At 38.8% G+C, this 67,103-nt stretch overlaps 5 protein-coding genes and 1 long non-coding RNA gene across 8 annotated transcripts in view; 4 read left to right on the top strand and 2 right to left on the bottom strand.

Annotated features, from left to right (window-relative positions):
• Positions 1 to 135: 135 nt before the first annotated feature.
• Positions 136 to 4,533, top strand: LOC114550411 (uncharacterized). Its single transcript, XR_003691694.1, has 6 exons — positions 136 to 346; positions 1,121 to 1,145; positions 1,382 to 1,417; positions 1,539 to 1,615; positions 2,738 to 2,813; positions 4,116 to 4,533. It is a non-coding gene; the product is annotated as an uncharacterized LOC114550411 (long non-coding RNA).
• Positions 4,534 to 7,357: 2,824 nt separating this feature from the next.
• Positions 7,358 to 19,161, bottom strand: dclre1c (DNA cross-link repair 1C, PSO2 homolog (S. cerevisiae)). Its single transcript, XM_028571151.1, is given in 17 exon segments — positions 7,358 to 8,389; positions 8,392 to 8,534; positions 9,098 to 9,184; positions 11,867 to 11,953; positions 12,118 to 12,215; positions 12,572 to 12,660; positions 12,984 to 13,038; positions 13,230 to 13,366; positions 14,007 to 14,108; positions 14,392 to 14,532; positions 15,419 to 15,491; positions 15,662 to 15,763; positions 16,601 to 16,656; positions 16,789 to 16,848; positions 17,168 to 17,252; positions 18,337 to 18,388; positions 18,642 to 19,161. Coding segments are annotated over 17 exon segments (2,100 nt in total). The 5' UTR covers positions 18,751 to 19,161; the 3' UTR covers positions 7,358 to 7,765.
• meig1 (meiosis/spermiogenesis associated 1) lies at positions 19,024 to 21,227 on the top strand. The gene is made up of 3 exons (XM_028571149.1): positions 19,024 to 19,283; positions 20,527 to 20,680; positions 20,963 to 21,227. The coding sequence occupies exons 2-3, from the start codon at positions 20,537 to 20,539 to the stop codon at positions 21,089 to 21,091; spliced, it is 273 nt and encodes a 90-aa protein (XP_028426950.1). The 5' UTR covers positions 19,024 to 19,283; positions 20,527 to 20,536; the 3' UTR covers positions 21,092 to 21,227.
• A 5,799-nt stretch (positions 21,228 to 27,026) lies between these two features.
• tmem243b (transmembrane protein 243, mitochondrial b) lies at positions 27,027 to 31,378 on the top strand. Its single transcript, XM_028570262.1, has 4 exons — positions 27,027 to 27,317; positions 27,761 to 27,811; positions 29,264 to 29,368; positions 29,806 to 31,378. The coding sequence occupies exons 1-4, from the start codon at positions 27,240 to 27,242 to the stop codon at positions 29,923 to 29,925; spliced, it is 354 nt and encodes a 117-aa protein (XP_028426063.1). The 5' UTR covers positions 27,027 to 27,239; the 3' UTR covers positions 29,926 to 31,378.
• A 3,825-nt stretch (positions 31,379 to 35,203) lies between these two features.
• LOC114549917 (CD9 antigen) lies at positions 35,204 to 47,393 on the bottom strand. Its single transcript, XM_028570261.1, has 8 exons — positions 47,113 to 47,393; positions 42,038 to 42,140; positions 39,837 to 39,934; positions 38,601 to 38,675; positions 38,401 to 38,502; positions 37,710 to 37,799; positions 37,061 to 37,144; positions 35,204 to 35,856 (listed from the first exon to the last, which is right to left on the bottom strand). The coding sequence occupies exons 1-8, from the start codon at positions 47,167 to 47,169 to the stop codon at positions 35,791 to 35,793; spliced, it is 675 nt and encodes a 224-aa protein (XP_028426062.1). The 5' UTR covers positions 47,170 to 47,393; the 3' UTR covers positions 35,204 to 35,790.
• A 17,561-nt stretch (positions 47,394 to 64,954) lies between these two features.
• The window catches only part of c23h12orf56 (chromosome 23 C12orf56 homolog), a 14,548-nt gene continuing 12,399 nt past the window's right edge, over positions 64,955 to 67,103 (top strand). For all 3 annotated transcript variants that reach the window (XM_028570535.1, XM_028570537.1, XM_028570534.1), the window contains exons 1-2: positions 64,955 to 65,409; positions 65,841 to 66,018. In XM_028570535.1, coding sequence (XP_028426336.1) covers positions 65,158 to 65,409; positions 65,841 to 66,018 — 430 coding nt within the window. In that variant the 5' untranslated portion in view covers positions 64,955 to 65,157. The remainder of the gene's footprint in view (positions 65,410 to 65,840; positions 66,019 to 67,103) is intronic.

Raw genomic sequence — 67,103 nt, 5'->3', positions numbered from 1 at the left:
TTTAGCAGTTTCCTCCCTACCTCTCTCTCTCTCTCTCTCTCTCTCTCTCTCTCTCTTTCTCCTCCCTCCACTCCCCTCCTCCTCCTCTCTTTTCTTGCCGTCATTTTAATCCTTCCTCCACGCTGAGAGGTTCAGTAGCTAGACACAGAGGAAAAGAAAAAGGAAAGACAGAAAGCACCTCCTCCCTATTTATTTCTTAGTACCTGTCTTGTTCTTTACTTCTACTTCTTCTCATTCATCTATTCTTTCCTTCTTCTTCTTCTGTGCTTTTACAGACTCAGGTGAGAGATGGGATGTGGAAATTCCTCACAAGCCACCGCCAACAGCAGCAACAGCAGCACTGGAGGTGAGAAACACTGACAGGGTGTTTGTGTCTGAAATAGAAGAACATTCGGTTTCTCTAGTAGCATATAAAAGATAATAACAGATAATAAAACAGATTTTAGTTGTATTTAAGTTATCGTAGAAACGTTTATTGTCATATAATGCTGTTAAAAGCACTGTCAGTAATTAGTTTTGACCATACAAATTGCAGGTAAGCTGGTGAAATGAACTCTGCACTCATAGCAGTTTCATGTTGTATAGTTAACAATGCCACCTTTTAGGGGATGGTTTACCTAAATTAAAACATATTAAATCTGAATCTGAGCTGTGACAGGGTCAGCTCTGTAAACACCTGCAGGAATGTGATTGGATGTTACTGTCCATGCAGCTGTGAAATGAGCCAATGATTAGAAAGAGCTGAGGCCCATCAGCCCATACAAGTGCGACTTCAGTGCTCTGAACACGGCGCTCCATTCATGTGACGAATATATGATACATTATATATACAGTATTTAAAATGTTGGTGTTTAATGTCCCCATTTGCTCTTTTCTGCTTTTTCTACTGTTTGGCCTACGTGTAACTGTTTTTTTAACCTAATTAAATTTCTATTTGTTTTTTTTTATTGCTTCTTTTGCTTCATACCTCTTGTTGTTGCTGCAGGTTGCATTTCTGTTACGTTACTGTAGTCATGGGTGATAGCAAAGAAACGTGCAAATGTAAATGTTACAGATTATTAATTTAACTGAGAAATTGTACTATTCATCTATTCATTTATCTGTCCGTTTGTGACCTCAGGTCGTGTTGAGTCTTCATCAAAGGTGTAAGTTCATTTTATAACTTTTACCTCTTTCATGAAAAGCCACATACACACACACACACACACACACACACAAACACACACACACACACACACACACATTAAAAGTTCCATGTAAACAGAAAAACATCAAAGAAAGGTCAAACAACACGTTTTAACATCTGTGTGTGTGTGTGTGTGTGTGTGTGTGTGTGTGTGTGTGTGTGTGTGTGTGTGTGTGTGTGTGTGTGTGTTGACAGATCAGAAGAGTCTGTGCCAGGAGATGACAAATGGCAGTGAGTCATTCAATTCAGATAATGTCTAATATCTCTACATACATAAATAAATTACTCATATAAAATCATTTTACATTTACACTGACTTACTTTACACATATTGTTGTTGTTGTTCATATAGGAACTATGGAGGTGTGTATGTGGGTTTTCCTGCTGACCTGAGCAACATTCCTCAAGTACAGATAGGATCACTCAGAGGTAAAACACACACACACACACACACACACACACACACACTGATTGAAGAACATAAGAAGAACCACAACAAGCTAAATTCAAAATACAGAGTCCTTCATAGAGTTAAAATAACAACGAAAATCCTTCTCTACTGCTCAGCAAGAGCAAAGTGTTATTGGGCCCCATGCAAGAACCATTCCTACGACCACATTTGTTCTTAAATGACAAATTAAAAGTGATTTAAGAAAATTAAACACCTGTCACAGATTTTTTTCCAAAGCAAAACACAAACACAAACCAGATTTTGCAAAAAAAAAGTTAAGCTAATTAAATGCAGTTTTATGTGATCCAACCTCAATCTGACCCCACCGCAAGGCGTACGCTGCAGGTTTTAGCAGAGCTGCTCCTGTAGCCAGGTGCCAGGTTTGCATACTGGGATGCAGATGAGTGAAATGACAAAATCAACAGCTGCTAGCATACTCAAAGTCTGACCTGAACTAGCAACAAAGTAAATAGATAGTTGATATTTAGGCACATAGGATCTTCTTCAGGACTTTCCTATCCTGTGTTTGCTTTTCTTGCTGGTTCCCTTGAATGTTTTTCTGTATGACAAAAACCAAATCAAGTCTACCAACTTATCCCCCGATTTAGACCACAGCAAACTAACTATAGGTTTGAAAACGCCCCCAAAAAGACACACAAAAATAAGAAACTAGCATCGGTTTTTATCTAAATGTGGGTCAGATGAAAAATAAGACTTTTTGTCCGATTTTTTTTATAGTTAACGAATGTGTTTGTGTTTAGTTTCTGACAAACACACATACACACACACACACACACACACACACACACACACACACACACACACACACACACACACACACACACACACACACACACACAGACACACACACAATTTCCTGTTGGGACTCCAGGGCCACAAGAGCATGGGAGAAAGAAAACACTGATGACCACTTCACAGTCTGCATGTCAATCGTTTTCTTGATCTTGACCCTTACATGTGTGTGTATATCTATACAAGTAAGTTCTGTATATGTGTTTTATATTTTGTTAGTGCTAAACGTGCATTTCATTTAATATTTGGTGTGTGTGTTATTGTATTAATTAAACTGTCCTCCACAGAGCATGAGAGAGACTTGTTGTCCCTCAGGAGGCCGCTGTGGGGGGACGGACTCTGATTTTAATGAAGAGCCCAGAGGTGTGTGTGTGTGTGTGTGTGTGTGTGTGTGTGTGTGTGTGTGTGTGTGTTGACCTTCTCCAGTTTCTCAGTGCCTGAGAGCTACGATGTCATGTCAGCGGTTAAAGGACCATACATGTGTTTTTGCTTATTATCTTTATTTCACCTGCTCTTTACTTCACTGCCTAAAGCTTATTTACCGGTAAGTTTAATGCCGGTATTGTGTGAATATCAACTTGCAGACACTAGAAACTTGCGTGTGTCATCATAATATATCTCATATCTCCTCACAGGTAAAGGAAAATTATGTTTTTAATTTAAGTACCTGGTAAGCACCTTTTCAAGCCTCTAAAAATCTTTCAAATGCAAGGCTATCAAAAATTGTTTATAAATCATTAGAAATTTAGAAATAGACAAAACTGACTCCAATCCATAACATTATGAGGAAATTACGTCTCAGCTCAATCCTCATCAGTTCAAAATCAGTGATCTCTGCAAGTTGACTTTTATACAATACTAACGGTAGAAACTAGGAAAAAACACATTTAGAGTGGCGGAGAGTCAGACTTCAGAGAGTAAATACAAAGTAAAGCTGAGGCTCATGGGAATGTCTTTGTTTTGGAGGTATTTGTCTAAAAGGCAGGGGTTCACCAAAGTCAGTGGGTGTCATCTTCTGGAGAACATGACTATCTGAAACCAATTTCATGGCAGTCCAATAGTTTCTGAGCTATGATAGTCTGGACCAAAGTGGAGGACTGAACCAATAGACCTACATTGGTCCTAAAGGACCACACCAGTGTTTTTGCTTGTTTTAGGCTTTTAAGTTTTCTATTTCCCTAATAGCTTATAAGTCATTCCATCACTTATTTTGTATTTTGTATGTATTTAAGCAGATTAACCCATGTTTATTTGTATGACCCTTACCGTTAACGGTTTCAATTTCTGGCATTGTGTACTTTGGTTTGGTTTTTGCACCTTATTGAGTTTTTATTTTCACTATATATATTTTTACTCTTTCTTACTTTGTACTGTGACAATAATTTCCTTCGGAATAAATAATCTATTTTATCTTAACATATCTTCTAAGAACAAAAGCTAATTGCAATTTAAAAGTAACAGTAGATCATTACAGCAACTGTAATTAAACAGTATATTTATTTAACATTGCTAACCCTCTTTGGGTTTTGTTCATTGTGTCTATAAAATCATGCAGTAATTAAAATACTTATTACTTTAATGTGCTTATGTTTCAGTTTTTTACCAGTTAAATAAATCCCTTGAAATGAATTATGTTGTCTTTTATGCCTCTCTGTGAACTGAAAGGTGCAACAGACGAATGATACAGAAGAAAGAAAGAAGAAGAAAGTGTTTGTCATCAGGAACTTACCAAGTCTCGAACGGGAAACAGCAGCACCCAGCGAGCCAATCTTCTCTCCCGGCGTCCTCTGTGAGGACTTTAATGGGATCAGCTCCACCTGGATAAACTGGCTGTGGAGCCCGTTGTGTCAAACAAACTGGCTAAAGACGTTTGTGATTTTATGGGAGCAGATGTCAACCTGAACTCTTAAAAAACAGTGACGGTTTGCATTTAGATCATTGCATGAAGAGGATGCAGGTTTTTTTATTGGAAGCTGTGGTAGCGCTCCTTGTTGAGAGTAAGTACAGTAGTACTAATTTAAGCTCTGAATATCTTGTACGATTACACGTAACATATATTGATGGACAGGTCCTGTGATATTCAGTCAATAAAACCCATAAAAAGACCAAAACCAACAACTGTCAGTGTGTATCCAAAGCCTGATATATCTTCTTCCTCTGTGTGCTCCATTGTTGTCCAAAAACTATTAAACGCACATCAGTGAGCCACACTGTTGCAAGTGCCTTCTATGGAGGAAATATTTATTCATAATTCAAATTGAAAGTCCAAAGAGAAATTGAAAGTCCAAAGGGAAAACAAAGCGAGATCAAATTAAAAATATTATTATTTTTAAAATTTTCCATTTGGCTTTGGCTTTTGAATTTAATATTTGGCTTTTGAATTTCAATTTATCATTGGCTTTTAATTTTCATTTAATATTTGGCTTTTGAATTTCAATTTAACATTGGATTTTAATTTTCATTTAATATTTGGCTTTTGAATTTCCATTTAACATTGCCTTTTCATTTGGACTTGACACATGTCAATGTAAATGAGGAGGCGTGGCCCAAAGGCTGGTGGGAGGGTCTGAAACCAAAGGGGTGCAGAGGCACCTTATGAGCAGCAGGGGGAGGTTAATGCTGAGGAGCACACTGTTAAGCATCTGTCTGCAGATTCACCACTAGGCTGGGTCTTGTTTCACATGATAGAAAATGATGATGTAGGCTAAACACAAACCACATTTCATGCAACAACCGTGAAGTTTTCATGTAGTTACTACAATTGGGCCCGTGTTAGTGAGGACTAGATTAGGACTAGATTTAAAGCTAATTCTGGTTCCCAACTTCGCCCCAGGTGTGTCTGTTTAAAACACGACTCAGACAACTTCTCTCTTTTGATGTTATATTTAATTAAGCAACAGTAGAAACATGGGTGTGGGTAGCTCTGCTTACGTGTGTTTGTGTGTGGTCAGATTTCGAGGACGCACACACACACAATCTCAACTGGATAGTCATCGTCCGAACTGCGACCTCTCCTTTTTCTTTCTCTCACTTTTTTCTCCAGGTGGTGCGCGCGGTAGAGCTGGTGCCCATATAGAGGTTTACTCCTTGATGCAGTGGGCCTTGGTTCAACTCTGATTTTTTTTATTTTTGGTTTTGTAAGATTTGTTGACAATAACAAAATAATAAAAATATAGAATATGTCAGACCTTATGTTTTAAGCTCTCCTTTAGGTTATATGCAACTTTCACACAGGCAAAACAGCTGCATAATGTCCAAAGATGGATTTAAAGTTTGTAGAACTGTGTGAAGGACATTTGCTTTATTAGAATAGAAAGAAACATTAGTTAGAGAAAAAATTTTCTGGAAGTTTACAAAGTGCTTAACAGTATAAAAGTAATAAAGGCAGGATAAACATTTTAGTCCTCACGTGTAGAGCGGTTTGTTTATAATGAAAACCTGCAGGCTCTTGTCGTCTCCAGGACACAACACAGCGCAGTAGGTGGCTCCTGCTGTGAGAGGATGTCAGTAAAATAGTCTTCGCCTTTGGGCTTTTACAAGGTGAACCCAGGAGATCAGCTGTTGGTTGCTTCGGAAGATGCTAAAAGTAAACATATTATGTCGTAAACATGCATAAAGGACTGTGGAGATTTGGATTGTACGCGTGCGTAATGCTGCAGAGTTAACACAGCTGGTCAGAAGTTGCTAAAATTGTAAATTAAGTTTCCAGGGGGAGAAAATTTGCGAAATCTAGACACAATGTTGACAGTGGTATCTACAGTATGTGGACCTTTTTCATGTTGCTCGGTCTTAGTGCAACATAAAGCACTTTGACACAGGCTCTGATGTTTCTCAATTTTAGTTTTCAAATAAAAAAATCTGGATGGTGGGCGATCACGGAAGGCTTGTACCATGTGGACAGTTTTGTTGTCATTACTTAGAATTCCTCATGGGGGCGACAGAAACTAAACACACTATAGCTTTAACATAATTTGAGTTATTGTAAGAAAAAAACTGGATATTAAAATCTTGTTTCATGATGTGGTAAGGTTTTCTGTCTTTAAAAATGTTTTTAAAGATTGGTAGAGGAGTAGGAAAGAAAATTATTTTCCCCCCGAATGTTGCTTTGCTGTTTCAACTGTTTTTTCGAATCAACTTTCAGACCCTTTCGTGAAATTTTAGTTTAAAGATCTCATAGAAAGACAAATAGGTAACACTAACTCCAAGATAAAATGAAGTTTGATAATTATTTTAACTAGACTCAAATAAATTAACAGTGGAAGAAGATTAAGGTCATATGTGAAAAATTGACAAGAGTTTTTCGCACTAAATCTTTTAGATATACTGCATTTCGATTAGCACGTCAGCCAATAAGTTTGAAAAGTTACAGAAATTGAAATACATACACATAAAATATGTGAGAGATACGTTTAGAAGGGTTAGTGTTAACAGTGTTAACAGTGTTAGTGCTTACAAGTTTATTTCTTAAATGTAAATTACACATCTTGCTCACCATTCTGTAATAGACAAATTTAGACAATAGACAAAAGCATCTTTATCAAAAATAGCAGGGTTGGTTCAGTGGTAGAGCAGGCGCACATACTGTATACTGAGAGGTTTATGCCTCGACGCAGAGGTCCAGGGTTTGAATCCGACCTGTGACAATATCCTGCATGTCTTCCCCCTCTCTCTCCCCTTTCTCACGTAGCTGTCCTGTCAAAAATGAAAGGTGGAAAAGCCCAAAAAATAATCTTAAAAAAAAGAAATAGCAGCCAATGTTTGTTATGAATAATTTTCATGAACATCTTTTGAAATGGGCTGAATCTATCCCAAATACAGGGTGTCATTTGTCTCAGGCTTGAATATTTGAAGGTTTTTAGTATAATTAGTATAAAGTCAAGCTAATAATTGATCTGAACTTACAAAAATGCATTTACAAAATTGCTGTTTATTTGAAATACTTTTAATTTGGTTCAGGAAACAAAGATTTCTGATTTGATACAAAAAACGTCACCTACTTGATCCTTGATGCGTTTAACAGAACAAACCACAAACTGTCAACAAAAATGGAACGTCAGCTGTGCAGTGCACAGGTGAATTAATGTATGTAGGGCACCGGGGAACTTAAAGTGCAGTGGAATAAATGTTGTGTGGGTTGCTTTACATACTGAGGTTTGTGTGGTTTGGAGGTTCGACTGAGACTGGAGAGGAATGGTCTCACTTTAAGGCGTGGGAGGTATTATAGAAGCTCATTATGTGCTTATCACACACATAAACCAGTAATCTTACAGCATATAGGTGGATTAAATCCACCAAAAATGTCCTTTAACATTCCTTCACATGGAGCCCTGACTTCCCTTTCTGATGACAACTTCGTCTCCTGACGCCAGCTTCCTGTACAACTGCGACAGTTCATCAGTTTGTGGTATTTTTGACTCTGGCGTGCAGGGAATATCAAAGTCCGACGAGGCCTGAGACTCTGAGAGCTCCTCCAGCTCTGATTGGATGTTTTGGCCGTTGATCTCCTTCTCCAGAGAAATGGTATTGGTCCTCAAGTCTCCTTGTTCCCGCCCCCTCTGCTCTGTTTGGAGGATCAGAGTGTCAGGTAAATACGAGTCCTGGTTCTGGGAGGAATGATTTGACAGAGAGGCGGACAGGGTCAGACTGAAGTTATCGGGGGTCTCCTCCTCATCGCTGAACAGATCTGGGGTCTGTGAACCAGTCGTTTTAGAGGGGGAGGAGCTAGGGACAGAGCAGCAGGACTGTAATTGGCTGGTGAGGCTGTTCTGGCTGTCAGTCAGCGTTTCCGTAGTGAAGAAGTCCTGCCATTTCGGAGGATTAGAGGAGCCACTTCCTTCGACCTCAATCACCTTTTTCTCAGTTCCCTTTATCGTCCTGTTCAACTCCTCCTTTGTCAGTTTTGTATCCTCCTTTCCCTCATTCTCCTCCTCCTCATCCTCCCCCCCCCCTCATCTTCCTCTTCATCATTGGACTCGGTGCAGTCCACATAGTTGCGAGCAACAGGCTGCGCGCCTGCGACCGTCAGAGGGAAAGACTCCTCCACAGACACAGGGGCCGCTGTCTTCTGAGGACTCGGAGCTTTCACTAAGAATTACAGATCAAAAAGAAAATGTTGTAATTAATAACCAATACATACCTGGTAGGGCTGGGCGATATGGATACAAATCAGATATCACGGGTTGACAATTGGTGCTTTAACAAAATATTTTCCCAATTAGATTTGAGATAAAAACAATCATCAATAATGTGGATATAATGACTAAGTGGTTAAAGGTAATTGTTAGAACAGCTAGAACAGTCTGGGAAGTTCAGAAAAGTACATCACTTTACTGTAATGGAGCCTTTAAAACCAGGAAAAGACAACACTTACGATTTAACAATATTACCATATCCAAAATCAAAGACGATATCTACACGTAGTCTCATATCACGATATGGATATAATATTGATATACTGCCCAGCCCTAATACCAGGCACCAAAAAAAGAGACCTAATGCTAAAAAAAGAACTTGAACTATTCATGCTTTGGGACTACAGGTGAAAATTTGCATTTATGCTATAACCTGGCTCATTTACAGTCTGTACAGAAATGTTAGATTGTTCATTAATGTGCACTGTCCCGAATAAATAAATAAAATAAATTCACCGTTTTTTGTGTCTCGGTTTAGCGCCATCTTCTTCCTCACTGGTGCCAGGTCCAGCTGCTCAAACAGCCCGTCATCGCTGTCAGAATCTGTACAGAGAAAATCAAACTTACATACTTTAATTAGACACATGATATTAATGTACAAAGCTTCTATTGATCATTGACAAAACGTCAAATGTCTACCCCTAGAATTTCATCTTCCGAACATGTGAAATATTTAATATATTCCTAATCTAATTCTTACCTGATTTTTTATTGTTGCCATTTGTCTTTTTATCAGAGTTTTATTTGTATGTATTTGGCATAAAATAATACCAGATTTAAGGCTATATTATCAATGACCAATGTATTCTTGGTATTCCCTGCTCTGCCCTGTTATAATAATTAAAAAAAACATTACTTAAAAGGAACACGCCGACTTATTGGGAATTTAGCTTATTCACCGTAACCCCCAGAGTTAGACAAGTTCATACATACCCTTCTCATCTCCATGCGTGCTGTAATGCTGTCTGACGGCTCCAGTGGGATCAGGCCAACACAGAACATGCAGGTGAATGGTTCCAGTAATCCTACTGCTCCGAATAAGTGACAAAATAACTCCAACATATTCCTATTTACATGTTGTGATTTATAGAGTCACAGCGTGTACAAAAAACAACGTAACATGAGACACAGCCGTCTTCTAACTGTAAAGAAACTGGGAACTATATTCTCAGGCGGAAGAATATAGTACTTGGGCGGAGTGATATGCTTGCAGCAAGCCTGTCTGAGAATATAGTTCCCGGTTTGTTTACAGTTAGAAGATGGCTATGTCTCATGTTACGTTGTTTTTTGTACACACTGTGACTCTATAAATCACAACATGTAAATAGGAACATGTTGGCGTTATTTTGTCACTTTTGTCCCAATTGGGAGCAGTAGGCTAGTTGGAACCAGTTACCTGCAGGATCTGTGCTAAGCTAAGCTAATGCTGGAACCGTCAGACAGCGTTACAGCACGCACGGAGATGAGAAGGGTATGTATCGACTTGTCTAACTCTGGGAGAACAGTGAATAAGCTTAATTTCCAATAAGTCGGCGTGTTCCTTTAAAAAACTAATAAAAAATACATAGAATATGGTTTTAAAAAGTTTGCAAACACTGATTCACGGGCTTATGAAATTGTGGATCAGTAAAAATATGTGAGAAAAGTTTTAATACTGTTTGCAGCAATAGCTTTTCTTTATGTAAATACAAGTTATAGAATACCATAAATAATGTGGTTATATTTCTAAACTTTATTGCTTTAGATCAAAATAGAAAAACCCCTCAAACAACAGCTCCGGTATTTACAGCATTATTACATGTAATCAGAAAATGTTTTTTTTTAAATAAAGTGATGGTTGTTTTGTAGGTTGTAACCTATTGCTGAACATGCAAACACTTAGCCAGAAATACTGAGATGCACATGATTGGGTGGCACAAGAATAACTTACACCTACAGTCTGAAATATTCCTGGAAGAGGCTTATTGTGTCCTATTAAAATCATACATAACATAATTACCCTTTTAAGATAACAGGTTTTAATGTATGCAAATGCTTCGTACCAGTTACAATGAGCCCGAGTCAGAAAACAGTCGTACTGATAATACAACATGATGCAGGTGGGAAAGTTAGTTCTAAACTAGTCTCGCACTGCCAGACCTTCCTCCACAGCGCTGCAGAGGAGGGTCTGGCTAGCCCACACAGCATACCGGGATGGGAGAAAAACGTGCTCTGGTTTATTGGGATTTCTTTAAACCACTCACAATTATCTTGGGCAGCGCTTAGCGATGGACGCAGCAACGGTGCCGCTGCAAAATAGCCTCAGGTAGGAACTTGTTTTGGTGGAACACGTGTTCGTTCAAAGGTAGTTTTAGTTGTGCAACAGAAAACTCAGATTGGACAGATAGTCTAGCTAGCTGTCTGGATTTACCCTGCAGAGATCTGAGGAGCAGTTAACCATAGTCCTCAGAAATCCACCGGAGTTTAGACCGCCAACACAAAGAAAGAGGAAGGGGATTGCAAAAAATAGAAACATATATATCTTGCCTAATCACTGATTGCGTAGTAAGTAATGACTTTAGAAGAATAACTACATACAATCATTTCACTCTGTTGTTATTTCTTTTCCATTACCCTTGCATGCCCGAAATACACACACATGCACACACAGGATCTAGACATGCATTAATAGGCTCATTTACCAACGAGAAGTCACTTTTATTGGGCCGGATCCTGCCTCAGAGGCATGGAGGGAAGCAGGTGAGCTGGGCTCAGCGCTCTGTTGGGGGAGGCATCTTTAGCTGTGTCGCCTGGCTTGTCAGTTCAAATATTAGGGGGAGTGTTTCTAACATGGCCAGCTCTGAGAATGATCTTAGTTTTCTTTGTGGTGTTTCTCTTTAAAAGACGTCTAACTAAGAGCTCTGTATCGGCATGTGTACACGAGGAGGGCTGTGGACAAATGAGCAAGCTTGATCACCGTCAATTATTTTTCATTAGTACACAATCAATTTATGAAACCTGCTGCTGGCTGAGTGCACCCTCCGCTGGTGCTAATACTTTAATTCATTCATAAATTTGATTAACTCATCCATCTTTCAAACGGGTGGCACTCACACAAAATAGTGCAGTAGTGGGCCACCCGTCCATACACGTCTGATGCAAACAGTGCTTTTTGTATTCATAAAATGAATGCACTAAACCATACTAACTTACTAACATACCAAATTCCTTGTAAGTGTTACTTACTTGGCAATAAATCCTGTTCTGATTCTGAATGAATGATTGTTGTCCCCTGGAAAGACCTCCCAAACATAGTTGAAACAACTAGTTTCCCTGAAGCACACAGTTTATATTTCATATTCCATACGGTGACCTGTAAACAAGCCTCACAGCTACAGATCCAGTTACAGATGCGTTATTGTGCAGAACACCTGTTGTGGTTATGTGTGTGTGTGTGTGTGTGTGTGTGTGTGTGTGTGTGTGTGTGTGTGTCTCACCGTATGTAGGTTGCTCCACTATGCCGCGTTTGAGGACTCCCAGAGGTTTGTATATGGATGCTGCTTGATCAGACTGGTTTCTACACATCAGCTTCAACCTGTTCAAACACACAGTGTTAACGTTATTATGGCTGTTTTATCAGTTTTAGCAATAGTAATTTTTTATTTATTTTTTTGTCCAGCCAACAGTCCACAAAAGATATTCACTTTACTATCACAGAAGACAAGGAAGCAAATCCTCAACATTGAAAAGCTGAAACAAGAACATGTTTGGCATCTTTCTACTTGAAAAGTGAACCTAGTTGATCAGATTAATTTCTGTCAATCGACCAATCATTTCAGCTTTAGACTTCACATTATATATAGTAAAGAAAATGAAAATCTTCAAGATCCATTGCTGAACATTTTGGTCTGCAGGTTAAGTTAAAATCAAAGTAAATAAAACTTCACTCACATCTGCGTAACCTCAGTGAGGGTCCGACCAATAGGGATAACACTGGGGTATATGTTGACTGGCTGGAGGTAGGAGAGGAAGTTTTTAATCTGAAATCAGAGAGGAACAATGTGAGCCTCAATATATGTGTGTAATGTGTGTGTGTGTGTGTGTGTGTGTTTGTGTATGGTTAAACAAAGACCTGACAATTGAAATCTACTTGATTACAAATGCCTAAAAGTATGTAAATGAGGAAAGGAGTGCTTAAAAATGCTCAATATTGAGACCATTATTAGCTGTGAAAAACACAACAAGCTTCTATAAGACTCATGTATGTAACAAACTAATTCAATGTCCATATCTAACCACAGTCACATAACCCTGGTTTAATAATAATATTCCATTTTTTAAATTTATTATTATTATTTATTACCTCTGAGTAGGAGGAGTGAAAACTGAAGCAGGCTCTGAAGGAACTGGCTCCTGTTCTGGCAAAACAAAACAACAAAGCATATTTAGCAGCATAAACCAAACGTAATGTGATTTATAATGAATTCTTCTGTCAGTATCTTTTTAACACAAACTATCAGACGTCATTCCAACTGAATTTTAAATTTGAAAGACCTTGACTCGGGTTAGTATTTCCACAAACTCTTGAGACATTTGAACCTGCTCTTACTTTATTATAACATTGGTTTTCTTCATTCTCTCTCCGAACCACATGGTGGACGGTTTGATGCTGATGATACTAAGAGGAGTCCCGTCAGACGCTGTGCAGCCACACGGCAGTCGGCTGCCTTGGAAAAACTCCTCATCCTACACACACAAAATACAGGGCTCAATAAATGAATCGGCAAAGTACAAAGACACAAAGACGCAGTAGAAATGATGGTCCCTGACACGCCTAACAAAACGATTAACAACATAAACAAATACTGTGTTACTGTGTTTTTAGGATTCCAAATTTGCAAAAATAAATGTAACTCAATATTTTTGGGATCTGCACAAAATAAATACCATGACTGTTCCTTAAGGATAAGTATTGATAGGATTGTATTGATAGTACCGCTCTTATCGATACTCCCAGGCCAGTACTTATCTTATCTACACTCATAATAGTTCTTTTTTTTGTATTACACTGCAAAACAAAGAATACATTCAGAGCAGGATTAGAATTTATTTATACTTTTGATATGACAAAATATTGTTTCTAGTGCAGCAGCAGCAATGTTTACAACAGAAAAGTCACTATATAAACTTTATAATATCTCTCTGGAAACAAATCTAAAATCTACTGCTGGTAGAGGGAGAGGGGCTGCCGTCTCAGTCTCAGAATGTCTACAAGTATTTGCCACATTTTAGGATATGTGGCTAATAAGGGCCCACTTATTGCCCTGAATAACCTGAGAGAAACCTTGGATATGTGTATGTGTGTGTGAGAGACATAAAGTAGGACCGTAGGGTGTCGACAGGCATGGATCTGGTTCCTTCGGTCAGTCGTCACGTAGTTCAGGATCTCCGGCATCTTCTTGAACATCGCCAGATTTTTGACATGAATCTGAGAGTACAATCAAACAACAACAAAAAAAGGTCAATATTTCAAAATATTAAAAAATTGCACTTTAGCTGGAGATGTTTACACAAGTATGGCTTTGTGCATCAAAGAACATTATAGAGTATGTGTACAGAACTTAAAAAAAAGAGAGGGGAAGACCTGCAGCAAACGGCCCAAGGCCAGACTTGAAACCTGGCCGCTGCGGTTAGGCCTCAGCCTTAATGGTACCACCCTACCCAGTGAGCTACTGGGGCGCCCAAGGTATACAGAAACGTGTTTGTGTTACCTGTGTGTTGAACTCCTCTCCCAGGTTGGTAAACAGGTATTCATATCCATACGCAGCTTTACAGTTGAGCCACACAACATGATATGAACTCTTACTGATCCAGTTCCCAACAAGCTCTGAGATACCGTTCAGACAGACCTCCTGCACACAAACACACATGAAAAATGATATATTCTATAATCATCAAGGTCAGGATTATACAGTATATAGAAAAACACATAAAGCATCTATGAATAAAATAATTCAAACACAAATACACTAAAACATTACAAACATTAAACCCATTACAATCACAAAAACTACCTTTTTAGTGTTATTATAGGTTCAAACCATGTGATATGCTGTATGACTTTTTATTAGGGCTGCAACTAATGATTATTATTTATTTATTATTACCTTTATTTATAGGACAGATTAAGACAGGAAAGTGGGAGAGAGAGGGGGAGTGACATGCATCAAAGGGCCGCAGGTTGGAACCGAACCCACGGCCGCCGCAACAAGGACTCAACCAGGTGAGCTAACCAGGCGCCCCCGCTAATGATTATTTTCTTTATCAATGATCACAACAATTACTCTTAAATAATCCATTAATCGTTTGATCTATAAAAAGGTCACAAAATTGTGAAAAATGCTCATCAGCAGCCAAAATCCAAAGATATTCATTTTACAGTTGCAGTAGACCAATTATAACTTAAAACATTCACATTTGAGAAACTGGAACAAAAATAGTTTGGCATCTTTGCTTTAAAAAAAAACAACAACTAACGACTCAAATTGATAGAAATTTGTTGCCATATAAATTTCTGTAGCTCAACTAATCGATCGTTGCAGCTCTACTTTCTGTAACACTATGACCTACAATGTTTTCCATGATGTTTGTTCCCAGTCCAAGCACAAAGTGTGTTGTTTTTTCTTTGGTTGAATAATTTCTTTATTTTCCTCTGATGGACTGGACTTCACCGCTAAAGACTCCAATGTTCCTGAAATTCCACAGCCATTGAATTCCGTTCCCATCCTAAAAACTTACCCTAGTAGGAATCTGGTAGAATCGTGGGTCATAGAAAGTAGAGTCCAGATAAACACTCTGAATATCCTTCACTCTGTATGTGAAACATGATACAAGAAGGGTTAGGTGACAAAAACACATTGTTCAACAGGTTCAGAGAAGGCCTAAATCATCCCTGAATGATCAAACTTCTCCTGTCTGGTTCTCCGCAACTTCTGAGACTCGATGGGACAGAAAACGGTGGAGATGTTCGTCAGGACCAACCTGCTGCCAGAGTGCAGATGTTCTATTCTAGAGACGTCGCCAGCAGCCAACCTGAAGTCTCCTGTATACAGAACGTTTCCACGGGAACCCTCAAACAGGAACCTGCACACAGAAACACACCGTTTCAGATTTTGACTTTTGATGTTAAGATAGCTTGACAATTACTTTTTCATAGCAAGCTTTACACAACAGAATATATTTGTTCTATATATTGTGTTATTCCCCTCTGTCTCTGGAAAAAATAAATACCCATTGGAGTCCATTAAAATGTCATATTGTATGTATTGTTTTTGGGGTTGTATATTATGTCTAGTTTGGATGGGTTATTATTCGGTTTGATATAACTGACGATGAACTGATGAAACATGGAAAAGAAAAAGAAAAAAATAATGTGTATATGTACTGTATGTGTGTATGAATGTGTATATGGGTATGCATGTGGATATGTGCCTATAAGTAGGTATATATGCATGTATATGTAAGTATACATGTATAAATAAGTGAAGAATTAAATTGTTTGTAAATAACTAAAGTAGAAAAGTACAAAAAGGGGGTAGGACCAGAAAAGGTTTTTTTTAACTTCTTCCTAATCCTTTTTGAACATGGAAATCCCTATATTTGAATCACAATCATTTTGAAAGATGTTTGCGTTTTGTTAGCATTTTGTTTTGTTGGTTTTCTTGCATGTACTGAAATGTACATGTTCTTATTTATCTTTTGTATTTATTTTTAACATGTTCAAAATAAATTTCAAATCAACTCTATGGGTTGAGAGAGTTGATTTGAAACTTTTATTTTTTGCATCATAAAAAAAAAAAGAAAACTACCAGAGGTCTGAGGGGGGAAATCAAGCATCGGACATAGAAGAAAATATTGTATACTGTTACTGAAACATTTATAAACAAACAACACAGACAAATTAGGAAGAGTTTAACTTGCATAACAGAGCCGGGGCAGTGGCCTGCAGGAAGCAACGTGACCACAATCTCTTCTTTCTGTCAAACAAACACCAGACTAGATGGTTACATAAAATCAGTTAGAAGGGCACATACAATTATGTTGATAACTGATGAGCTAAATCTATATGTCTGACTGGACTGACTATTAAACCACTCCTCAGTTTTTACCTCTCCAGATGCCTCATCAACCAGAGAAATCTGAGTTGGGCTCTCTAGCTCTAAAGGAACCTAAAACAGACGATTCAGCATGAGAAAAAGAAAAATGTATCGAAATCCATGGAAGAAGAGACAAAACTGCCAATTCCACCAAAATACAAGAATGCAAAGCAACCTTAAGATATGATGGTTTTGTGTAAAAGCCCAAAATGACAGTGTAAAGCCATGATATTTAACAGTGTACAAATATCCAAATGTTTTGTGTAAATAAGCAGATATATCTACTCTAAGTTGACTTTGAGTGTGGTATTCACTGTTACTCAGTAGTAGATCATACTCCTAATAATCACCTGCATACACAGTGAAAACGGCAGTAATAGAGGGGACTTACAATGTATTCCTCCCAGAAAGCGTACTTGGGATTGCTCAGCAGAAGTTCTTTGGTCACGAAGGAGCAGTAAAGCCTGACTGTACGACTGGAACCAAAAGAGAATACAGCAATACAACAAATTACAAGTGTTGAGTCCTCAGTTCAGTTTTTCCCTAAGTTTTGTTGGGGATTTCCTCCTCTGTGTCCCCCCTTTTGGGACAATGTGACTCCAAACAAAATACCTATATATCCCCTCGCATTTGTTAAATTGGAATTACATTGATCCTAAGCAAGATCCAAATAAGACGATAAGATAAAGTCAAATACATTAGCTTAATCAGTCAAGCATCGGAGTTTCAATACACAGATCTGTGGGATCACAAAGCATGCAGAGACTAAGTTTCCCTAGCAACAGACAAAACGCAGCAGCCAATCCACGTATCTCTAGACTGTCAGACCTTGTGAGCCCCGTTCTATCCTTTCCCTAAACTCTCTCTGGGGCGTTGTCTTCTTGTCCCGCACCGGGACTGTTATCTTCACAGAACACACGCCAGGGTGGGGGCCACTGTATTATGTCTCGTCCTCATTTGCTCTCACGTGAAGCGGTACATTCTGCTCCTGTTTCACTTGTTATTATTACTCAATGTACTTGTACTTGTTACTGTGCCACTGTGACCCTAACTATCTTATATTTACCGCTTTAAGCTAAACCATCTGTGCATCAGAGTTTCCTTGATTCAGGATACCACAGTCTCTATGACAGCACACAACTCTGTGCAATAAGCATACACCAAAACACACTTGGTCTCTTATGGAAACCTTTAACATTCTTATTATATTTATCTGCAACTAGTAAGATCTGTGGTATTTAATTGTTCCGGTTTTTAGAGCCCCTGTTTATAGCTCTCTGATTAAATTACTGATTGTTCTAGGAGATGGTAGTTGCTTATTGGAATCTTTGTTGGGGAGAGCAATTCAGGATACACTTGAACAAGTTACAGATCTATTTTACTGTACAGAGGAGGGAATATAATTGCATCACCATCATTGCTTGATCAGACGAGTGTACAGTGTAGTTAGGGAAGTTTGGGGTCAACCAATCATTTTGCTGGCCTGATTAATTATGCCGGAGAACTTGAGTAAAGGCATAGAAGCCTGTGCCAAAATGGTCAATAACAGTCTGTCTTCACCTGAACTGCAGTTTTCTCTTCAGTATTGGTCCTTTTAGTCCTTTCATGTGATCTGTTAAGATAAAACAGATAAACAACAGAGACACTTGTAATATGTTTTACAGGTCTACGTGAATGCTAAATGTTATCAATTGTACTGTTGCCAATTCAAGTCTAACATACCAATGTTGATGGTGTAGCTAGCTAGCTACCAGGCTCACCTTCATAGACATAGCTACATGTCTATGGCTCACTTTCATAGACATAACCAGAGACGGTTTAGTATAGACTAGGATCTTTGACATAACGTTACATGTCATGCTCACCTTTGTGACAGTGGGAGAGGAAATATGCCCGGGAATGTAAGTTCTCCCGGTCGAACCGGTCCAGAGAAAGGGTGGGATACTCCTTCATTCGACCTGCAAATGAACTCATCTTTACGCGGAACCATAGACTGTTAATGCAAGGAACCGGTTGGTGGTATCGTGTTAAATTAATCAAACATTGTTTCCAGCGGATAGACAGACAGCTATTTTGTTGACATCGCCTGTTTGTTTGTCCCGCCCATCCATTTCAGTGACTCTTCTTCGTCGTTTGTTTTTAGTACGGTTCTTGGCATTTAGTGGGCGTTACCGCCATCTATTGTCAATTTATATGATGGTATTCTTCTTTAACTAAACCTCGTTCTTCAGATTTTCTTTTACACTTTGCTTAACATATGCTTCCTTTCCTTAAATACCAGAGTAATAATGTTTACCATACTGCATTAGTTAGTCCGTTTCTTTATTGTTTTGCTTCCAAGTCATTTGGCGCCATCTCCTGGAAGCTTTCAATACGTTTGGCCTCTGTCCTCCAACACAGAAGAAGAAAGTTCACGGTAACCAGGCAACCAAAGAGAAGCCGTAGAGGTTAGCTAACTGTCATCACTTGCTAACGAAAAGGAAAGAAACTCATTTAAAAAAAGTCATGTAAGTCAACTGCAACCAGTATTTAAATGTAAAAACTATATATGATGTAATGTGTGCAAATGTGAGTATATGAGAGTGTGCGATCTTGTCAACTGACGTTATAAAAAAGCCGAGGTTATTGTCGTCGTAACTTGATTCAAGAATGTTGTATTTTAAAGTATCACTGTTTATATTTAAATAAACTAATACCATATACTTTTCTTTAGATCTTCTACTAATTGGTAGTTTCGATTATTTAGTTTGGCATACACTGTAGTGCCGTTTTATGACTGGCAAGGTGATACATTATTCCTCTGCGGAAATAAGCCAGCTCCATCGGACAGTTAGTGCTGCTTGGTGGGTCATTTGCATGCCGAAATGTTTAAACTTTTATGCATTGTTGTACCAATAAGTGTCTTTACTGATCCTTTCGAAAATCTAGAATGGAGCCAAATATTTACGTTGCCTGGTTAAATCTGAATCCCCCTGCTATCTAGTGCACAGTAAACACGTGTTTGTTTTTGTGTTAAAGGTCCCATGACATGGTGCTCTTTGGATGGTTTTATATAGACCTCAGTGGTTCCCTATAGTATACAGTATCTGAAGTCTCTTTCCCAAAATTCAGCCTTGGTGTAGAATTACAGCCACTAGAGCCAGTCCCACAATGACCTTTCCTTAGTATGTGCCATTTCTGTCTGTAGTTATTGAGGAGGAGAAAGGGGGGGCAAGGTGGAGGGTGGGGGTGTGGCCTTGACCAACTGCTACTTTGCTCGTTTGAAAGCCATGATGTCTCTCTCTCATGGGTGGGCCAATTCTCTGGGCGGGCAAAGCAGAGAAAGAGGAGGTAACCTTTCCTCTTATGACCTCATAAGGAGAAGATTCCTGATTGGTCCATCTGAGCTTTCATTTTCTCAAAGGCAGAGCAGGATACCCAGGGCTCGGTTTACACCTATCACCATTTCTAGCCACTGGGGGACCATAGGCAGGCTGGGGGAACTCATATTAATGTTAAAAAACCTCATGAAGTGAAATTTTCATGCCATGGGACCTTTAAGACAATAAAGCAGTTCAGATCAGTTCAGCTTCGTTTGAACCTCAATATACTGTTATATACTTCCTGCTCCAGCTTGGTTTTAGTAAAAGTAACTGATGAGTCAATTATGATCCAATTAAAAGGCATTTCTTTCCCTGTTTTGTTAGTCATCAGATACCAGTCTGATGACCAGGAATTTAAGAAACTGTTCATTTCTATGACATATTTCAGCATCACCACTATGTCCTGTACTGATAACAACTCCAAGCCAAAGTCCATGAGCAGAGCCAAAGGATGGACAGCAGAGGTGGAAAATCTATTCAGATTCCAGGAGGCCGGCTACAGAGATGAAATGGAGTACATACAAGTCAAACAAGGGATCTTGGTAAATATTCTGATCTGAATGTGTAACTGTGTCATTGATTCACAAATAGAATCACTTTTATTGGTGGATAAAAGACCTGCTGTGTCCATTCAAAACTAGCCTACCTAAAAGAAACTTGTTGGCAGTGTGTCCTTTTAAATAAAAAAGATGAACAGAGTTCCAAACAATGTGCTCCATATAGAGGATACAGGAGTTCCATTAAAATAGCAAATGCTATATACATGCAAGAGGCATAGTGAGTTATAACTAACATCCCTGTCTCTTTTTCTGTGTTTGTCTCAGATTGACAAATGGCCAGAGTCCGGCTTTGTGAAGAAGCTCCAACGTCGAGACAACACATTTTATTACTACAGCAGGAAAAGGGAATGTGAAGACCGTGATCTCTACAAAGTCAAAGTTTATGCATATTAAGGTGTTCTCGACTCCATCCATTTATCGTTATGATAATATAACGGTAGACTGACGACAAAAACTATAGGCACAGATACTTCCCCTTTGAAGAAGAAGATGGCCTCTCTGTTTTTAATAAATGGATTTTAAAACTGCACATGGGAGTTGCTTTGTAAACAGCGTGTGATTGGGTTTCTCATTGACCAGTGACTTTTGTTTTTACATAAGTATTCCTCTGCATGGTTTTGCTAAAGGAATAGTTCACCTTAAAGTCATCTAATTATTTGCCTGTTCTGTTGTGGCACCAAAAACAGCAAAGTTTTTCAAGTTCATTTTGCCCCTGTAAATGAGATTCTTTTATACATTATATTCATTCTGTAGTTGCAGTTGCAAATAAGTCATGTATGCCTGACCTTAAATTGTATGCAGTGTTCTAGTAGCTCTGAACAATTTTTAATGAGATAATTTTCAGTAATATTTTATGTTTCAATAACATTATTGCAACTTTCTATATTAAGCTACATGATTTAATGAGGAGAGATTTCATGCCCATTCACTGTAACATGACCTGTTTAAAAATGTGACTGAAAGTTTCTTTTGCTGTGATTAGGATTAAACGCTAGGCCTATCACACTCTCCTCATGTGATGGGAACATGAGGGGTGAGATTACGTATGGGCTCTCCGATCTGGGTTGTTTTCCCCCCACCAGATCAAGGACAAATCGCTGATTTTGCTGCTTGGAGAATGAGAGATTTATGCTTTATTAACTTGTAATTAGAAAGAAAGTTGACCCCGTGGTGCTGCACAGAGAAATACACAAACTTATGTGACTGCAACCTGCTGCACCAGACAGCCCCCGCAGGGCATGTGAGTAATGCCAAGTTTTTTTGCCATTTTTTGGGTATAATTTCAAGGATGTTAATATTCTTCTCGGGTTAAATGCAATCTAATATTACAATAAAACGGGTGGTCTTTGGTGAGTCATTAAAAAATAGCATCTGCTGTTAAATGGCTTGATTTTTGAATGAAGTTTGGCGAGCTGCGTGTGCGTCAGTGAACCTGCCATACAAGCCAAGTCGGCTCAACAGTAATTGAACTCGCCTTTAACAGCTTGAACTGAAGCTACCGGGTTTATTCCCTTTAATTTCTCGACCCTATTGCTCGGCTTTTCTGAAGTTATGTTTCCACTGGAGTCAACACGGAGGTTGTAAGGCAAGTGGGCTAGCAAAGTCAAATAGTAGAAACATTCGCTTATCATCTTTTTCACCAGCTCTTAAATGTATTGATTCTTCTCTACAGTTCTGGATGGTTAGCTTAGCTTCGTTAGCAACCTGCTTTAGAGTTGGCCTTGTAACGTTAAAGCTCAAGTAAGCTAACAGTAGTGAAGGTAGCGTTTATAGTCCTCATTTATACCTGGTTTGAAGTATTAATAACACAATATAATGGGTGTTTACGGCTTGTTCTCCATTTACGGAAACGTATGGTTAGGTTGCGTTTACCCTCTGTAATCGGCTAACAAGCTGTTTGGGTTAAAGTTGAAGGTATTTGCTTAGCTTTTGCTAGCAAGGTAAGCTATAAGTAATCAATATAACGTTAGTCATAGCTGTCACAGAAATGGTGTGTGGTTGTCTCAGTCGTTTGTTGTTGACATTCAGGTGTTTTGCTGCAGATTTGATCTTTTTTAAGGGGAGACACTACAGGAAAAAAAAATCTTTCAATTTGGAGATTTGGGCAATTTAGCTTCTATAACATGTCTTCTTAACTAGTGAAAAACAAAGAAATCCAACATACACATGTTTATTTTGCTACATTTGTCTATTTGCGGCTGTAGATTTCTCGTAAATTCACTAAAAGTGTGGCTTAATAATGATAATTTATTAATTTGCATTAAAATTTCAGAGAATTTATCTTAATTTAAGCCATTAACTGGGGAAGTTTTACGATGATATCTGTTAGTTCAAATGTTTAACCCTATTCACCTGTAGTGTCTTAGTTACAACATGTGTGAATTTATCTTTAAAGGCCTTTTTCTCAAAATAAGTTTTACTTATACTCTGAGCCAGAAATCTCCACTTCAGAATTATTCTGAAGGTTTTCACAGAGAGGATTATATATGTCCTTCATACCCTGATTTATGCAATATTGTATACCTAAAAATGTGGCAAAAATAGTTTTTTTCTATGGCTGATGACAGTATTTTTCTGATTTGTGCATAAAAAAAAGAACAAAAAATACTGTGGAAGTAATCAACTAGTGAAATATTTTCCCTATTCACCTGTAGTGTCTCTCCTTAAATTCCCAAGATAAACATGCTTCACTTCCTTTTAGAGCAAGGGCTCTCTGAAGCTTAAAGTTGATTTACTCATCGACATTTGCCCTTACCACTCTTTATTTTTGCCTCTAATTTATTACATTGTTCAGTATCTACTGTCATTGCACCCATATGGGGGAATTATGGGATTGAACCTATTCTGTATGTTGACATTTATTTAAAAAGTGGTTGAAATACAAATTAAACCAGGGTGTCTGCAGGTCCTTAAAATGTTTTGAAATCTCTCCAAATATCCGAAAAAGTCAATAAATTATCTTAAATAGTTCTTTAGTAGGTCTTATTTTCAACAACAAAACTTTCATCTGGTTTTATTAATTTATTAGTTTGCCAGAATTAGTTATAGACTGTTGTTGCAACAAAAACAAGACATTTCTCAGGACTTGTAATAGGCCTTTGTCACTACTTTTAGACATTTCATATAATTGATGAATCAATTATTTCCCACAAATAACTGATAATCAAAGTCTGAATTAGTTGATTTCTGGAGCAACAGATTCCGATGTTTTCAGATTGTTTTGGTCTTATAATAACATGAGACCAGTATAAAGCTTACCTGCTTAAATTAATATTCCTTTGTATATGCTACACTTGTTGGTATCACGGTTTTTAGGAGGTGCCGTTACTCGGTTTGTACGGTCGGCTCACACTTGAAACAAATATGTTTTGTCTAAACTCAGTTAAGTCGTAGGGTCTCTTTCTAAGCAGCCTAGTGAATCACAAGGCTCTGGAGGAATGTAGCTTTAGGCTGGTTTTATGCCAGTTTAAAGTGAAGCTCTTGTTTTCCACTGTGCGTTTCCTGCTGCCTTCTGACCCAGAAAGAAAGCCGCAACTGCAGCTGCTGTCTTTGTGAAATTAAGTCGTTTAACCCTCCCTGAAGACGAGGTGTGAAACTAATGTTAGAGAAGTATATTGTAATCTTTCTAGAAGTGTTGTCATTCCCATTTCCTGTGAATTTGCCTCAGCAGTTAATACGTATTTCGTAATCCTCATGAAAATAATCAGATTAGGAGAATTTAGTTTAGTTGTGTCTGAACATGAGCTGATGCCACCAGCTGTGCAAACTGAAACGGGTTGGCACGTTGGCCGTAACTTTCCCCTGCCTCTGCTGCTCTGAGCTAATAATCTGCTGTCAACTAATCGATTAGTTGATTTAATTGACAGAGCTGTGGGCTTTGAGAGGTAGTTAAGACTAGAAAAGCACAATATAAATGTAGTTAATTAACCATCTGTAAAACTGAGTTTCTCCACAATTAATCCTGCAAAAGCACCACTTTAAATCTTGTGTTTACCATAAATGTGCTCAGAAGTTTCTTGGAAATGAGTAATTAAGCATGAATAAGCATAAAAAATGACTAATCAACTAAAGAAATCTTAGTCGACTAATCGACTAAGATGTGGCAGCCCTAGCTGTCTGGTTGTGTTATTTCTAGAATATGATGGATGTTTAAGAGTTAAAATCAAACAAAGACTCTGGAAATTTCTCCCGGGAAGTTTGTGAATTTCAAAAATGTTAATGTACAAAAGCAGAATGTATTTCACAGCTTGTTTCCCACATGTATTGCATTAGATCAGAGCTCTCAAACTCAAGTTACTCAGGGTTTTTTTCTCCTGGGCCTCTTAAACACATGGCAGAAACAAACTTCAGTCAATTATTCTTCATTATTAGTGCAGGTTTATAAGGGTTTTTCAAAGCATGAGAGGAAGACTGAAATATCCATATTTCTATTTACAGTTCACGATCCTACATCAGGCAATAAAGGACAGTTTTCTTTTTAAATACATTATCTATCGTTTAATATAAGGTCTCTATCCTATCAGGGAAACTACACATGATTTTAAGTAGAGGTTCAAAGTTCATTCAAATTGAGGAACAATCTCTCCTTAACGTCCACTTCTTATCTGTTCTGTACCTGGAAGTTCCCAGAGCCCAGTGGGGCGCCTTCAAATGTCTTATTTAGCGTTATCAACTGTCCAAAACACAGAGCTATTCAGTTTATAATCGTATAAAACAGCAAAGCAGCACATCCTCCCATGTGAGAAGTTGGAATCAGAGAATGGGTTGTGAGGTTTGGCTCAAAAATGGACTTAAATGATTAATCAGTTATCAAACAAGTTGCACACTTTCTGTTTGGGTTTATGTTTGGAAATAACAGGTTCCATTTTTAGATTAACCAGTCTGTTAGACAGAAAAATAAACTTAAATAAATAAAAAGTTCCACTTTGTTGTGATTGCAGGTTCCTCTTTTAAACCACTATCATCATCACTACCTATTTTATTTCTTTTTTTTTGAAAGATAGAACTGACTTGTGGTTATCACACCTGAAAATAGAGGAAGTGAAACCAAATGAGCTGTAATAAAAAAAAACAGCAGCGTTTTGACCTCCACAGAAAGAAAACCACCATCTTCTTTTAGAGAAACTGTTTATTCATAAAAACACAATAACTTGGTGTCCTAATATATTATAATTGACTGCTAAGCTATTGCCAGTGTGCACACAAAATAATAACATTTAGGGTACCAACTTACAATTATTAGTTAAACTACTGATCATTGTTACATTAAATGTTTTCGTCTATCAAATGTCCTTTTTTTTTTATTTAAACATTTTTTTAAAGGCCATCTCATTTTCCCAGGATGCAAGGTGACGTCTCCAAATGTCTTGTTTTGTCCCATCAACAGTCCAAAACACAAAGATATTCAGTGAATGATGATACAAAACAGAGAAAAGCAGAAAATCTTCCCATTTTGAGAAGCAGGATCAGCAAATGTTTGCCATTTTTGCTTTAAATGACCTTAACGAGTAATTTCTGTTAATCAATTAATCAGTGAATTGACTGATTGTTTTAGCTTTAATAGAAATAAGCATTTTAAAATAACAGTAGTTATTGCAGAAGTTAAATAATTTTTTCGTAAAGGTAAACCTTAACAATAAAAAACAATCTAAACTTAAAGCTATAGTGTGTAGTTTCTGTCGCCCCCGACAAGAATTAAGAAGTAATGACAACAACACTCTCGGCGCATCCACGATACAAGCCTTACGTGATCGCTCACAGCCCCCCTCTCATGTCAACATGATGGACTCTTCAGAAAAGGTCATTATCTTCACTCGAGATTCTGTGCGCGAAAGTCACCGGACGCCACAATCTTCTGAACTTAGTCTTACTGAGAAATCCAGAGAGAGTTGTGTGGAGCTGATAGTCTTCATTAGCTTTGTACCAGCTCATTTGGCAACGGCACGAATGTAACAGACGTTCATTAATATCAAAAAGTCACGCACTAAAGCTTTAGACAAAAATAACATCTTTGTGAGATTTAGGAGATTTTGTGTGGAATAAATGTGGAAGATACATTTTGGAACATAGATTTTATGGGAAACTCATAAACTTTTCTTTTTTTTTTTTTAAACATTAAACGTATTTATTTGACGAACAAAAACAGTACAACAAGGCACATAACATAAAACAGAAAGGAGGAAACTTGTACACTTCCTTGTAGCCGTGTCCATCAAGGCAGGATGTTACAGGAAACCGTGATGTTTTTGTGAGGGAGTTTCTGTTGCCTGATTGTGGAATTCACCCTTTGTAATCATTTCCGGTTGTGATTTTTGTATTTCACAGGTAAATAAACTAACCTACCTGACCATCAGAGTCATCCACCATAATGTCCCCTTCAGTCTGTTGACGCTGACGGCTTCCCTGACTCTGTGCAGAGGGAGGCAGCTGGAAGCTAGCTAGCTAGCTAGCTAGCATGCAGCACTGGCCCGGTGTCTCCAGGAGGCGGCGCTGCTGAGAGGCGAGCGGTCGGTGCGGAGTGTTGGTGCCTGCCGAGCCGGCCATGGATGACTTCAACACCAGGACGTACGGCACCAGCGGCATGGACAACAGACCTCTGTTTGGGGAGACCTCAGCACGGGTTTGTAAACTGTTAATACTTGCTTAATTCAGTATACATTTCACAACAAAATGTGAACAAAAAAGTGTTTAATATGAAGTCAGAAAAATGGTAGCAGGACACTACTGGTGTCCCATACAAACCCTGCTGCTCTCTGAAGGAGAAAAACTGTGCTTACATCCATGAGTAGGGTTTCAAAAAAGTAAAAATCCAAATCCAGGCACTTGTGTGGAAGAGTTAGAATAAGAAAACAATTAAAAAATACATTGATATGAAATACACATTAGAGGGCGCCTGGGTAGCTCAGCTGGTAGTGAGCAGTTTTTGGACAATAATAGTTCTTAGGAATAAGATACATTATCCTTTAGATACACAGACAACAAAAGTGTCTTGTAGAGTACAAAGATGGCAGACATTACATGTTTTAATTTGTATATTGTATTATTATATTGTCTTTCTCGCAGGATCGAATCATCAACCTGGCAGTGGGGGGATTCACGTCTCTGGTTGTTTTAGTGAGTACCAATCTTCTGCAGCATCGCTGGTGTACTGTATGTAGTGATTATTATTAGAGATGTTCCAATACCGATACCAGTATCGGTATTGGCTCCGATACTGCCTAAAACGCTGGTATCGGTATCGGGAAGTACTGGAGTTTATGCACCGATCCGATACCACGTAAGAAAGCCCTAAAGAAAATCTACATTAAAGTAGTTTATTTATGTTGTTTTTCCGTTATAACGGACTGTAAAAACTGGATAATAAAAGAAAGTTCTGGGGCATTCATTGTTGACACACTGGTATCGGATCGGTACTTGGTATCGGCCGATACGCAATTTCAGGTATCGGAATCGGTATTTGGAAGCAAAAAATGGTATCGGACCATCTCTAATCATTATGTTTATGGAGTGCAACATTCAAAATGGAAATCATTGAAATCCTCCTCTACGAATGTAGATGTGGCACCAAAGTAAATCATTTTGTGAATTCAGAAGCTGAAAATTAAGCCGAGGCAGCAACGTGTTGTCTTTATGTCACAAAATGTTTTTTTTTACTTTAAGCACTTTCTTCCATTTTTATCTGCTCCTTATGACTGTAGTAAATTAAATCAGTGATTCTGAAGTGCACCATAACTTTGAAAATGCATGTTATGTAGAGACATTGATGTGCTTTTACTTGGAATGTGTTTAGCTTTTGATTTCCACTATTGCCATTAGACAGGGTGTGTAGTGTGCCTTTTTAAGTCTAGAATGGTTATAACTGATCTGATAGCTGATTAGTTTGGGGTTTAGTTTAGTTAGGGGTTACCCAAAGTGCTCGTAGTACATCGTGTTGCACGTTTGCTTCACTGAACACATCAAGGGCCATTCAATAATCAATTTTTCAACTTTCTTATTCAATTCTTTATAGTTTCAGTCTTAGCATTAAAGGGTCTTAAAAAGGCTTAACTGTGGTGCCACGAGACCTACACTTGAGCAATTTGGCATGTTGAGAATCACTTTCCTTGTCAACAATAAATCTGGATATCTACCTTTTGACTACTAGACGAAGAGGAAAGGGTGTTTGCAGTACAAAAACAAAAAAAAACAGTGATTGAACTGTTCTTTCTTACACTGACTTTCTGTAGTAAATCAACACACATCCCTCCATCATTCTTAAAAGGAGCCCATTTCAGACGTGCACCATGTTATACAAATGTGGTTGCAGTTTGACATGTTTGAGTCTACATGACGGCAATCTGACTTAAATTGGACCAAGTTACATTTTTGTAAAAGTTCCAGATGTGGCATAACGGATACATGAAGCCAGCAATGTCATAGATCCAGGCGAGTGTCCAGATCTCAAGGTGCGAGATAGATTTAGCAGCTCTGGAAAACCCAAGATCAAGATTATTATTATTATTCATTGAGGAAGTCAATTTCCTCATGTTTAAGTGTCTTTAACGTTTGTCCTGTTTTGTCTTCCAGGTGACTGTTATCAGTTCTTTTGTGTTCCCCTCATTGCCTCCACGACCGCTCAATGTCTTCTTTGCCGTGTGCATCCTGTTAGCGTGTGGATCCGCTTTAGTGCTGGTAAATACAATGTTTTTTCATCTTTAAGGCTCTTTATTTTCAGTAGAAATCATAGCAATTATAATAATTTAGAAAGTAGGGCTGGGCGATATGGACAAAATAAAATATCACAATATTTTTGACCAAATACCTCGATATCGATACCGCAACGATATTGTTGTGTTGACTATTGGTGCTTTAACAAAAATATTTACACAATGAGATTTTTGATAAATAATCATCAGTAATGTAATTAGGATGACTAAGTGGGTAAAGGCAAAAAATACGCTCTATAGCTTTAGAATTAATAGAATAATTAAAACAATAATTCTGAGCGTTCCTTGCCACTGAATGTTTCTTGTAAAACTATAATGAACAGTGGACAAGAAATGTTTTTTTTTTATCTGTGAAATTTGTGCAATAACAAGGACCATTTTATTCATGTTTCTCCCTGTCAGATATTCTGGTACCGGCAGGGCGATCTGGAGCCTAAATTCAGGAATCTGATCTACTACATGCTGGCGTCCATCTTGCTGCTGTGTCTATGTGCCAACCTTTACTTCCACGATGTCAGGTAAAGATGAGGAGGAGGAAGAGGAGGAGGAAGAAGGGAAGACATGGCCTTGACACATGGAAGGACTACATGGAGAGACAGACTCAACACACACTAACTTGAATCAATTCCCTGCCTGACCGGCATTAAACTGAAGATTTCTTGGACCAAAACCAGTGAAGCGTAATGGTTCCAGTGGGATGAAAACAGTCAAGACTTGTTGGTGCTGAAACCTAATGCACAGCACAAAGTCACAGTGTAGAAATCATGAAGCACTGCTAGAGGCCATAAATCTGCCTGGAGACACACTGCTGGAGGATGAAACAGGTGTGTTTACACTCGTATCCTGTTCACAATAACAAGCATTGGGTCTGGTATGATGATGCAACAGTTAAAGGAAAAATCTGCCCTTTTATCCTGTTACTGTCGGTCCCATCTCGTCTGTTTAATGTTAGATTTTACATGTTTTTCTTTGCCCTCAAGTTGCTTGAGAACTTTATGTCTTTAAACTGTCAGAAAAACGGGGGTAAAATTGTAGCTTTCAGTCATTTTATATAAACCTCTTAATCATACCACATAATCACACATAAGACACAAGCTGCGTCTCATGTCAAGCAACACTTCCTTCAAAGTTTTTAGTTTAATGGTGCGTTCAGGGTCAGAAATGATAAAATCACCTAAACTGGACCGATGAAGACGTACCACTGCAGGCTGTAAATAATGAACGCTAGACAAGTGCTGTGTCTGCCAATGCCAATTCTGTACTACATACAAATACTAAAGAGTATGTATTACTAAGTGTCATAGTATTTTGTTTTTCAGTTGATATTCAGTGTAACTTATTGTTTTGTACTAGCGGGATTTGATGCAATACATACGCCAATCGATGTCAAACTTCTCAACGAGAAAGCAAATTGTTTTACCCAAGGTTTAATACTTAAACCTTCTTTCTAGGGGGGTTTCAAAATCTTCCTCAAGCCATCATCCTCATCTGTATTTAAAGTATGTAGCATCTTAGTATGACTGAGAATTTAAAGTTTTGTATTGAAGTATTGGAAAGAAATGTACCATTAACCTTAAAATGGAAGTTAACCATAATGTATATGGACATATTAATCTCTTGCAATGATTGCCAGTTTTCTGTTATGTGAAGTTAAAGCAATAATCTCAAAGATTTAGATTTTAAATGTTTGTTTCGTCCCCATCTATCCCAGAATGAGGTAACACAATGGTGATTGAGTCTTCGGCCCACTGATGGAAACCCATGTATTTGCAATATTACAAACTGGGTGTCTGTGGCGATATTCCCAGAAACAAATCACAAGCGGCGCATAGTTAGTAACGCATTTTCCATCACTCAGCAGTGGTTGGTCCGCCAGAGAGGGCAGCTAATGCAACAGACTCGCTCTTCAACTCACTTGTGTGTGTGTGTGTGTGTGTGTGTGTGTGTGTGTGTGTGTGTGTGTGTGTGTGTGTGTGTGTGTGTGTGTGTGTGTGTGTGTGTGTGTGTGTGTGTGTGAGAAGCAGCGTGCGGTTTTTTTCCAGTCTCTGCTAGCGTTGCGACTAAACCGTTACAATGGCTGAACAACAAAAGAAAAGAGCGATGACTACAGATGATGAACCTTAACAAGTGAAAGTGAGATCCATAAACACACCTGCAATTACCGCTTATCGCCAAAGACAACAAAACGGAGATCTCATGGGCTCTACATGGGATAATTTGGCAAAATCGTGAGAGAGGACATAAGACGCATCACTTTCTGTGCCACAATGAGGGAAAATGCGTTGTTATATCAACAGTACTGGTAAAAAAAAAAATATTGTTACTGAACTCAAAGATATTCCCACGTTTGAGAAGCTGCAACCAGAGAATAATTGGTAGTTTTTGCTTTTAAACAATTCATTATCAAAATAAATGTTTGACTAATCAACAACTAATTATGAAAATGAGTTTTACCTGTATTTAAATTTCTATTTCAGGCATCCATGTGGAGCTTCTTGGTTAAACAATAAATCTGGCATTTCTTTGAGTTTATGAGACACCTGAATGCACCATTAGATTTTGCTCTGGGTGTGGGAAGTCACTATGATGCTGTAGTGACTGATTTGGGGAGAAAGTGCCCTGTAGCCTTCAGTCTTACATCGGCCTGGGCAGTATATTGATAATATACCAGTATTGATATATGAGACTAGATTTCATCTTAAATTTTGGGTATCGTCTAATCGTGATAAGACAAGTGCGTTACAGTAAAGTGATGTCATTATCAGACTTACTAGCTGTTTTATTATTTGCCTTTACCCACTTAGTCATTGTATCCACATGTGATTATTTATCAAAACTCAATGTTAACATTTTGGGAAAGCACCAATGGTCAACCTAGCAATATCGCCATTGATGTATTTGGTCAAAAATATCCTGATGTTTGATTTTTTTTTCTCTCCATATTACCCAGCTCTAGTCCTACACTTTTGAATTCCTCTCACTTTTTGAATCTGTGAATAACTTCAAAACTGATTTTCATTTTTTTTTTACAATTTGCATTAACACAAAAACATCCGCTACATTTGCCAATACTTGTTCTTAACTGTTCTGATTTTACCAGGGTGGATTTTTCCTTTAACCAGTATGGAGATTGTTTGCATGTAAACACACTGAGTGAAGCAGTATTCAGTACTGTAGACTGTAGCACAAACTAGCTAACACAGCAATAGCACAAGCAGCTTCAGACTTCTGTGGCAAATATATGCAAATGTTTCTTTTTCTTTCTGTCGCTTTTTTTTTTTTTAAGCTTATCTGATTATCATTGTTGGGTTTAATTCATTTTCCACTTCAAGTCTTTGCTAAGAGGATTTTTAGAAACTGAATTTAAATGCTGAATTACACTGACTGACTGACAATTCTTGCACTAATCATTGGTTGACTTACACTTTTTCTCAAGCCATACACAAGCACCAATGAAAATGAACGGGGCTTTACACCGAAGCTGCACGTTACACCAAACCTTTACACAGATAGTTACAAGTTTCTATATCACATTGATGTGTCTGACGTCTAAATTTTTGCACTAATAATTCTGCCATTCACAAATCTAAGCTGGGCTTTTCCAGAAGCAGCTTTAAGATTGATTTCTCTGTTTCTTTTTACATCAAGAATGATAAATATAATCATGGAAACGTTTGGTATTTTAGGTCTGTTTAGCTCAGAGCATTCACATTGTTAAAAACCGGTTTGGTTTAGGTGTTTGCAGGTTAGAAAAACACTTGTTTACAGATGTAGCTGCTTTAGTGATCCTCAACATGCAAGTAAAACAAACGATAATGTAAAGCTGGACTCTGTCTCCAAATGCATGTTTGCACTCAAGTTGAGTGGGTCTATTGGACTTTTTTGTGGAGTGGATTTGAGTAATTTCAAAGTCAGCTAAATCTGGCTGCAGCATTATCAATTAATCTGATAATTGTTTTCTTAATTAGGTTCTAATTATGTTAGAAAAGTGCTCATCCCAGTTTTTACAAAGCCTGATACGTTATTTTCCAATTTTACCAAAAGGCCAAAACCCAAAGACATTTCAATTTATTGTCAAAGAAAACCATCAAAAACATTAGAGGAGCTGGAAGAGAGATTTTTTGTTATTCGTGCTTTAAAAAAAAATGGCTTAAATTGATTAATATTCAGTCAATTCACTTATCGACTGACCGTTTCAGCTCAATGATGAGACATTCAGACCTTTGGAGATGGACACTTTGCCAAATATCAAATTCTGGTGTCAGGTTTGGGCTCTGAAACGCCAAGCTGTTTAAAGAAAACTTGTCAAAGTTAGATCTTAAAGGTCCCATGGCATGAAAATTTCACTTTATGAGGTTTAACATTAATATGGGTTCCCCCAGCCTGCCTATGGTCATAGGTGTAATAGGTGTAAACCGAGCCCTGGGTATCCTGCTCTGCCTTTGAGAAAATGAAAGCTCAGATGGGCCAATCTGGAATCTTCCCTTTATGACATCATAAGGGGAAAGGTTACCTCCCCTTTCTCTGCTTTGCCCGCCGCCCACAGCTGCCCAGAGAATTTGGCCCACCCATGAGGAAATCGAGCTACAACCGTGGCCCACCTGCAAAATTACGAATCCCACTATGGCCACGGCAAGACCCGCCCTACGAAGCAGCTTGATTGGTTGGGGTTAGGCATTTCACCTCAAGTGGTTAAGGTTAGGGTATTAGGGGATTGGTCATGTAAGAATGGATGCCTGGCCAAAGTAGTGTGTGAATTGTGAAGGGCGGGTCTTGGCGTGGCCATAGTGGGATTTGTAATATCGCGGCCCACCTTCCTCAATAGCATTTAAAGCTACAGACACAGAAATGGCACATACTAAGGAAAGCTCATTGTGGGACTGGCTCTAGTGGCTGTAGTTCTGCACCAAGGCTGAATTTCGGGAAAGAGACTTCAGATACAGTATTAGGGGACCACTGAGGCCTATATAGAAACTTCCAAAAAGCAGCATGTCATAGGACCTTTAATGGATGCCATTATTCTGTATTTGTCTTATTGTCAACAAATCCTTTGAAAAGACCAAAAACCAACAGGGTTCCTCCGTCTCAATACTTTAAAGGCAGTAAAAAAATATAGAATATCACCAGACTCTTTGGTATTTTCTTGTGGCATTTGTTTCCTGGTTTTCCAACTGCAGCTTCAACAGACGACCTGCAGTATACATGTAACTGACTACACAGTGACAAACAGCTTAGTGCTAAACAATCTGAGGGGGAACACTAACCCCAGGAAGTCAACCTCGCCACGACTTTAGGATTGTCAAAGCCATGTTTTTCATTTATTTCTTTAATGGAATAAATAATTATGTATCCTGACTGCCTCTGTTTTTTTAATTCAACTGGGTGATTAAGTTTACAGCAGAAAGGAGAAGTAAAGAAGAGTTTTGATTCAGACTCTTTGGGGCGATGTGGAAATTTAAATAATGCAAGTGATGTGGTGCAATGGTGCAAGTAATTAAATAATTTCAGGTTTATTTATCAACATTTCCTGTATAGGGAAACCCATTTCCAACATTTTTATGGGGAATGGAACCTTATTTTTTTTTTTCTTATTATGGCTTGGTTACTGTCAAGCAACCATCTCAGACTCATCAAGACTCTTTTGGTAACGTCACTTTATATATCATCATAGTCACTGAGTGGAGACAGTGTACTTTTACTTAAGGACTTCAGTCCTCTCAAAAAAAAAAAAAAACTTAACATGAAATGTTTGATGGACCTTTTTTTTTTTTCCTTTCTACAAAGTCAGTTTTACCACAAGTCTGTGTTCATTAGTTCATTTATTTGGCATTCAAAGATATTTAAACTGCTTTCATCAAAATATTTGCATATAACTCACTTCTGCTTAAAAAAAAATCCAAACATGTAATTTAAGCAACGAGCAAAAATAAAATTCAGTTAGCTGCAAAAAGACCGTTAGATTACAAACCAACCACAGGCAAACTTAATACATTTCACATCAACTGAACGGATATTAGAAGAGTTAATAGTTGGGATCTTCATTGTCCTCCAGAGGGCAGCACTCAATGTCTTTTTCCTTCAGAGCAACCGGTTCTGTGTTGTGATGAAAAGTAGGATGTACATTCATTATATTGGGTACCAGAATGAAGGGGAAAAAAAAAAAAAACACTTTGTCCACATTCCTCTGTAGGGAGATTACATGGGTGCCCAAAGTGGAAAAGAGCCAAAACATTAAGAGGTCCCATACTCTCACAGGTGTGTTCATCCTGTATGGATCCAAGCAATAAACTAAGGGACGAACGTTATGATTATTAAACTGATATAATCTCTAAAAAAGGAGAGGTTGTTAATGTAAGGACAGATAAGTTAAAGATGGAGGGGGTTTGTTCAGACAAAGTCCCTGGACTTCTTAATGGCACAGCAGAGCATCATGCTGAAGATCATCCCAAAGATCTGTGGAGGAGGAGACAGGAAAATACAGTGTTAAAACCACATTATATTTCTTCTCTTAGCTAAAATTAAAAACGTTGGTAAACATGGAAACATGCAATGTGCACTTTACAGCAGTGGTCCTCAAGATTGTTGGCTTGTGAGCCCTTAAAATCAAGTTCTTTGTCATAGTATACAGAAATGACAAAGAAGTCATTGGCAAAGACCGACTTAGATCTCCCTCTAACAATGTTCATACAAATATGTATAAAAGAAATTAAGATCTGAGACAGAATAGTGCAGCATTTAAAATACAGAAATACAAGATACAATCCTGTGGTAGACAGGTGTACGGTAATAGTAAAATGTATAAACTGATGTAAACAGCTTGTGCAATAATGTAATAACAGGATGTAGACAGGAAGATAATAATAAATGTATAATTTAGTAATCCCATAAGGGAAATTACAATGTTTTCACAGTGTTGTTAGAACACACATTACACACACAGGCCTGAAATACACACATATGCTCAGTACCTACACATGCACTAACGGAGAGATGTCAGAGTGAGGGGGCTGCAGCTGTTGAAGGACAGGCGCCCCTAGCAGTTGGGGGTTCGAGAGCACCTTGGCAGTGCCCGGGAGGTCAACTGGCAGCTCTCCAGCTACCAGTCCTCCACCATACCTTGGTCCATATGGGGACTTGAACAGCGACCCTCTGGTTCCCAACAGCTACTGCCATAGGTCTACTTGTGACTAGCGACGTGCAGGTAAACGTTAGACAGCCAGTCACAAACATTATTAGATCTTGGTAGAAGCATGCTGCATGCTTATTGGCTCTCTGACGCCGATGAGATTTACTCCTTAGGTATTGAAATTTGGTATTAAATGACGAGGCATTTTTCGATCCTCAAACCTTTACAGATAATTCAGCCGGTGCCTAAAAAGTATTGAATTTGGTACCCAGCCCTAGCGCTGACAGCCTTTTCTATTACCAGGTGTGCATTAGATAACACTTGACTGATTTAACGCAATGCTGGCTATGAGTTTTGATTATTCTTGTAGATTTGTTCCATTTAAATCATCGTATTCAGCAATTTAAAAGGAGGGATTAATTAAGTTACTCAAGATAAAGTAGGTTTAAATAGGTAATGCAAGTGTTCATTTGTGTCTAGATTTCCATTAAGACTTCAGGATTTAAGTTTCTGGCTCATCGACAGACTCACCACGATGACACCGATACCGATGCCGACCCCGCCGATAATGTGCAGTTTGTTGTTGAACATCTCGTCGATGGCAGCCGGACAACTCTGATAGAACAGCAGAAAGGAAAGACATGGTATCAACATTCATTGTGAAAATTAAAATACAGGTACAAATCATTTTAACTAAATTAAATGTATGCATTTTCAGTATTTTTTTAACCAAGTGGACCTTTTTGCAGTTATCCCCTCATTTTGTATATAATTATGAGGTTCAAATACTTCATTTTGGTGACTTCTTATGCACCAATTTGTGCTGGATTAGCTTGTCTGCTGGCATCTTAACGAGCAGGCTTTTTGATGCACCAAAAATATTTACTACAATGTTGTAAAATTGCTTACCAAGCTCACGTACCACCTTTTTGAGTCCAAACACACACAGATTTTGTTATGAGTGCATAAAGTTAGTGGAGTGGAATGTTGACGCATTAGACATTAGATTGTTACATTGTGACGTTCATTAATATCAAAAAGTTACGCACTAAAGCTTTAAGTAGGTTTCTACATAAAATAAAAATAAATATGTATTTTGAATTATTACAGCAGTAAGAGACCACCAATATCCTGTCTCCATCTGACCCTCCGTCAAAAACTCTGTACTGCATGTTGTTACCTTGGTGACGAGGAGCGCCAGTCCTTCCTGCTGGGGGCAGATATCTTTAGCAGCATCAATCACCGTCCCTGTGGGGCCGCAGCAGTCCAGCTGGGAAGAGGAACCACAACTTTAGTTCTGACCAGTCATTCGATTAGCTGTTTGTTTGACAGGGTTAGCAGATGTGTTCTTATAGCTTCCAGATTTTATATGCAGCCTGTGTTAGCAGCAAACACCCCTAATGTAAATCTTAAACTAAACATTAAATACAAAAAGGTAAGAAATATAAAAACAAGTGCATGTAAAACTGTCATCTCATGTTTCTTTTTGCTGGATGTAAAAAAGGCAAAAAATGTAATGACCTAAAAATTCAAATACTGAACAAAGCAATAGTTATACTGCAGGTTAAATAAAAAGGTTCTAAAGTGCTTTTCAGAATAAAAGACACATCATAGCAAAACTCAAAACAAACAACTTAAAGCCAACACGATAAAGTAAAAAAAAAAAGACTTAAACTAGTCTACAGCCATGCTAACCTTTGCTAATTAGCACTAAACACAAAGTACAGCTGACGCTGATGGGAAGGTCATTAGTTTTGCAGATTTTTGGTCATAAACCAAAGGGTTGGACAAAAAATAAAATTTGACCCGATGATGGCACTAAAGGGAAAGTTACCGGATCACCAACGTGTGTGTGTGTGTTTTTTTTTTACTCCAAAGTGGATGAGACGCAGCGTCTCCTTCAGTGCATCCTGTTTGGTGTCTTTGTAGTTGCTGTAGGTCTGCTTATAGAACTCCGTGAAGTCCTCCACCACCTGAAGACACACAAAGGAAAAAATTTAATTAAAAATTAAAAAACTCCATTTTAAATTGCTGGTTGAATGTTGACTCTGCTGTGTGTGCGCGTGCATACCCTGTCCTTGTTGGAGAGGCCCCGGATCCCAGCAGCAACTTCCACAGCGAAGATGAGGAGCAGGAAGAGGAAAAACTAAAAAAGAAAAAACTGTTTTCAGTCAGTTTTCTACAACTATGGATCTACAGTGTAGTAGAACAGGAGAGAGAGAGAGATCGATCAATCCATCCATCCATCCATCTTGCAGTGCCTGTGTACAGTCCAAACCAAGGTGAAACATGTCATAGGATCCAGGAAGGCTCGTTTAAGGAACAGTTCCATGAATTTGAAGGTTTATTAGTAGCCAAAACACTGCACAGCTGTTTATAATACTCTAAAGGAGGACAACAATGGAAAGTTATAATGGTGACGATAAGTTTCTCTTTCGTTGCTACAATGAGAGAACAACTAGAATGGGTCATTCAGTCAGTGGGTGTAAAGGTCAGCTTGTGATCACAGTTCGTCTTTGTTCGTTAGGTCTTGATTTTTCCCTTTGATTACATAATTTTACAGTGCTTGTGACTGAAACTGGAATTAGGCTTCATCACACAAGGGTCTCTCCACAGCACACTGACCAGGGCATCGTGGGTAACCATATGTTGCAGGAGAGCCGATGCGCACACCTCGAAACTGAGAATACAAAAAACTGCAAACGTTAAAGTTGGTTTGAAACAAACAGCCACACGAGAGTCTCTGAACAACCCCCATGCATGTTTACCTACACACGGCTCGGTAATGAGAATAACAGTTGAAGGAATACGCCACCGTTTGTTGAAATAGTGCTTGTCACGGTCTACCCTGGCTGTAGATAGGTGGGCCAACGCATTTTTTGTCTCAGTGCAAGTAATTAGGTTGTTTTTTTGTCTTTTGTTGGCTCTTTTACTCGCAACATGCTAACCGGCAACACAGGATTCCATTCACTACGCTAAGCTAACTAGCGGCGGCGCTGCCGGTGTTGCACCGGACTAAAACAATGCATGCACAAAAAATGCGTTGGTCCACCTATCTACAGCTAGGGGAGACCGTGATAAGCCCCATTTCAACAAACGGTGGCGTAAAATGAGAACTGTGACAGGTAGAGCGGTGATCCAACAATGAGTTGGAGACTCAACAATATTATATCTGCAGGCATTGCCATCACGTTGAATCAGCCCTTCAAACATCAATTGAAACCAAACTTTATGGTCCAATAAAAAAATAAAAAGAAATAAAATAAAAAGAAATCTCTTCCCTTGCTGAATAGAAAGAATGACTCACCAATCCCAGCATGCACGGCGACTCTTTAATGGCTCCGCAGCATCCCAGGAATCCCACGACCATCATCAGAGCCCCCGCCGCAATCAGGATGTACACACCTACAGAACAACAAGACACACATCGTGGAGATATGGTTTTAATATCATGGCACTGCAGGATACTTTAAGAGAAGATATTCACGCTTTTTTTTTTTTTTAAATAACTGATCAAAATCATTGATCCAATGGACAGACTGAGAAGATGCCAGCAAATGAGGGCTGTGTTGTGTGCAGTGGTGGAATGTAACCAAGTACATTTACTCAAGTACCTCAAATTTGAACGATTATTTTCTTCTCATGCCACTTTCTACTCTACACTTCAGGAAGACAATATTGTACTTGTAACTCCACTACGTTTAAAAATGTTAGCTAGTTTATAAATTAATATTTTTGCATAAAAACAAAGCTTACAAAATATGGTGCCTTATTAAAAATTAAACTACCCAACAGTATATACATGTAGGCCTACAACTGAAATAAAAGTCAATTGACAAAGAGATTGGAAACAATTGATTTTTTATGCCAACACATTTTATGGTTCCAGCTTCACAAATGCAGATTTTCCTTTAAATTTATTTATAAGTAAAAAAACTGCATTAAGTACTTTTAATACTGTAAGTACATTTTGTAATGTTTTTAACAGTGTGATATAGTACTTTTAAATGTAAAGAATCTGAATACTCCACTACTTGTGTGATGTAGCTGCTCCGATTTCATACTCTGAAAAGGTTGATGTTATCGCACTTTCCCATTACTCGAGCCGTTCACTTCAGCCACTTATTGCTGGGGTACGTACATAGTAGTCTATATGGACGACGTTTCACTTCTGGAACTGTTCAGGTGCCGCCGGAAATACCACCAAGTGTCCCTCATTTCAGCCGGATGTCCGACACCTTCCGCTTTCTTTGTGTTAAACTCTGGTGGATTTCTGAGGACTATGGTTAACTGCTCCTCAGATCTCTGCAGGGTAAATCCAGACAGCTAGCTAGACTGAGTTTTCTGTTGCACGACTAAAACTACCTTCCCGAGGGTATATTGCAGAGGTACTGTTGTTACGTCTGGCACTTAACGCCGCCCAAGACAATTGCGATTGGTTTAAAGTAATGCCAATAAACCAGAACACGTTTATCTACCATCCCAGAATGCTGTGTGGACTAGCCAGACCCTCCTCCACAGCGCTGTGGAGGAAGGTCTGGCAATGTGAGACTACGTTTTTTCTTGTACCCGTATGCATCACCATAGACAACACAGCCCTAATACACATTGTACTTATGATGTGCCTACAGCTCATCCTCATCTGCTTCTCGTACGTCAACTTGCATCAGAAATGTGCACGTAGTGTCAAAGCTAGTTGAGTTCAGGGTACTGATGCTGCTCAAACCAGGCAGATACACAAGTGAACTCGCAATGTGTTTTAGTACTTTTCTTCGGGATGTAGTTATGAATCATAATCAGCAAAACATGTCATCAAGTCATAAACTGCTATGGCATGCTGCTATATGAATTTTCAAACAAAACAAATTAGAACAATTATGTTCGAGCCCTCAGTAAAGAACAAGCATCTTTGTCATTTGATGTGGCTGTCATAATGATGAATCACAAAAGTTTTTTTATATTTTTATATATATATATATATATATATATATATATATATATATATATAATAACCACAGCACTGATGTCAGATACATTAACCACACAACACACAAATTAACATTATTAAGATGTTTGTCATTTCAAAACAATCCTCTGTCGCCTCACTGCCCACTTCGCTTGTCAGTTTGATGGAAGCGAAACACAAAGAGTGAAACAGGGGGGGGGGAAAAGAGGGTTTCTTTCTGCGAGTTCCTCAGAGAACACAAAAGAGGAGAAACAAAGACGTCCCTGTCAGCCAGTGAAGAATGAAAGCTATGTGTGGAGGGCTCTGCCAGGCCGGAGGAGCCGCCTCGCTGTGGACTAACTTTGGCCTCAGCTGCCCTCTGTACACCCTGGGGTGAAGCTAGCATTTTAACATTACCAACCCTGCCTTTAAATGTATGGTAAAGTAAAGATGGTGAGTCCAGCTTTCTCTAGAAGGACCACTCGCTCGCTGTGGTTTAAGAAACACTGATTTAACAGGACGGAACGCGATGGGTGTTAGAAGTGTAATGTCAATGGCCTTACCAGTGAAGAAGACTGTAGGCGAGTCCTCGCTTTCAAACAGTCCTACTGTCCTCGAGTCAAATCGCAGCCACAGGGCCACAGCCAGCACCCCAGTACCTGCCAGCTACAGGAGAAAGAAAGATGATATGTATGAAAGGGTCGGACTCCAAAAAACAAAAACAACCTGGTAATTAAACGGTTTACTGTCACCTTCAAGTCATATCTGTGAACATAGAGCCAATGAGGATAATGCTCTTAACAGCATTAAGTTGCACAAATACAATTGAGACATCCTCTGTATTTCACATTATCAAGACTAGGAATCTACAGCCATGCTAGCAGCTCCATGAGGACAACATACTAATTCTATGCAGGTTGTGAGTATGTTGTGTGCTCACCACATTACACACAGTCTCCTGAATACCAAACATCCAAACAACAGATCCTCTAGTTTGAAAAAAATAAAATAAATCAGACCCGTTACTTTAATCTGTGATGGAAGATTTTATTTTTAGGTGTTCCTACTTTACTCTGCCATTTCAGCTTTGCTTAATGAATTCATGGATCTTTTATCGAGAACGCCACAAGTTATACATAACAAAATAAGCATGAGCAGATAAAGGATAGTCCTATTGTGTGTGTGTGTGTGTGTGTGTGTGTGTGTGTGTGTGTGTGTGTGTGTGTGTGTGTGTGTGTGTGTCTCCCTTTGTGTTCACCACAGTGATAGCCCACTGGAATGACTCAATATCTCCTCAGCAACCACAAAACAAGTTTACATCAACTCTTTGTTGCCAACCAAATAATTTCCATATCAGCGGAAAGCTGACGTCTGTGTTGTTGTTCACCAGGAGGTAGGAGTGAGATCCTGCTACAGTCTGATGACCATGAATCAGTGGACACATGCTTATCACCACAACAATGTGCACCCAACCTCATCAACCTACGGGAGGAGGAAAACATCTGGGATACTCGTCTGTGCAAAACCAGCAACTTCATTTTTGTCACCGAAACGTTTTTACGGACTCATTTGTTTAATTCTAACAAATACATGAAATATATTAAAGCAACTAACAGTATTCTGCTTTACAGTGAGATTGAAATAAGCACAGTCAAACCATAAGGATTTTTTACATCCCACTATGACGAAATTACACCAAACCTCTCAATATAGCCTTATTTATCACTATACTCAGGTACTTTGTAAAGGCAGATAAGAGTATAGGGATCAAAATCAGTATCCGGAAAGATTCCCAAGGTGCATTTCATCAAAAAACATCCAATCACTGAGCTTAAAATGATGTTACATGGGTCGCTAATGGCATGTGGAAGCTCAAGATTACACCGTTAAGAAAACTTCAGCTACCATGGCGCCATGCTTTGTTCCCAAATGAAACTAAAAAGCGTTTTAAAATTTGATACCACTCCAATTCATGCTTCTGAATGGCTTCCTCTCCATAGCAACGACTGCCGAGGCTCATGGGTATTTTAGAATTTAGTACCGTGTGGGTTTACATGAAATAATTCAAACTGGTTGTCATGACAAAAACACAAATTATCCAGGAGAGTCCTATGTTCCCATGCAAAGTAACATTAAGGATATCAATTGAAAAAAAAAAATTGAAATCCTTTTTAAAAACTACTATACTTGACTTTTTGTGAGTTTTCCAGATACAAAGTGCCGCTCTGGCAGTTACATTAATTATTTAGAAGTCAGTGTGAGTCACAAGGCAAGTTGGTTCAAAAAAATGTTTTTGCACAATTTTCTACTCTAAAGTTAATCACCACCACACCTTCTGGAGTTATGACTAAACTCTAAAGTGTAGTCAGAGTTACCCAGACACACCTCATCATCTATTAAACCTTCAAATGGAGCCTCGAGCTTAAACTGCGGCTCAACTCCGGATTACATTTGTCAAAGTTTGAGTTAGTGTGATCTTTACAAGGAATGCGTTTGGTGTCTTTACCATACACTTTACTAACAATACACATTCAAGAGTGTTTGAAATACATTTAGTCAATTACATACATACAGTACCTGCAGTTTACACACTCACGGTACGGTAAGTGAACAGTCAACACTAACTGTAGTTTCACACAAAACTTGTCACTTTGTTTAGTTGCGCTATACTAAGTCAACTGTATTAAAACACGGTAGAAAATGAGATTTCATGTAGTGCTGCATTTGGGCACAATTGGAGAGAAAGCCACTAGTGAAATAAAGCATGCTATAATAGATTGTTTGGAAAAGAAGAACGTGCTGTATTAGATCGCAAGTGACCTAGTTAAGCGTTTGTCTCCGTCCCCTCGTGAATAGCCTAATTCAAGAATCACTTATGATCACTTCTATTGTACTTTAAAGAGAGTATCAAACAAACTGTAAAAACGTCAGCAAATGTCTCTGGAAAACTTCCATCTTGAACAAATTCTGCTTGAGTCAACATCAAAGACAGTCACAGTTGCTGTTGTGCGTTTTCAGCAGCAATTCGAGAGAACGCAACAATAAAAATCAGACTAGTGTCCTCCTGTAAACACAGCAACAGTAACAGCACAATACTGAGCGGACAAGTTGGTAACATGACAACAGTTATTAAGACGTGCCTTACACCTGCTCAGGTAATGTGTAAAATATAAGTTTCTTAACCAACTTGTCTGGTGCAACCCCATTTTACAAACTAGCGTAAATCCCACTTTAATTAAGCTATGTTTCCACTTAGCAGGTATAACAGCCTGCTGAGCTTTTAATATATGCACACATACCCCATATTAGGAAATAGGCCCAGGATGTTTTAGCCTAGCACAAATAATCTTTCCATCTGATTAGAGCAGTATTATTCACAGACTACGAAGCCATGGAAACTAGTTTATTTTAGCAGTTGATATCTTGTTTTCATTATGTGCTCTCCAATTTAAAAGATAAATACAGACAGGAAAACAGGAAGCGAGTGCCCTGATTGATAAATGGATATTGGTGTTAACGTACAGTAAACACACTCAGGAGAGTTGGTGCATTTGTGTTGTCGAGGCAGCGATGAGCTATCTTAAAACATCCTGAAAGAAACAGGCCTGTCCCCTTGAGGTCCACATTAGCTCTTATTAACCACAAAAGGCACTGTGGACGCCATTAGCAGTGCAAGTGCAACAACAGAGAACTGAATTATTGCTGAGATGTTTGATGGCTTTTATAAGCCTCAACAAATGCCCACTGCCTTTAATGAAATTAAAATATCCTTCCAGACAATGTGGAATTGTGGCAAATGCATTTTAGAAACGGGTACAAGGAGCCCAATTTGTTTGCAGCAACGAGCCCTTTCGCCAACAACTCAGACCTTACATTGTAGAATAAATAAACCAATCTAATCTGATGTTTACGCTTCTCTCTAAATCAGACTGCTCCTTCCGTTGTCATCTCATTTGTCCACCCAGAACCATCTGTGCCATCATTATACACACTGAAACTGCACTCAAATGGTCAAAACAGTCATTAAGCATGAACAAACAGTCTGTGTGGGTTCTTCTAACACTAAACAGGTCATCACAGTAATAACAGCAAGCAGTGTGGGTATTTGGGAGTAAATCTCTGTTTGAAATACACAAACAGTAACTTATAACCATTTCACAAAAAAAATCCCACAGTGGGTTTTTTTTCTACAGCGGATGTCAAACCCTTGTTTCTTTTAAGACCAGACTTTGACTGTACAGATGTTCAAATACAGACAATAAAACTGGAAGGTAGCACTTGAGAAAACAATGAAGTGACTCCAATAATTTCTGACTTTCATTAGCTAACCTGTGTTTCAGACACTTTCATTAAGGTATTTGTCATTTTTGCAAGCGCTTATACGGTTAAGATTTAGTGGAAAAGGCTCTGCTGCAGGAACTAGATCTTACTTAAAATCAGCACCAATGTGGTATCACAAGTATTTAAAAGCATTAATGCAAAATATTCTCCAGGTTCCAGCTTCTCAAATGTGATGCAATTAAATGTCTTTAGTTTTCGGACTGTTGGTTAAACAAAACAAAAAAGGCACTTTAAAAGACATTACTTGGGCTCTGGGAAGTTTTCTGACATTTTATAGACTAATCAAACCATTAACTAGCCAGCTCACCTTTTTACCTTATGTTCTTTATATTCTGCCACTTATTATAAAATTTGTGGGAAATCACAGTATGCGTATTGGTTTTAAACTTTACTTTTTGTAAGTACGGTTTGATGGGAAAATAGTTAAGGAGGGTTAAGATAATGAAACACTGCGTTAGTTCAGCTGCATCATTCACTGTCTCATCCATCAGCTGTTTGGCTATAAGATGACTAACATCCAGTCATATACTCCTTAATCTTGATTACTGGCAGTTCGACTATTTTTTTCAATTTTCAAAAACTAAAATGTGATTGAGACTACCAAATCAAAACTACTATGTGTACATTTCTGAAATGTGTCACTATATCAGATCTGATTAAAGTACAGCCGATTCAACATGCGATACCAATATAATTTGGTAGGAAAATGTTCACCAGGCACACCACGTGTGTTTTAACGTCATGCCAGGCACTGTTCTGTCAGAGTAGTACATCAAGTTTTCCAGTCATAGACGTATACCTGAAGGAACAATGTGGTCCAGAAGACAGCAGATGAACCTATATCGACCGCTAATTTTCACCAGGAGGATACATTTTCAGAGCAAAAAGAAATTGCCTCTTTCATCAGGATCTGAGTCATTAATTCAGCTGTATTATTTTTTAACATTGCTGTCTAGCAGAACATGTTTGTTACTCTAAGAGACCCACCTCAAGTAAGGCTAGTAGGCAAAAATCTTTCTCAGAGTGGTTTGGAGCTTGATTGAAGTCACCATTGTTTTTTTTAACCAAAATCTACCTCAAAAACAAAAATTAAGCAACCTCTGATACCTCTTAACCATACGCGATAATAGTCCTCAAACTAAAAAGGATTTAAAGCATCTTTTTACTTCTTTAGAAATTACTAAAACCTCTTTTAACCTGAAAAAGAAGCAACCAAATCCCCTAAAACACAAGCTTTAAATAACCCAGAGTGTTATGTATCAACCACAACTACCATTGTGTAAGCGACACTACATACCCAGAAGAGAAAGTTGAACACAAACACCATGTATTTGACACACTGCAGCGCCCCCATGGCTCCGAGATCAAGATTTAGATGTCTTTATGAAGAAGATCCAAACGTGAGCGTTCTCTGTTCAAGAGTTAAACTGTCTTCTTTCTCGGAGGAAGAAAAAAGACAGAGTGAAAACAAGATAGTTCCCTTTGGTGAACCACTCCCTTGCATGGCTCACCTGGGTATACTTAGGAAGTCAGTAGGGGGAGGGACCGAGTGGTGTGAGGAAGAGGAAGGAGGTGGGAGTGCTATCTGTTCCAGTGGATTTCAAACAGAGGACTCTCGAGTTGTAAATCAGAGCAGGTGAATGCAATTGACAGGCAGGTTAATTATTCTGAGCACCAAGGATATAAGGATATATAGGCCTGAGAAGCAGTTAGTTGTTAGTTGTGTGAATTTTCAATCATTAACAAGTCAATAAAAGAAATGTGTCAGAAAGCCATGGGATAAAGAAAAGAAGGGAAGGAGCTACTTTGAGGTTCAGGAAAAAGTGGAAAAAGCAAAGAGCAATGTTGCATTTCCAAAGTCATATTAACTTCCACTGCTCGCTTTTAATGCAACGTGTAGCCTACAACTGTTGGTTTTGCAAATGACAGTGACTCATTGAATGGTTTCAGTTAAGAGCAGTAGTTCATAAATGTATATTTTTAGACTATCATTTAGTCTGTCCGCTATTATCTGCTATTATTATCGCGTTTTTTTAAATTTGTTTTTATAGAGGACGAGTTTCCTTCTCTACATATTATATGGCTTGCTCCCTCATATATATGGGCATATAAAATAAAGACACTGAAGAAATTGGACTCTAAAATCTAGAAACTATAAAGATAATTAAGGGATGAATTCCAAGCACACTGTAAACATGAATGGAACAGAGTATATGCATCAGTTATTTCCCCCCAGCAAAATATAAGGTCAAAAACCATTGAGGTGTCCTCTCCCTGTTGTCACATGAATGTACAGTAGCCTACATCACTAGATAGTTACTGGTCCAGTGAACTAAGACTATAATTTGGGAGGATTTTACAATAAGAATATGTTCTTAAAATTGTACAATCCTCCCAAATTATAGTCCCAGTTTACTGGACAACACAAATTGTGTGCTAAGAATGCCAAATACAATGCAAACATGATCCTTATTGTTAAAGAATAAAAAAATATTAATTAACTATAGAAATGCAGCATTGTATGTATTGCCCTTAGTAACAGACTTCATTTGAAATGTTATCAGCCTTTTCTTATTATCTCAACAACTGCCGTAATATATCCATCAAACTTCTAACAACAATATGAACAGCAGTACAGCAATATAACAGTAACAATGACTGTCACATTAATAATTATATAAAAAAATAATGGTCACAACTTTAAATAATAACAGTACTTAAATGAACAGCAATGTGCACCTGTTGTATTTTAATCCAGGCTGATGACAATACGGTAAAACCACTGCTGGGTGATCAAAAAAGGCTCCAGGATTAAATAAATCCTGGCTGTTAGCCTGGTTGGGAGCAGGCTAGCTGCACAGAATAAATCTCCATGGTGATTTATGTGCGTCCGCTTTCGTGAAACCGAGTCAAGGCTAAATTCAACCAGGATAACTGGAATATCCCGGCTTAATCCCTTATCTCGGCTTTGTGAAACAGGCCCCGGCGGGTTAAGACATGGGCATTGTGGGCTTAGGAGCGGGTTGGCTCTGATTGGGCAGGAAACACCAGGATGGAAAATGTGAGTGTGGAGAGGAAACAGTAAAACACTTCTTGATCCAATGGAAGAACTACTCACGACAAAGGAGGAAGCTTTTTAGTGATCTAGGAGCAGCTGGAGAAACAACCTTTTAGACACGATCCATTCTAAATTTGGATGAGTGGACTACATTAAAGAAGTTGATGGACTATCTACGTAGTATTGGACTTTATAATAAGATATGAATAAGTAAAGACAGTGTTGGTAATTAACAGTAGTGTGCAGCAATACGCCACTGCAGCGTCTAGTCTGCCGTAAATCCAAAGAAGAAGAAAAGGAAGGAGTTAATATGAGGAAATCAACTGAATGGTTTGTGATTGGACTGCTGGATACAGTTGTACATTTTAGATACAATCAAACCGTCACCATCACATTTTTTGGGAGATAAACTGCCTCACTAAAACAACAGACTTTACAATGTCTTACTTACTTGTGTTTGGTTTGTTCTACATCTTTATTACAGCAAGCATATAGGGCTGTGAGGACTTAACTTAAGCTGTAGGTAGGATTGCGAAGATCCAGGACTTAGTAATTTGAACATTGACAACTTCTCAGTCCCTCCCCCACTTTCTGCTAAAGCCCCAAATGGTCTCCTAAGCCCCTCCCCCCATAAGGGAGAATGAATGCGTGTGCATGAGCAGTGATTGACACCCAGTTAGACAGGAGAGGGAGCGGTAGATTTTTGCAAATTGCACTACAGGCTGGAGGTGGTGCCAGAGGAGCTGGATTTGTTTTTAAATGACCGGCTTCATATAGTTCTACTGGAACATAGGGTCAGTTTCAGCGAATACGACAGAAAGTTAGTTTTAGAAGTCTTACCTACTGCACCTTTAAGGAGTGAGATGCAGCTTTTCAGGAAAGGTGACGAACCAGCATAGAGTGAAGCACGGGTCTTCCTGTCAACCTTGAAAAAAACACGTTTGCCCCCCAATGTTTTTGACGCCTTTTTTTCACAGTTTGTTTTTGCTTTTTCCAACGTTTTAAATTGTTACATTTTTCTTCTAAACATTTTCAGCGCTTATTTCTACGTCCCATATTTTGTGATATAAAACAAAAATTGAAAACAGGTAAATTTGACCCAAAGTCAACACAAGGGTTTTAAGAGAGGCATCAGGGATGCAAACATGGCTGAAGAAGGTTGATGCACTTTGTGCTATCACCAGTGTTGTAATGTAACGAAGTACAAATACTTCAAATTTTCCCCGTATCTGTACTTTACTTAGTTATTCATATTTCTGGAAACTTTTACTTTTACTCCACTACATTTCCAAAATGAAATGTATAATGTTACTCCACTACATTTCCCCTAAGTATCTTAGTTAAATTTCTTAGACTGGAAAAAAGCAGGTTTTGGCCAATCATTGCTCTTAGATTGCCAGGTTTGTTGCCATGCGGCAAAAAAAACAAAAAAAAACTAAAGAAGAAGAGGAGGAAGCATAATGACTGATAGTGTCATGGAAGCACCTGGTTCAGGCTCTGCCACCATGGTAACAGACGATGACCACCACCACAACAGTGGTGATGAAGATAACATCACACACGTTTCTTTTTACTTTTACTTCTAATAATTAAGTACATTTAATATCAGAAAATGACTTTTGATAGTACAGAAAACATCAGATACGTTTTTACTCAAGTAATATTGTAAAAGGTAACTTTAACTTCTACCAAAGTCATTTTCTATGAAGATACTTGTACTTTTACTCAAGTATAGCTTTCAAGTACTTTATACAAGACTGGTTATCGCACTTTATGTTGTCACAGTTACACATTACAATTTACACACATTTGTTTTGTTAGCTAGAGTATGACTGCAACTTCTGATTATGATCATTTTACCATTATTCACCAACCAGGAGGTATTGATTTTTTTTAATGAATAACAAATTACAAGTCAAGAGAACTTGGTTCAGTGAAAACAATATTCTGCCTCGTTTTAAATAATGTAAGACCAACGAGAAGCAGAAAATAATGTGGATGGAGAGAAATGGTACACAGGTAGCATATTAACACACACACACACACACACGCGCGCGTCCTGGGGCTGGGGTTCAGTGCTGTTTGCTGAGGTAACTCGAGCTGCTCTCCTCTCCCAGTGGATCCAGTGAAACCAACAACAACACTAGCTTTGTCTCCAAGCTGCTAAATCCTCCCCCTGTCTCTCGCTCTCTTTCTTCGCTTCCTCCCTTCATTCTCCCTTCTCTGCCAAGAACTATTTAGTTTGACAAATATGCTACTGTTGCATGCTGCAACCTGTTCGATTGGTGTGCGTCTCCAGACTGGATATTTGTGTCACAACTGATTTAGAGATTAGGAGGTAAAGAGAAAAGTGAGAGGACTTGTTGTAGAGGGAAGAAGACACAAAAGGTAGTGAAATAAGAGGAGGGTGGTAAACCTGAGACAAAAGAGTAGGCTTTAGGAAAAAGGAGGGACTAGAAGGTGATAGAAGAAAAACAAATGGTGAAGAAGCATCGATTGCACAACAGTCTATATCGACGATGTTTCATTTCCGGGATTGCTCCGGTGCCGCCGGATGTCCCTCATTTTGGTGTGGATGTCCGTTGCCTTCCGCTTTCTTTGTGTTGGCGTTCTAAACTCCTGATTTCTGAGGACTATGGTTACCTGCTCCTCAGATCTCTGCAGGGTAAATCCAGACTATAGCTAGCTAGACTATCTGTCCAATCTGAGTTTTCTGTTACACGACTAAAACGACTTTTGAACGAGCACGTTCCACCAAAACAAGTTCCTTCCCGAGGCTATTTTGCAGAGGCGCCGCGGCTCCGTACGGCGCACAGTGCCGCCCATGACGATTGTGATTGGTTTAAAGAAATGCCAACAAACCAGAGCGCGTTTTTCTCCCATCCCACAATGCTGTGTGGACTAACCAGACCCTCCTCCGCAGCGCTGTGAAGGAAGGTCTGGCAATGCGAGACTAATTGCACAATTTCTTGGCCCTTTCCTGACAGATTGGCCTCAATCACAGGTCCATGTCAGTATTTTTCTGAATTACTGTATGTCCAAAAAATGGTTCAGAAAAGCCCAACCATGTGTCCATGTAAAGCAAATGTTTCATCTAGCATAAATGGCACAAATTACGTCAGTTCACACATGGCATAAGACTGCATCTCCACGTGTCTTGAGTGACCAATTATTTGGGGATCTCACTTTCACTTTTGTGTTCGAAAAAGACCAAATTGTTTTTAATTGGCGGTAGGCAGCAATGCGCTCCCCCGTAACTATTCCATGGCATGTTCAAGGTCAACCAAATCGCCCAAGATGTTTGACACACTTCTAATATATCTCCATGGGCTTTTGGAAATTTTCAGAAGTTGTGGACAAAGCCACCTTACGCAATTTGAGATCGCTACGCTTAAGCAGAGGACTTCTCTTCAGTAGGCGGTCGGTCAGTGTGGCCCAGGACACATTCACATTCACATACTCTAAACCACAAGTGTCAAACTCAAGGCCCGCGGGCCAAATCCGGGCCCTCGCACATTCTGATCCGGCCCGCATATCTATTTAGGTTCACAATATATTTTGGCCCACCTAGTTGTACGCCAAACCAAAAACATGGGAAACTCTTTTTCAACTTGCAATTACGCAACACTCAAAGCAGAATTTGGCAAATTTGCCGACTTTGAGACTCAGAAATTCCCCCAGAAGAAGCAGAGAGTTTGCATATTCAGGCTGTGAAAGAGCTTGTTGTGAGTCGGCTGTGTGGTAGCCTACTTAGTAAATGTAATCATTGTTTTGCTCGATTTGCTAAATTCTAGAATGGCTTTGGAACAGTTTTGCTGACTTTTTCAGGGCTTTATGTGGACCAAACTGTAAGTGAGAAGACTATATGAGACATGTTATAATTGAGTCAAAGATATTTTACTTTTTCGATGAAATAAAAGCATCTCCATAAACTCTACATGTCTGGCCCTTGATGCGATTCTCTTTTTCCAGTGTGGCCCTTAGTGAAATTGAGTTTGACACCCCTAAACGATCGGATCTCAATGCGTCCTTAATGCATCTTGTGTGCATTCACACCTGTACGGCTCACCCAAGACCCATGTTAACACCCGGCCTGAACAGGTCCAAAGTGTCAACTCTGCTCTGCTCAACAGGTCTCCAGTAAATAAATCCCACTTTATTTCTCATGATTCAGCAATATAGGGTAGCCAAGTGATCTGATATTTACAGCTACAGTACATGTTGTCAGTAACATTGGCTCATGCAGTTCAGTTTGGACATACAGTAAGTGGTATTTCCTGGTGGGAAAGTCTTCTATCTGAAAATGTCAACAATAGATGGCTCCACAGATTAGGCTACCAAAAAAGACCATCCCTGTTATCTGTTGAAAACAGTTAGAATAGCTTAAGTCCAAAAACTGTAAATTCCAACAAAATGCCCTGTCATACAAATTGCAATATTGAATGGTATTGTTTAAAATAAGCACAAAGCTTAAAAGTACTTGAGTAAATTTACTAAATTACATTTCACCATTAATATTCCACTGATCTTAAAGATAATTATTATAATAATATGCACATATTTCTAATTTGTGGCTCTTACATTGGAAATAAATAAATCGGGCTAAGAGTTTTTTTTTAATGTAACGTTAGTTTTCCAGACAGGAGCTTACTTTGTCACTATTATTTCAAATGTTGTGACTTACCCAGAAGACGAAATTAAAGATGAAGAGGGCGTACTTCACGCACAGCTCCCAGCTGCTTAGAGCCGTCATCCCTGCTGTGTTTTTACTGTGTTAGCTAGTATCAAAAAGTTATAGCCTATATATAGCCTATAATAGCCTATCTGGATACAACTCCCGCCGTTTGTCAGTTTTTAGGTGTCCAATTTATAGGTTCAGTTTGGATGTGTCGCGTTCGGCTCGGTTCGGCTCCGTTCGATAACTTCCGTCAACTGTCGGTTGGTTGGGGTTGGAGCAGGGTGGACAGAGCGCGCCTTCAACAGATGCAGCTCTGTGTCCTGTGTGCGCGCGCCCCCGACCTGTTGGGAGGAAATAGAGAAGATCAACTGATGAACACCATGCTGCACACCCACAGAAATAAAGAAATTTCTCTCTTTCTTTTATTCCTCTTTTTCTTTTCTTTCTTGCTCCTCTTTGCTTCTGTTGTCCTTTTTTTTTAGAGCTAAACACACCGATGGTGGGTAGGCTAACTGTGAAAGAAAAAACAGGAATAAACTAAATTACATCATATAGAGGCCTACTAAAATCCATTTTTGTAACAGGTAACAGACCAAAAAGTAAAAAGTAGGATACAAAAGTATTTATTTGAATCAAAATAGGCTATATACCAAAAGTAAAAGGACTTATTATTCAAATGGTCCATTTCAGAATAGTGTAGCCTACATTAGGCTATATTATAATTAGTGATGCATTTGTTGATGCTAGTAAAGTTGAAGCTAATTTTAATTACTTTACACAGTGTCAGGTAGCTTGTGAATTTACAAATGTTTAGCATGACAAAATAAAAAAAAAACGGACTAAAACCAATCAAGAAAACATGCATATAGAAAAACAAATATCTTACAGAAAAGCCAAAATGAGATATAGCTACAAAACACAACCCACCACACATACAATTCCTCCAAGGATAATGCGAGTGTGAGTGCAAACAAATAACAAAGAAGAGAGAATAATACAAGGAGGCAAGAACACAGGTTAGTTTAGGTTTAAACTATAATAATCAATAATCAATGAAGAGTTTAAAAAAATGGTCCACATACAGCCTGCTGTTTCAGAGGCTTCTCCAGCCTCACACCATATTCGTGAATATGGCAGTAAAAGCATGGTCACATTTTTACAGTTTGAATTTGAAACCTCATTACCAGCCTAAAGGTTAACACCAACCATAACTTGTGTGTGTGTGTGTGTGTGTGTGTTTGTGTGTGTGTGTGTGTATATGTTTGTGTGTGTGTGTGTGTGTGTGTGTGTGTGTGTGTGTGTGTGTGTGTGTGTGTGTGTGTGTGTGTGTGTGTGTGTGTGTGTGTGTGTGTGTGTGTGTGTGTCTCTCCCTCTTTGGTGAAACTGTGACTGTTTTTCTTCTTCTGCAGAACAAAGGCGACAGTGTGATCGGTCAGCTCACAATCTTTGTTTGCAGCTGCACAAAAACACACACTGATGATGAGGACAAAGGAGTACAGTGCGACCCAGCTGACCAGAACCACAGTAAAACAACTCATAAATCTGTTGCACTCGTCTACTGTGAATCTATAATTCATGAACAACTCTATCTGCTAAGCAAGGCCGTGAGGTGTGGTTGATCCCAGCTGCTGTTTCCAAGGTCGAGAATTAACCTCTTATGTTTACTTCTTTTTGGTGTTTTTTAAAATTTCTCTTTTCATTATTTTATTTAATCTTTCCTCTGCTAATTCTAATTCCTCTGACCAGTCTGCTACGTTCATTATCCTCTGCTAATCCCGTGTCTCACCCTGTTCAAAAAGCTATTTTAGAGGCATTTTAAAAAAAATCTCAACAGGATGGCTTTTTATGTGTGACAGACTTGTTTTTTTTTAATTTCGGGGTTTTGATAGGTGATTTTTAATAAATAGAAAACAACTGCAGCTTCATCCTACAAACCCAGATTATTTGGGGCCTTGTCTGCTGTGTCTACAGTGTCTCAGTCTTCTTACTGAGCTGGATAAAAGACTGAGTGTGTTCCTCCTGGGCAGCCATCTGCCTCGACCATTTGAAGGAGAGGGAGGGAGGGAGGGAGTGTGTCTCTCTCTCTCTCTCTCAATGGGTGGAGGAAGATGAGGCAGAGAAGGATGACAGCATAAAATTTTTTTTAATTTTTTTTAGGTTTACTTCAACCTAAAATGCCTCAAAGTAACACAATAATGTATTCATTTAATTATCCAGCAGTAACAAATAATAACAAGTGGTGCCTTAATTATGTTTAATAATTTATTATTAATTAACATACAGAACTTAACCATGAAAGTGGTATGGCTACGTCTAATATATGAGAGAACCTCCCGAAGTTAATACAAGTCAACTGAGCCTACATCTGAGGATAAAGTATTGAAGTAATCTAGAACAGGGGTGTCAAACTCAATTTCACTAAGGGCCACACTGGAAAAAAGAGAATCGCATCAAGGGCCAGACATGTAGAGTTTATGGACATGCTTTTATTTCATCGAAAAAGAAAAATATCTTTGACTCAATTATTGCATGTCTCATATAGTCTTCTCATTTACAGTTTGGTTCGGTTCCAAAGCCATCCTAGAATTTAGCAAATCGAGCAAAACAATGATTACATTTTCTAAGTAGGCTACCACACAGCCGACTCACAACAAGCTCTTTCACAGCCTGAATATGCAAACTCTCTGCTTCTTCTGGAGGAATTTCTGAGTCTCAAAGTCGGCAAATTTGCCAAATTCTGCTTTGAGTGTTGCGTAATTGCAAGTTGAAAAAGAGTTTCCCATGTTTTTGGTTTGGCGCACAACTAGGTGGGCCAAAATATATTGTAAACCTAAATAGATATGCGGGCCGGATCAGAATGTGCGAGGGCCCGGATTTGGCCCGCGGGCCTTGAGTTTGACACAAGATACTGCCCTTGAGTGGTAACCCCCGGAAGCAACAACATTTATCTTACTTTTCACTGGTGATGGTCAGAGCCATAGGTCTTTCTCCATCACTCTGGTGATGGTGAATGAACTCCCATGATGTTTTGGGGCTTCGGACAGTGACACTTGGTGGCTCACAACACTTATAGCAGCCCTTAAGACTGGACACATCCAGAGCTGTATGGAGCTAAATCAGGGCCAAATGTTTTGTTCATTTGAAAAAAATATATATAGTTGAAAAAATAAAGCTTGAAATTGAAAATTTAAGTTTTGGTCAAAACTTGGAAAAAATAAAACCATGTATTCAAACTTAAAATAAGTGTACCAATTTTTCTTTCAGTTTGAATAAAATATAGATTAAATTCTGGAATTATTTTGAATAAATTATAAATTTTCATTTTTCACTTTAATATTTGTTTTCAGTTCCACATTTCATGTTTTCAGATTCAAAACTTATTTTTTTTTTACGCCTTCAAATCTTTTTTTTTCGGTTTCAAATCTTTTTTTTCGTTTTCAGATCTGTTTTTCACTTTCAGATAATTTTTTTTCGGTTTCAGACTTTTGGCCCTGATTTTGCGTGGGGGGCGTGGCTTCAACTCAGAGGGGCGTGGTATTATGAGTGACAGCCTAACAACGAAGGCAGAAGACTCCTCTGTCATGTTGACTTCAGGAAATGGTGTTACTGTGAGAACTATGACTGAATGCTTTCTATCCACTATATACATGTGATGTTTACTTAATAAACTGATGCAAGTGACAAAGTTCCATTTAAAAAATTGTATTGGACAACACATGGTACCAATTACACTATAAGAGCAATAAACTGATTGTGCAGTTCGGCAGGAACAATGACTCTCCCACTTCCATGTATGACATTGAATGTAGCACCACAGTATTCACTCGGCAGTCAGCATAGCGTCCGCTCCGCCAAGGCAACCTGCTGGCGCAGCCCACAGGTAAGACATGTGAAAGATATTAGCCTTTTTGAATAGATACTTTGGGACATTATCCCCGCAGTGGCATTTTTTTGTCATTAACACATAAAGGGAAAATAGGTGGACAGCTGGAAATGAAGCATCGCTAGCACAAAAGTTAGCATTAACTAACGTTAGCTTCACACTAGCTGGTGTTTTTACACCAATTTTAGTGTCCAGCTCAAGTTTTTGACTTTAACGTGTAGTGGTCTTTGTTAACCTCTGTTTGTCAGAATGACCATAACTCGACAGTGGCTGCCTGCAGCCGTACAAGCCTTATAAAACATATAATATAAAAATGTAAATGGTCTACATATAATGTAAAACATTATAGATAACTAACATTGCTAGTGTTACCTTTTCATGGTTCGTTTAAACAACATAACTTGTCCTGGTCCGCTTTGTTAATCAATCAATCAATCAAAGCTTTTATTACGGACACACACGGTCCAGAAAACAGACAGTAAGACATACAAATACAAAAAAGACAAGTTAGTGTATTCTGATACTTAAGTTAGGCTGTGGTAGAAGCCTTCAAAGTTTGCCCACTTGGCATATTTTGTAAGGCATAACTGTCATGCTGTTACATGTAACGTTATAGTGTAAAACGTAATTTATCAGGTCAGAGCATTAATGTAAAGTCATATTTGTCTACTCTATAAAAGGAGACCTTCTTCACTGCAGCCAGTGTCAAGTTATGGTCATTCTGACAAACCGAGGTTAACAAAGACCAATACACGTTAAAGTAAAAAAACTTGAGCTGGACACTGAAATTAGTGTAAAACACCAGCTAGTGTGAAGCTAACGTTAGTTAATGCTAACTTTAGTGCTAGCGATGCTTGATTGCCAGCTTTGTCCAGCTGTCCACCTATTTTCCTTTTATGTGTTAATCACAAAAAAAATGCCACTGAGGGGATAACGTCGCAAAGTATCTATTCAAAAATGCTAATATCTTTCACATGTCCTACCTGTGGGCTGGTGCCAGTGAATACTGTGGTGCTATAAGTCATACATGGAAGTGGGAGAAGTCATTGTTCCTGCTGAACTGCACAATCTGGCACAGTTTATTGCTCTTATAATGTAATTGGTACCATTTGTTGTCCAAAACATTTTTTAAATGGAACTTTGTCACTGGCATCAGTTTAAGTAAAAATCACATGTATATAGTGGATAGAAAGCATTCAGTCATAGTTCTCACAGTAACACCATTCCCTGAAGTCAACATGAAAGAGGAGTCTTCTGCCTTCTTTGATAGGCTGTCACTCATAATGCCACGCCCCTCTGAGTTGAAGCCACGCCCCCCACGCCAAATCAGGGCCAAAAGTCTCAAACCGAAAAAAAAATATCTGAAAGTGAAAAACAGATCTGAAACCGAAAAAAAAGATTTGAAAAAAAAAAAAAGATTTGAAGCCGTAAAAAAATAACTTTTGAATCTGAAAACATGAAATGTGGAACTGAAAACAAATATAAAAGTGAAAAATGAAAATTTATAATTTATTCAAAATAATTCAGGTAGGGAATGAGTCCTTACCCCAAGTGAAGGAGTTCAAGTACCTTGGGGTTTTGTTCGCGAAAGTGAGGGGACAATGGAGCGGGAGATTGGTCGGAGAATCGGGCGCAGCGGGTGCGGTATTGCATTCAATCTATCGCACTGCCAGGACGAAAAAGAGAGCTGAGCCAGAAGGCAAAGCTCTCGATCTACCGGGTCAGTTTTCGTTCCTACCCTCACCTATGGTCATGAAGGCTGGGTCATGACCGAAAGAACGAGATCCAGGGTACAAGCGGCCAAAATGGGTTTCCTCAGGAGGGTGGCTGGCGTCTCCCTTAGAGATAGGGTGAGAAGCTCAGTCATCCGTGAGGAGCTCGGAGTAGAGCCGCTGCTCCTTTGCGTCGAAAGGAGCCAGTTGAGGTGGTTCGGGCATCTGGTAAGGATGCCCCCTGGGCGCCTCCCTAGGGAGGTGTTCCAGGCACATCCAGCTGGGAGGAGGCCTCGGGGAAGACCCAGGACTAGGGGGAGGGATTATATCTCCAACCTGGCCTGGGAACGCCTCGGGATCCCCCAGTCGGAGCTGGTTAATGTTGCTCGGGAAAGGGAAGTTTGGGGTCCCCTGCTGGAGCTGCTCCCCCCGCGACCCGACACCGGATAAGCGGACGAAGATGGATGGATGGATGGAAAATAATTCCAGAATTGAATCTATATTTTATTCAAACTGAAAGAAAAATTGGTACACTTATTTTTAGTTCAAATACATGGTTTTATTTTTTCCAAGTTTTGACCAAAACTTAAATTTTCAATTTCAAGCTTTATTTTTTCAACTATATATATTTTTTTTGAATGAACAAAACATTTGGCCCCGATTTAGCTCCATAGAGCTGTATAGTAACGAAGTAGAACTACTTCACTACTCTACTTAAGTACTAAAAGTTTAATACTTTTACTCCGATACATTTTTTATGTGCTGCATTGTTACTCGTTACTGTTGTAAATTCCTCGCGCTACGGAGACTGTGTAGGTTACAGTGTGTGTAGTTACGGCTACGTAATTTACGTAAGAAATCCCCGAGATCGCGTCGTGTTTCTTTTCATTACGGTCACCCGTTCAGAAGTCAGAGACATGTAAGTTTGTACTCTTTCTATTTAGCCATTGTTGCAGCAGATGAAGTTATTCAAGTTATTCATGAAGTTATTAATTGTTTGAGTCTGCAGTGAGTCCTGAATGTTAACAATTTGACCCTGTGATGTGAGGCTGCTAGTTTATCTGTATGTTGCTAGCTTGCTAACTTTCCTGTAGCTACATCACACATGTTACTAGCTAGTGTGTGTTACGCTTTTGGGGGCTTTAATCGTTACTGTGCTGGAAAGGATGTTCATTTTACTTGCACAGTGTGATAATTGTATATTTTATTTCAGTATTTGTTAATATTTGTTATTTTTAATATAATATTTAATATTTGTTAATTCCTTTGGCTACAGCCGTAGGCTAAACATTCAACATAATAGAAACAATATGATATTCAAACTTTTGACTGCTTTCTTTAATAACTAAATAACACAATACTTGTACTTTTACTTTCAATACATTTTAAAATAAACTACTTGCAATACTTAAGTACAAAAAATGTTGAATACTTTAGCACTTCCACTTAAGTGTTGGGCTTAAAGAGCACTTCTACTTCTACTCAAGTCACTTTTTTGATAGAGCACTTGTACTCTTATTCCAGTATGGGTCTCTAGTACTTTATACACCTCTGGTCAAATCACTGCAACACCTCTCTGATTAGAACGGTTTTAGTACTTCGGTAAAGTTAGACAGAAATTGGCAGATTCGTAAGATTCGCGGGTTCGTGGTTCAATAAATCATAATCGAAACATGTTACTTACACAATAGGCAGCTCTATCTAACCGTAGGAAGGTAGACAACAAGCTACAACCTGGTTTTTATCCGAAAGTACCGTCTACATATGTGGATAAATCCAATGCATCCCTGTGAGTGTTCAGCTTTCACCCGAGCGTCTAGGGACCGTCTACAAAGTGCAAAACCGAAAGTGGATACAAAGAGAAAAATTCAAGAGCTTCACTGTCATTGAGTCTAGCTCTTCCAAAATCACTCCACACATCTATGGCCTCCCTCTGAACATACTACACCCGCTAAGTTTTGAAAATCTGACTCAGCCTATTTATAATGTATTTGTATTTGGAAAAATGTCAATACCGTCAATGCCATTGAGTCTAGCTCTTCCAAAATCACTCCACACATCTATGGCCTCCCTCGGAACATACAGTACTACACCTGCCACCTTTTGAGAATCTGGCTCAGCCTATTTTTTATGAATTTTTATATGGGATAACATCCAATAGCTTCACCGTTAGTGAGGCTTGTGCTTCCAAATTTACTCCACACATCTGGGGCCTCGCTACCAACATACTACACCTTCTTATGTTGGAAAAGTAGGCTCACCCTATTTTATATTATTTTTTATTGTGGATAACATCCAATAGCTTGACAGTTAGTGAGCCTATAGCTTCCCAATTTATTCCACACATCTGGGGCCTCCCAAAAAACATACTACACATTCTTATGTTGGAAAAGTAGGCTCAGCCTATTTTTTATGAATTTTTATATGGGATAACATCCAATAGCGTCACCGTTAGTGAGCCTAGTGCTTCCAAATTTACTCCACACATCTGGGGGCTCCCTACCAACACACTACACCTTCTTATGTTGGTATAGCAGGCTCTGTCTATTTTTAAAGAATTTTTATTGGGGATAACATCCAATAGCTTCACTGTTATTGAGCCTAGTGCTTCCAAATTTACTACACACATCTGGGGGCTCCTTACCAACATACTACACCATCTTATGTAGGTATAGCAGGCTCTGTCTATTTTTAAAGAATTTTTATTGTACAAAAATGCAATAGCTCCACTGTTATTGAGCCTAGTGCTTCCACATTCACTCCACACATCTGGGGGGTCCTTACCAACATACTACACCATCTTATGTAGGTATAGCTGGCTCTGTCTATTTTTAAAGACTTTTTATTGTAGGAAAATGCAATATCTTCACTGTTATTGAGCCTAGTGCTTCCAAATTTACTCCACACATCTGGGGGCTCCTTACTAGGGCTGAACGTTTAATTGCATTTGCGATAATATCGCGATATGTTAAAACGCGATTTCCTAATCGCAAAGGCTGCGATTTGGTCTCGATTTGATGACTCGCGAGAGCAAATCAGTCTGCACTACGCAGAGAAAGCATCAACTTAGCACGCTAACGCTACACTGTACCTTGAGCTGATCTCTGTCATTCAAACAATTCTGAGTTGAAGTTTAAAACTTTTACAGCCATTTTAATAAAATGAAGGGTTTTGTTCGGGCTCGAGTCCATACATGCAGTTAATGGATACAGGCACGCAGAACTGAAGGCTCGGTTGGCAACGAGCTAGCTCTGATTAGCGGTTAGCTCCGGTTAGCGGTTAGCTCCGTTATAAAGATATGGGTGGAGGAGCTGCCACTGAGAGGGGTAACAACCAGACTGATAAATAACGGTTCGGGGAGCTTTCAAAGCAGCGTGGCCGCGGTGTTTCAACGGTTTTATTAGTAGAGTTAATCCCACAGCAAGACCACCAGCAGCTAACGTAACGATAGCCTCTCTGAGCTAGTGCAGTGTTGACGGTGTCGGCACGCAACTTCACGAGGGGGAGGGGCTGGAGGCAGCTCCTCTCTGTGCACTGTAAAAAAATGTGTTTGTGTGTGTGTGTATATATATATATATACACATATATATATATATATATATATATATATATATATATATATATATATATATATATATATGTGTATATATATATGTATATATATATATATATATATATATATATATATATATATATATATATATATATATATATATATACACACATATATATATATGTGTATATGAGTATATGTATGTATGTATGTATGTATATGTATGTGTTTTATGTTCAGAGGGGGGCCCTAGATGTGTGGAGTAGATCTGGAAGCACTAGACTCAATAACATTGATGGTATTGATTTCTTTCACAATAGAAATTCATAAAAAATAGGCTGAGCCTGATTCTCAAAAAGTGGCAGGTGTAGTATGTTCAGAGGGAGACACTACATGGTTGGAGTGATTTTGGAAGAGCTAGACTCAATAACATTGATGGTATTGAATTTTTTCACAATACAAATACATAAAAAATAGCCTGGGCCAGCTATTCAAAAATTAGCAGGTGTAGTATGTTGATAGGGAGACCCTAGATGTGTGGACTAAATTTGGAAGCACAGGGCTCAAAAACTGTGAAGCTATTGGATGTTATCCACAATAAAAATATTTAAAAATAGACTGAGCCTGCTTACCCATCATAAGAAGGTGTAGTATGTTGGTAGGGAGGCCCTAGATATGTGGAGTGATTTTGGAAGAGCTAGACTCAATAACATTGACGGTGTTGAATTTTTGGCAATAAAACATAGGCTGAGGCATATTGTATAAAATGAGTCGGTGTAGAATGTTCAGAGGGAGGCCATAGATGTGTGGAGTGATTTTGGAAGAGCTAGACTCAATGACAGTGAAGCTGTTGAATTTTATCTTTGTATCCACTTTCGGTTTTGCACTTTGCAGACGGTCCCTAGACGCTCGGCTGAAAGCACAGGGATGCATTGTATTCATCCACATAAGTAGACGGTTCTTTCGGATGAAAACCGGGTTGTAGCTTGTTGTCTACCTTCCTACGGTTAGATAGAGCTGCCTATTGTGTAAGTAACACGTTTCATCTAAGATTTATTGAACCGCAAACCCGCGAATCTGCCAATTTCTGTCTAACTTTACCGAAGTGGTTTTAGTCTCATGATGCAAAATAAATATATGCAATAAAAGTTCAACAAGCCTTTGTGTTATCATTCAATCTGTAATACTTTTGTTCAGAAGTGCTGCATTATGCAGCATTGTGGCCCAATGGTTAGCACTGTGGCTTCACAGCAAGAAGGTTCTGTGTTCGAATCCAGGTCGTTCCGGGGCCTTTCTGTGTGGAGTTTGCATGTTCTCCCCATGTTTGCGTGGGTTTCCTCCTGGTGCTCCGGTTTCCCCCACCGTCAAAAAACATGTACTAGGTTCTCCAGTCAGTGCCCTTGATCTAGGCACTGGCTCAGATCTGGAGTTGGTCCCCGGGCGCTGTCATTGGCTGCCCACTGCTCCCTTGGGTTAAATGCAGAGAATGAATTTCGCTACATGTACGTGTATGTGACAAATAAAGTACCTTTATTAGATGTTGTGCGATGTTACAAATAGGCTAATGCATTATCCTAAAAGCAACATATGAACTGTTTTTTGCTGAAACATTAATGTTGTAGGCTACCTTCAGTTTAGAGTCCACTTTGGGCTTATATGTTCATGGTCGATATTTATGTAAGAATTTATATGAATCGCAAATTGATTATGGGAAATTAGTTTATTACATTATTACTTGCCTGCTTCAGGTGGAAATGTTCTTATGATTATGTATTTCTAGTGTAGCCTATATATCTAGATTTTAGCATCCTGGGGGGCTGATTCCAGTATATTTTAGCCTACTATGTTTGATTACTTGCAGGAAAATCTATGAAATAAACAGCCTATTTAAAAAGTAAATTAATGTTTACCCACCATTTTTTGTACTTGGCACTTTGGATGGACTGAGTTTTTAAATGGTCAGTAGTGCACCGAACGCCTACTTTTTTCTCTGAATTTCTGCCTTTACATCTTGTAAAACTAAATGTGTACATTAACCACCTTTCAAATGATAAATCCATGAAATGTTAATATAAATCCAACAAGAAATGCAATTTTATTTACCTATTTATCTAACGTTTTTATATCCATGTATTCTGGTGTAAAGTGGTTCTAACAGAAGTGCTCAGAATTGTTTTTAAAGTATTTATAGTTATTTATCTCCTAGCCAATCAGCAGCGTCCCTGCTCACTGCACGGACCAATCAGAGAGCCGTATTTGCTGATGAAGCGAGACAGCGGCAGCTTACCTGCTCAGTGTACGTTAACGGGACAGAACGAGCACCAGCACCTGCCCGGTTAGTTTCTATCTACGTAAAGTTGTAACCTAACGGATGGAAAGCGACACCGGATCACTTGCCCGGCGCCAAAGTGGAGGTTAGCGTCACTAACTTGTCTTTAACTGCTCCGCCGGTACCGTCATGGCTCGGACCGGCTCCGGTGTCCTCCTCTCCCGCAGAAACATTAAACTGGACTCCTTCCTGAAGCGGAACACGGAGCGGATGGTGTACGAGCGGATCCGAGCCTATGAACCGTGCGTGGTGAAATCGGCGACCATCAATAAGGTGTACATGCATGTGGTGCTGAGCGACGAGCGCGTGTACCTAACCGAGTACCCACCGCGCACGCTCACTGAAGCCTTTTGCTTCAGAGACGTGCAGGACATCGAGCTGGTGAGTTTACAAAATCACATTCTACTTTTTCAGGGTAAAACTGCTTCAACACTGTGACTACAGCTGAAAGAAATCAATTAATCGATTAGTGGGTTGACAGAAAAATATTCACTAGGACTGTGACTAAGGTGAATTTCATTCTTTTAATAATTTAATCTATAAAATGTCAAAAACTGTATAAAAATGTATATTATAATTACCAGATCTCAATGGGACATTTTCAAATGCAAGTGCATATCACATCTAATTTATTTAACTATTTACGAATATTTATACATCCTTTACCTGCCTGTTTTGTATATTTTGTTGATGCCAAAAACTGAAGTGAAATCTAAAACACAATAAATAACATGACTTTGTTTTATTAAAGTCATGAGATGCTGTACATTCTTAAAGATCTTTTTCTGTTTCATCCGTTTCAACTCTTCAAGGTCAATGACCTCCCAGATTTCCTCCGTGGGAAGGACCGGGAACTCTGCCAGCACATTCGAATCACCTACATCACTGACAAGCCTGCAGCGAGGGGCTGTGATTGGCTGAGAAGAGACAGGAGGGTGGGACTTCCTCCTCGCAGACCAAGCCTTTACCCAACAATAACACACACAGAAGGTAAAAAAAAGGAGGTAAAACAGGTTGTACACTAAGCGCACGTATTCATACATGAAAAGGTTTGGTTATTAGAGACTGGCCGAATATTCTCTTCCCCTGACCTGTGACCTGTGAATGACCTAAAGTAGACTAAGCTTTCCCTTTAGCCCTATTCGCATGGGATAAGTATTACCTGGTGACCTCCAGTCATTTGTAATACTTGCGGAGGTTGTCTGTGATCTTAATCCCGTGCGAATCGGTCAATTTGTAAAGTAATAATTCCCCCGCAAATGACCTACCATATTTCGCCGAAAACGGAGGTCCTGTGATAATATTAGTCCCATGCTAATCGGCATCTCTGATTTGTCCAGGATTTGGCGGGGCTTTTTTGTTTTTTCAAGGTACCTATTTCCTTCTTTTGCGCCTTTTTATCCATCTTTCGTGAAGAATGGAGGGTGCGTTGGAGTGTTTTGACAGTTTTGGGTTTTGGGTGCTGGGTCATGTCGCTATACATCATATACAATTTGTGTTTCTGGAAATTCCACCACCATTTTTGAAATGTCCCCCCCAGATTGCTCCAGATGGCCCAGCCAGTGCCTTGCATGGCTGTTTTGCCGCCTTTGGTGTCTGTGTGTGTGTGTGTGTGTGTGTGTGTGTGTGTGTGTGTGTGTGTGTGTGTGTGTGTGTGTGTGTGTGTGTGTGTGTGTGTGTGTGTGTGTGTGTGTGTGAGAGAATGGGAGATTTAATGAAAAATTACGACCTGCAAGGCACTAGATAACATTAACAATAAAATAATGTATAAAGGTGTTATAAGTTGGTTTCTTTCATGTGTAGGATGCTATCTCAAGTGTGCATATCTTGAAGTGTATGTTTTAATTCATTAGGTTTCTTTGTCCATGTTTTTTTAAATGGAGTCTGGTGGGTTTAGCGCTAGCAACCTCAGAGCTGTTTCTGGTTAAACAGAAAGGTCTTAAAGAGGTTTTAAAAATGTCTCTTTATGTCTCTGTAGGGATACCCCCATAATGTTGTCAGACACTGTGAAAGGTACAATAATCTGAGCCTTTCAGTGGCAAAAACAGCACTTTTAGTGGACCAAACTGACGCTG

Source organism: Perca flavescens, chromosome 23, assembly GCF_004354835.1.
Source record: "Perca flavescens isolate YP-PL-M2 chromosome 23, PFLA_1.0, whole genome shotgun sequence".
Lineage (NCBI taxonomy): Eukaryota > Metazoa > Chordata > Actinopteri > Perciformes > Percidae > Perca > Perca flavescens.
Note: the sequence above shows the minus strand (reverse complement) of the source record. Positions and strands in the feature narration are given on the sequence as shown.

Bases quoted from the DNA above. Each gene is read 5' to 3' on its own strand.
- tmem243b (XM_028570262.1), top strand. From the start codon at position 27,240: ATGGATGACTTCAACACCAGGACGTACGGCACCAGCGGCATGGACAAC. The intron at 27,812-29,263 runs GTGAGTACCAAT...TTTGTCTTCCAG, and splicing joins TCACGTCTCTGGTTGTTTTA to GTGACTGTTATCAGTTCTTT. The intron at 29,369-29,805 runs GTAAATACAATG...TCTCCCTGTCAG, and splicing joins GTGGATCCGCTTTAGTGCTG to ATATTCTGGTACCGGCAGGG.
- meig1 (XM_028571149.1), top strand. From the start codon at position 20,537: ATGTCCTGTACTGATAACAACTCCAAGCCAAAGTCCATGAGCAGAGCC. The intron at 20,681-20,962 runs GTAAATATTCTG...TGTTTGTCTCAG, and splicing joins AAGTCAAACAAGGGATCTTG to ATTGACAAATGGCCAGAGTC.
- LOC114549917 (XM_028570261.1), bottom strand. From the start codon at position 47,169: ATGGGGGCGCTGCAGTGTGTCAAATACATGGTGTTTGTGTTCAACTTT. The intron at 39,935-42,037 runs GTAAGGCCATTG...GTTGTTCTGTAG, and splicing joins GCCTACAGTCTTCTTCACTG to GTGTGTACATCCTGATTGCG. The intron at 37,145-37,709 runs GTAACAACATGC...CTGTTCTATCAG, and splicing joins TGGCGCTCCTCGTCACCAAG to AGTTGTCCGGCTGCCATCGA.